General features: G+C 40.8%; 3 protein-coding genes across 5 annotated transcripts in view; 2 read left to right on the top strand and 1 right to left on the bottom strand.

The window, feature by feature from the left end:
- vps18 (VPS18 core subunit of CORVET and HOPS complexes) overlaps positions 1-5,704 on the top strand; it is an 11,730-nt gene extending 6,026 nt beyond the window's left edge. Inside the window, exons 6-9 of the mRNA XM_022203288.2 lie at positions 609-1,871; positions 2,713-2,922; positions 3,731-3,967; positions 4,855-5,704. Of these exons, the coding sequence (XP_022058980.1) occupies positions 609-1,871; positions 2,713-2,922; positions 3,731-3,967; positions 4,855-5,151 (2,007 nt within the window). The 3' untranslated portion in view covers positions 5,152-5,704. The remainder of the gene's footprint in view (positions 1-608; positions 1,872-2,712; positions 2,923-3,730; positions 3,968-4,854) is intronic.
- A 1,477-nt stretch (positions 5,705-7,181) lies between these two features.
- ino80 (INO80 complex ATPase subunit) lies at positions 7,182-60,209 on the top strand. Of its 3 annotated transcripts, none has more exons than XM_022203287.2 (37): positions 7,182-7,793; positions 10,857-10,921; positions 11,767-11,958; positions 12,206-12,357; positions 13,061-13,128; positions 13,301-13,447; positions 13,539-13,659; positions 13,744-13,949; positions 14,063-14,116; positions 15,086-15,289; positions 15,388-15,592; positions 16,066-16,133; positions 16,229-16,450; positions 17,407-17,487; positions 17,893-17,988; positions 18,784-18,843; positions 18,960-19,102; positions 19,745-19,829; positions 19,910-20,027; positions 20,222-20,307; positions 23,194-23,361; positions 23,550-23,683; positions 24,033-24,100; positions 24,275-24,368; positions 25,294-25,483; positions 28,845-28,985; positions 29,498-29,723; positions 42,926-43,053; positions 49,971-50,065; positions 50,528-50,600; positions 51,782-51,940; positions 52,224-52,326; positions 52,428-52,516; positions 54,120-54,275; positions 54,766-54,937; positions 57,018-57,233; positions 58,758-60,209. In XM_022203287.2, exons 3-37 carry the CDS (start codon positions 11,807-11,809, stop codon positions 58,964-58,966), a joined length of 4,689 nt encoding a protein of 1,562 aa, XP_022058979.2. In that variant the 5' UTR covers positions 7,182-7,793; positions 10,857-10,921; positions 11,767-11,806; the 3' UTR covers positions 58,967-60,209. The 3 variants fall into 3 exon arrangements, with proteins under 3 accessions (XP_022058979.2, XP_022058978.2, XP_051816958.1); XM_022203286.2 differs by having other exon boundaries at positions 7,183-7,793; positions 12,206-12,363; XM_051960998.1 differs by having other exon boundaries at positions 7,183-7,925; positions 12,206-12,363.
- A 3,222-nt stretch (positions 60,210-63,431) lies between these two features.
- chac1 (ChaC, cation transport regulator homolog 1 (E. coli)) lies at positions 63,432-66,030 on the bottom strand. Its single transcript, XM_022203285.2, has 3 exons — positions 65,406-66,030; positions 65,237-65,272; positions 63,432-64,168 (listed from the first exon to the last, which is right to left on the bottom strand). Exons 1-3 carry the CDS (start codon positions 65,574-65,576, stop codon positions 63,782-63,784), a joined length of 594 nt encoding a protein of 197 aa, XP_022058977.1. The 5' UTR covers positions 65,577-66,030; the 3' UTR covers positions 63,432-63,781.
- Between the last annotated feature and the right edge of the window lie 1,420 nt (positions 66,031-67,450).

The raw sequence follows: 67,450 nt of genomic DNA, 5'->3' as shown, positions 1-67,450 counted from the left end.
ATGTTATTAATCTCTTTGCAGTGGTTTGAAATCACAGTAAACCTCATAGCTGATCTACATGATGGACTGACTTGTTCCCCAGTTAATCCAGCTGCTGCAAACAGCTGCTCAGGTCAACAGATGTCCAGAAATACTGCTGCAGCAATTTTATCAGTCAGTATAAAACGGATTTAAACTCAGAGCAGGGTATTACAGATTCATTTCACTTTAGTTTGACTGATGTAGAAGCATGTAATCAAGAGTTTCCAGCCTGTGTTAGCATTTAAAAATCCTATTTATCATTAGCCTGAACCTCAGTTATCTAGCTGCACAGACTTGTTTTTAGCTTTCAGCAGCTTGATTCTGTTTCATCAGTACAACTTCCACAGTTAGCAGACAGACAGAATGGTGGTACACATGTTTTATTGAGCATTATGGACAATCAGGAAACACATCAGTAAGAGCCTCCACCTGGTGGCATAACTAGACAGTACAGCAAACCTACAATACATTTTCTGGCGGTTAAACTGTCATCCATTATCTTTTGCCTAAATAATTTTAAATGTATTTATAGCTGCAAGTAATCATTAACATCCCTGCTTTGGACCTCCTTTTCCACCATCACACAGGTGTGGGAGTACAGTCCGGATATTGACCTCAGCCTCAACAAGCCCATCTCCATTGTGCTGACCCAGTTCCACTTCCTGCTCCTGCTTCATGACCGAGTAAAGGCCATCTGCACTCTGAACGGACAGGTGGTTTATGAGGACGTATTCCCAGATAAATTTGGCACCCTCAAGAGGATGATCAAAGATCCAGCCGGTGGGTTGGTGTGGATCTACACCGAGCGGGCAGTTTTCAGATACCACATCCAGCGAGAGGCCAGGGACGTCTGGCAGATGTACATGAGCATGAATAAATTTGATCTGGCCAAAGAGTACTGCCGCGACCGGCCCGAGTGCATGGACATGGTGCTGGCCAAGGAGGCCGAGCACTGCTTCCAGAACAAGAGATACCTGGAGAGCGCCAAGTGCTACGCTCTGACACAGAACTATTTCGAAGAGATAGCGCTCAAGTTCATCGAAGCCAAACAAGAGGAGGCCCTGAAGGAGTTCTTACTGAAGAAACTGAATAACCTGAAGCAGAATGAAAGAACACAGATCACCCTGCTGGTCACCTGGCTAACAGAACTCTACCTGAACCGCCTTGGCCAGCTGGAGAGCGACGGCAACAGCATCATCTTCCAGGAAACCCGCGAAGAGTTCCGGCAGTTCATGAGCAGCTCCAAAAACAAGGAGTGTCTGTACAACAACCGCACCACCATCTACGACCTGCTGGCCAGCCACGGCAACGTGGACGACATGGTTTACTTCTCGGTTGTCATGGAGGACTACGAGAGAGTGATTTCCCACTACTGCCAGCACGATGACTACAGCGCCGCTCTGGACGTGCTCGCCAAGCACTGTAACCCGAAGCTTTTTTACAAGTTCTCGCCCGTCCTCATGCAGCACATCCCCAAAAACGTGGTGGACGCATGGATTCAGATGGGCAAGATCCTGGACCCGAAGAAGCTCATCCCAGCTCTGATGAACTACAGCCAGATGGGCAGCACACAGCAGATCAGCGAAACCATCCGCTACATGGAGTTCTGCGTCTATGAGCTAAACGTGACAGAGGAGGCGATACACAACTACCTGCTGTCGCTTTATGCAAAGTACAGGTCGGACTCGCTGCTGTTGTATCTGGAACAGGCGGGAACACACGCCTCAGAGATCCACTATGACCTGAAGTACGCCCTCAGGCTGTGTGCAGAGCATGGCTACCTGAGGGCCTGTGTGCTGGTTTATAGGATTATGGAGCTGTATGAAGAAGCAGTGGATCTGGCCTTACAAGTAAGTGCAAGTAAATAAACTGAATATGACCCTCTGAACTACAAAACGTACAAGCCTATTAGAAAGGCATGTTGTCTTTGAGAAAATCACTAAAATGACACTATTGATTGGAGCCAGAAGCTGTAAAAACAGAAAGAAATGTTACATTTTGAACTTGCCATGTGTGTGATGTGTGTTTCTGTAAAGAAAATTGTCATGCAGTAAGATTAAAATTGTGATATTTCGTCAACATGTCTAATTTTGAAAATTGCCCAAAATAAAGCCAGATTCTATAAAAAAGAAAAATTATGTTCTCCACATTGCAAATAAGAACCCGTTAGTGACTCAGCTGCAACTAACCAGAAGGTAACACAAATTCATTCAGGTGAAAATCAGTCTCGGTGTCCAAATAAAACGCACTGAAACAATCAAATAAATGCAGCATGGCTGAAAAACAGTATACATAGGAGCAAGTTGTTGGAAGATACATTGAGCATGGTGAAACATCTCACCAGAGGTGATGCACCAAGTGGTATAAAATGTTTGTAGAAAACATAAATAAATGGTTAAACATATATAGCATATAGAGTCACCATTTTGTGGACACTTAAAATACAATATTTGCACATGTTGATAATAGTTTGAGTTATCTCTGTATCTACCCATGGATTTTGTGTTTCCGTAGAGATGCCGTATTTTATATTGCGGTAAAAAAATGAACCCACAGTGAGTAAAAATGTGACAAGTGTAAAAAGGGTTCATCACAGAATATATTCAAAATCATGTAACTGTGGTATCAGTATTCACAGTATTACAGTTCTTCACATTATCATCAATATATTTTCGTTGTTCTTGTTTACAGGTAGATGTAGACTTGGCAAAGACGTGCGCTGACCTTCCTGAGGATGACGAGGAGATGAGGAAAAAGCTTTGGCTGAAGATCGCTAGGCACGTGGTGCAGGAGGAGAAAGACGTGAAGAAAGCCATGAACTGTCTGTCCAGCTGCGACCTGCTCAAGATCGAAGACATCCTGCCTTTTTTCCCAGACTTTGTCACCATCGACCACTTCAAGGTCTGTAGGAAGAAGGATTGCTTTTCGAGTTTTTGTTGTGGTCAGGTAGAAGTCTGCAGTTCTTTACTGATAACATTTGTTAAATCACCTTCAACATTTCTGGGTTACTGAAATGGAAAGTTAGCTCAGGGTGTTAGTGTAGTAATTTCATTCAGAGAAAAGCCTACAAGGACTAAAGTCATTATTTTTGCTGGTTGGACGAACAGACTACCTGTGAACACCCCCATGTTTTCACAACTTTGAACTGGTCCAACCTAATGGAGACAGTTGGGTGTAACATTTAACGCTTACAGAACATTTACTAACTCCAAACTGCTGTAGCTGCATTTTGTTAAAACTGATCGGCCAAAAGTGGAATGTAAACTTTGCAAACAGCAATTTGCATATTTCAGCAATCAAGATAGCAGCAGCTAACGTTTCTGTCATATTTCTCAATAGCTCTTGTGCTGGAATCACCAGTTGATAATGTTCTATTTTCAAAAATCATATGAATAACGGCAGGTGTACTCTAGACTGTAAACTGACCAAATTTAAATGATTTACTAACCTGCAGATATTAGCTTTTTATTTTGATTTAGAATTCATTTAGGGTAACAAGGATGCAGGTAGAGAGCACTCTGTGGAACATCTCATTGGTCTACAAATAACATGCAGATTTTTTTTCTCATGGACCAATCTTTTGGTTAAAGAGTAGGTACCACTGTCGACGAGCAGGATGTTCCTCGGTTTCCTTCAACCCTAAACGTAAAGTATACATAGTATTTTGATTCAAATGAATGCAATTTCTCCTTTGTTGACCGTTTCTCAGGAAGCCATCTGCAGCTCACTGGAAGAATACAACCAACACATTGAAGAGCTGAAACAGGAAATGGAGGAGGCAACAGAAAGTGCCAAACGTATCAGAGAAGACATCCAGGAAATGAGGAACAAGTACGGTGTGGTGGATTCCCAAGAAAAGTGTGCCGCTTGTGACTTTCCGTTGCTCAACAGGCCGTTTTATCTGTTCCTGTGTGGACACATGTTCCACTACGACTGCCTGTTCCAGGTAACTCACCAGGACAGCTTGCATGCTGCTTTTTCACTGACAATACACATGAAGAGTAGCAGTTCCTTAATGTCACTATGTTCCGAAACACACAAGATGTTTTACTTCTCTTTAACCCTCTGAAATCCACGCAGTTTCCGGGTGTTTGTTGATTTGCTTCATTTTTCACTGCTATATAAAGTCCTGCACCTCTAAGGAAACAGAACAACAGTAAAGGAGAGAGAACCCAGAAATATATTCTGTGTACTATAATGCCATCAAAATGCCATCAATCATAAAAGAAGACAAAAGAAAATTGAATTTCTTCCATTATTTTTGCAACAATGGTAAAAAAAAAAAGTACAAAATAGTCTTCAAAGATGCCATCAATATGGGAACAAAATGGTCACTGCATACTAAAGACATTTTACTACTTTCATTTTTAATTAGTTCCCACGCTCGTGTCCTCTCTGCTCGGTGTCACCACATCCTGCAGTCAGCTGAAAACTGTTAGAATTTTTGTCATGTGGCCGTTGGTCACAGCTGAGTTATTAATGGCTTCTCGGTTGCAAAAAAGCCCGCCATTGTTTTTGGTTTTCAACACAATCTCGTTTTTGCAAACATTTTCTTTCTGGTGACATTTTAAAAAAGATATGTACAAAGTGAGTTTGGTAAAATAGCATAATTTGAAACTCAGATTTGTAGTTTAAAGACCATTGTTAAGTTGAAAATCCAGCCATTCATTCTGTTTTTACAGTTTCTGGATGATAAATGGTGTTATTGTGGGATTTGTTTTTGAGAAAACATACTTGGGGTCTGGAGTTCAGAGTTAATTCATGACCAAAAATAAGCGCCAGCTGTTGTGTGATAATAATTCCCTCGTGCGCCTTCTTTCTTCCACCTTGTAGGAGGTGACCCCTCATCTGTCAGCCTACAGGCAGAACCGTCTGGAGGAGCTGCAGAAAAAACTGGCTGCAACCACGCAATCGTCCAAATCACGCCACCGTCCGACCCCGAAGGACGAAGGAGACACTTCCAGCCTGGGAAAAGGCAATGCCGGCACGAGCCGCGAGCAGATAAAATCAGACATTGACGACATCATTGCGTCCGAGTGCGTTTACTGCGGCGAACTCATGATCAAATCCATTGACAAGCCTTTCATTGATCCGCAGAAGTTTGAGGAGGAGAAATCCAGCTGGCTGTGAACGAAGACATTCCTTCTCTTAATGTGAAAAAGAGACGACAGCGTCCCATCCATGTCAGTAAATGTACGTCCATAGGACAGGTGGATGCTCACCCGGTCACCTGTTGGTAGTGCCTACTGCTGAAAACTTGTATCAGCTTCAGTTCCTCACAGAATACCCTTATTTGTTGTCAGTATTTGAAACTGATTTAAAGATCTTTGCACTTTGAATGAGAAACGGGAGTGTGAGGATAATCTACGGTGATGTCTGATATTACCAGAGCTGTATGCTGCATACATGTGCCTGAACCTCTGAGAATGACATTAGAAAGGATAGAACTGCACTATACCTACTTTATTAACTGCATTTATTTGGTTCATTAATAACATAACGTGAACTGTCCTTCTGTGTTCAGTCTCCACAGGTCTGTGTTTGTCTGGCAGTTAAACTGGAGAAGATCAACTGTTCATATGTGAACTGTTTAGCAGTTTAACTGTGGCACATTAAAGCTTTGTCAGTTTTAATGGACTGATTGTTCTGTTTGTTTAACGCATAATAAATATTTAACAAATCATTTTATGCCTAAGCTGCACTGAGAGAAATCAATACACTTTATCAACCAGCTTACTTACTACATAATCATTACAACTGTCAGTGACTATAAATAGTCACGAATGTGTACATAAAAATAAATATGGAATTCTGAGATGCTTCTGGAGCTCACGGTCAACACCTGAAGTGAATAATTTCTAGCATGTCTGTTTTTGTATACAGGAAACTTCTATCCTCTTTTTTAAAAGAAAGGCTTTATTAAACTTTACCCAAAAAAGTAGAAAAATAAATATTGTGTCAGAAACAATTACCCACACAATACAGGAGAGAGAGGAAAAAATGACAATGAAGAACAAATACAATAAAATGAGATAATTCTACTACTAAAAAGGATCATCGACTTTAGAAAAGAAGCAATTAATTTAAGATGTTTCTGTAATAAGTGGCGATGTGTCTGAGAATACAGCTTAAAGTGTTCTATTTGTTGCCCCAGATCTCAGTTGCTTAGTTTGTTTATTTTCTGTTTTTGTATTAGAAAACGGTCAAAACTCATAACTGCTCAGATCAGATTTTTACATACATAAACACAAATGAATACCAATAAAAGCTATGGTAATAACCATGATGTACTAATTAACACTAGAGAGTAGAAGACAAGCACAATATCAATTCAAATCAACATTAAAAAATAAAATTAGTAAGCAAACCAAACTTAAAATTAAAACTAAACTCAACTTTCCACAAAGTACATAAAGTGAAGTGTTAAGAAGAGACTTTTAACATGACATTGACATCTACAACCTACTGAGAAAAACCACAACATTAATAATAGCCACTTGTCAGGAAGGAAATCAACTCATGCTTTTCCCCACTCTGCAAGTTTTGTTTCTCACCTTGAGGCAGCAAACGTGATCTGATCATAGTTATTTATTTATTTGGGGTATTGTGTTGTGAGACTTTACAGGTAAATGTTTCCTCTTCACCAGCACCTGCATCTCCTCTCCAGAAATATTTAAAGGGCGAGTCACTCTATTAGTATAAAATAATATTATTAAAAAATGCATTAATACTCTATCACATATACTCCAGTTGGTAGCTAAAAATTGGCAACCCTGGTCTTTTTCAGTAGTTCTCAAAACCATTTTTTCCTGCAAGACACACATTTACATATAATTCTAACTGTAAATAAACATAAATTAAACTAATTCCAGTAAGAGTTATGTATAGAAAGGAAGTAGAACCACCTTATTTTGCTTTGAGCACAGTGAATAATACTTTATATACATTTCTAACTTGAAATATAACGTCACAATAACTTGAAAATAGTGTGATTAAGAGAGTACATTTTAAAGATTTGTGGGCTCAACATAGCCCGCAATGTTTCAAGATTCTAACATTATAGTAATAAAATATATAAAAATCATGACATTACGAAATGAATTCATTTGACTTTCTACAAAATAAATAAAAATCTGTAAATAACAGTCCAAGTTGGTGTTTTTTTAATTGTTTGGAAAAAGAAGAAAATTGATTCTTTAAAAAAAAGAAGATAAATGTGATCTTACAAACTTCTGTTAATTAATTGATAATTTTTAAAATAAATGTGATTTTAAAAAAAACCTTGCCATAGTAACAAATTAAATCTTAGCTGCCTCATCTTACCTAAAACGGAGTTCCCTTTTGGTGACGTAAGACGTAGCTCGGTAATCTTCGCAGTGAGCAGACTCAATCAGTCGAAATCGGACATTCATCGATGCGTTTGCATTATATACACATATACGAACCAAAACCTTACGTTTTTTGATCGTATAACTTTATTCATTAGCGAAAAGTGCACTGCAGATTTTTTAATCACCTTCTCGTCCTCGGAGACATCGACAGACGGGTGTTCTTCTCTCTGAGATCGATTAAAATGCCTGCTCCTTGCTGTCCCCTCGCCATGGCGTCGTGTCTCTGCTCTCTCAGTAACAGAAAGTGGCCGCCTCTCTGCTGCTGCTGCCGACTCAAAGCTCACAGACTCGCTCGGCGCCTCAAACCGCCATTTTGGAGTCAGAGAACCGAGAGTCGGCAGCAGCGACGAGAGAGACCGAAAAGGGGGACACGGGGCCGAGGTGAGAGACTCCGCGGCGGTTGTTATGGCGAAGGAGCAGTGGGGAAGATGGCCGGGAGGGAGAAAGAATTAAAAGATGGGGATCATGCGTTCACCAGGCAACCGAGTCTCTCCGCTCAAGTCCGCGGCGGGGGTACGACAGGCGCGGGCGTAGGGCCTTGCTGTCGCTGCGTTGCGGCGACAAGCGGGCAAAAGAAGTTCCATTAAACCGATATCATATCTTAATAGACAGTTTGGGCAGGGAGGTGGTGGCCTTAAAGAGACAGGGCCGATTTGAATACTTCATATTAATGGTGTGAGAGGACGTCGGTGTCAAAACGCTTCTGTGTTTCCGAAGCTAACCAGCTAGCGGTTATGATAAAAAGCTACATTAGTCAGGAGTTAGCAGTGAGGCAGTTACGTTGTAATTAGAGCTACATATTTAGGAAAAACTACTCGTGCTTATATTTGGGGTGCTAAAGCAGAAAGCTGCCAGTGTGTATACCTGCACCTTGACCCTTTACTATCACTGGAGAGGCAGCTAACGGTCGTTAGCCTGCAAGCTAATAAGCAGTGAAGGTTAGTTAGCAGCTGCCGTCTAACGCTAGCTTGGACTTGCAGGCTAGCAAATCATAACATGAGGACGAGAAAGCAAACGAAAAGAAGTAAAATATTCAATTACTCAAGTCTTACTGTTTATTAATTTTAGATATAAGGCTAAATTAGTGTTCCCTCTAAAAACACTGAACTCGTAGAACATGTAATGAGTACATAACGAGTATTTAATTTAATTACTGTGTTTCAAGTTTACAGTAAATTAACTGTCAAAACAACCACCTGTACACTTAGGAATTAAATGATGTCTTTGGCAGCACAATCACAGTTTGTACAATTGGTAAAAATCAATTATATTCATAATGACCCATTTCTGATGAACTTCTATGCTTGACATAAATATAGTATGTGCTATGATGGCTAAACATGCAAACAAGAATGTGGAGTAAGGGCAACTAATTAAAATGTTTCTTACAGAAGTATTTACGCTGAAAAAGTTAAAGTAAATGCATTCACTAAAAATTATGATTGCAACTAACTGTTATTTTCATCTGCAATTATTTTTGGGCCTATAAAATACCAGGAAAAGGTGAAAATGATCAATTTCCCAAAGCCTTTTCTATCCACAACCTAAAGATATTTCATCAGTTTGCAGTCATAGTGGAGAAAAAAAACAGTAAATATTTACATTTAAGAAAAAATCAGAAATTTTCAATATTTATTTCTTTAGAAATTATTCAAATTGATTAATTTTGAAAATGTAGTTCACAACTAATTGAATAATTGTTGCAGGCCTATTAGACTACATAACACTTGGCAAACAGCACTGCAGTTACTGCAATGGGTGAAATCCCACTAATATATAAAAATGATTTCTAGCAAATTAAAACGACTGATATGATAACAGTTTGTGCTAGCATGGCTTAACAAACTAGTTGTGCCAGATGCAAACAAGAATTCGAACCTAGTAAAACTCGCATACTTGAGCCAGTCAGAACATATTCCTTACAGTATTTTCACTAAAAAACAAACCATACAGTTGAAACACGCACTTGTAGGGCTGAAAGATGCAACAACAAAATGATATTGCGAATATTTTAACAGATGTTAAATAGTAAATGGTCTGAATTTACACAGCACCATTTTTCCTTAGTGTTACTCAAAGCACTTGATGTGAGTTGAGCCAGAATTTTAGTAAAAAATTGGTCAATTTTGCAGTTCTTTCCTACTACAACAAGTGTAAAAATGATGGTGTAATGATTCTGCTGTACTCTGTAACAAACAGACATGCTCCCTTACGCCTGGATGTCATTTGGTATGTTGTGGCGCATTTTACCCTCATCAAAAAATAGCAGCTCCTGTGATGTGGGTACTACAGTTGGACATGTTGCAATTTTATTAGTATTTTTGATTAATTGTTCATACCTGCTTAATACTGTTCAAAAGGTTCCCTTTTCATTTACTTATTTACATTTTGTGACATGGGCGAACAGCTGCATAGGGGAGTTGTGGTTAGCACTTTCGCCTTGCAGCAAGAAGATCCCCGGTTCAAATCCCGGGGTGGGCCTGGGATCTTTCTGCATGGAGTTTGCATGTTCTCCCTGTGCATGCGTGGGTTTTCTCCGGGTACTCCGGCTTCCTCCCATAGTCCAAAAATATGCTGAGGTTAATTGACTATTCTAAATTGCCCGTAGGTGTGAATGTGAGTGTGATTGTCTGTCTGTATATGTAGCCCTGTGACAGACTGGCGACCTGTCCAGGGTGTCCCCTGCCTTCACCCGAGTCAGCTGAGATAGGCTCCAGCACCCCCGCGACCCTAGTGAGGATAAAGCGGTGTGTATAGAGAATGGATGGATGGATGGACATGGGTGAACAACCTGTGTGTGTTTTATGTAATGCAGCACTTTTTAAAAAATCATATTGTTAGTATAACACAGTAAGTAGTACTCATCCATACTAGTCCCTTAGGCTGAACAATTAATCAATTTGAAAGCACATTTTGAAACAGAGCAATTACTAAATTCAAGATATACGTTATGCAGGACATCTATACCAGTTTGTCTGTGATTATTCGTTCATTTAACTGCTTACAGAATATAGAACATTTAGATGTTGCTCCTGAGCCATGAATGACCCATTTTCAGGTCAAAAATTGTTTGCAGAAAAGAACTAACATGTTTTCTCTGGAATTATTATTTTATTATTATTACTTTATTTTTTGTCACTCAACAAAGTCACAGCTTTTATAATAATTCTTCTAATTTCTGTGCCATGCCGCAGTTTATCTGAGCAGTCTCTAAGTTAGAATGTAGAGGAATTATTATTCTTATGGCGCCTCATGATGATTCATCACGTTATGATTCTACTACAGTGAATATTGAACTGAGGGGTGACTGAAAATATTCTATCACAATATCGGTGATATTGCAATAGGATGTTTTCCTTAAATACGTGTACACCACCGTAAAAACATGCGTTATTGTTGTCATTTGAATATCAGCGTATGACTGAGTTTCTTGTTCTTTTTCAGGGTTTTTTGCCCTTTTCTGACTATTAGTCTTGGAATTAAGAACAATGTCAGCTCTTACCACAGAGGTAAGTTCAGTGCTTAAACTTAAATTTGCTGAACGGAGTGTGTGCTCTATCATATTTCATGCTGCGGCAGTGGAGAAATGTAGCTCTGTATTATGAAATAAATGGCTGTTTTCCCCACGAATAGTGTAGGTGTCTGTTGTAGGTTACCTCTGGCAATGTTGATTATGTTTTCATATGCAATGTAGATTTGTGAGAAATGTACGGTGGAATTCTCCGTACTTTTGTTTGTAACTTCTGGTACAGTTGATTTATAATGCATTTTTTTCAAGTGTGCAACAAATTCATGTTTTATGTGATTCTGGAAAACATTTCTGTAGCAATCAGCTACAACTATCTAACAGAAACCTGGAATCTTATAACGCCAGAAGTGCTATCTACTGCAAACATTCACTGAAATGTTTACCACTAATGGGAAACTTGGCAAATAGCAAATTGCTGCACCAAGCTTTCCAAAACTAAAGTTGGTACATTTGGAATTTTTTTTTGGCAAACTGATTTCGTTTCTGCAAAGTTTGCCACAAACCCGCCAAAGCATTTTGCTTATGTAAGAGTTGTTACTGTGACAAAATTTAAGATGTAGGCACTAACTGAAAGATTTTATACCAGGCCAGAAGGAGAGTATCACCCTTAGCACAGGCTAGCAGGGAAAATGAAGACAAAACTCAACAGTTGTTTATGAAAGTCTCAGTTTACAGTCCTTAAGTCCTCCAGTAGGAACCTTAATATCTTCACTTCTTATATGTTATGTTGTTTAATAACATTAAAAACAGTATCATAGCCTCTCCTAGTTTCTGTACTGCTCTTTCTGATGTGAAGCATCCTATTCTTTCTATTTCTTTCTCCAGTAAAAGGTCCTGCCCTGCTGGGCAGACGTGTCTGGTCTGCATGGCGTCGGGGCCAGGCGGCCGGCTGGAGGTTGGGACATCAGGGACCTCCAGCCTGGCCAAACCTCTTTACCTGCAACGCTTAGAAAGATCTCTGAAGTTGGGCAGTTTTCTGCGCCAGACTGCTGCTGTCTTCAACAGAGACATAACCAGGTAGAGAAAAACAGGAGGTTAAAGGTGGATACACACTTCCTGCTACTAATGCCGCCTTTGGTTTGTGGGCACCAGATGCAGCAATTTTCAATCCTATCTAGTAGATAGAACATTGCTGATTTTCCCTCTTGTCATCTGTATAGTCGCTACAGTAACATCACTCTGACATTTACTGCTACAAAACGCGTCCAAAGAGAAAAGTAGATGTAAATGGTGGGTTTAGAGCTGCATGTTTCTCTTGTTGTAGTGATGACAGCGATGACAGTGATGGTGCATTGGGGACAGGACTATCCCTAGACTCCTCCAGTCAACATACAGCTTTGACAGTGAAGAGTGAGCCGTGTGAACAAGGGGATGGACTAGCAGACGGAAAGCCTCTTAATGGAGTTCTTCTGCAAGGTAAAGGTAAGAAACATTCTCAGTTAAGGGTTTGTAAATAGGTATTAAACCATCTGTTATTTTCTTTGCAAAATCTACACAACAGGTTTTTCACATCACTAATTTTGTTAACATTTTATCATAGTGGTTCAAAAAAAGTCTTGAAAAAAGTCCAGTAATTATTAAATACAAGCAATTTTGTTTAAAAATGAAATAATTTGCACCAGATGACTTGTTTGAGTCACCATTATTTTGTGAATAAGCTGTATATGTAAAGACAACAGATGGGTCATTCCATGAAAAATGAATCAGTGCTTCCCAACTGACCCTCTCAGAATCACCTGATTATTATTATTATTATTTTCATCCAATAACTTGTACGTCAGTTTTGGTTCTCCATTTTACAGCTATAATATTTTGGTTTTTATTCATGTCTGAAGGTACATCTTAACAAAGAGCAATACAGCTAGAGAGAGATGTTGCTAACCGCCCTGGAATCAACCAAATGGCTGTTCATTGCAGCCCTTGCAAGAAAATGCAGTATTTCTCCAAAAAGAACTGCAAAGAAAGAAGCAGAAACTCCTGCTCACAGTGGTTTGATAATGATTTCCAAAGCGGTGTCTTATTCACATGTTGCCACACATGCACACCTTCACTGGTGTCCTTTATCTCTTCATGGAAGATGCAGTTCATGCATATTTATATTTCCTTTTAAACTCTGCAGACCAAAAGGCAGATAAAACGAGTCTCTACAATTTTACCAAGCTGAAGAAGAACAGGAAATGGCTCAAGGTATTTACACTAACAAACTCTCCACTATATTTCCTGTTGATTAGCAGATTAAACAAATGCCAGTAAATTAAACTTGTTTAGAGCATTTTGCTGCGGTTTTACTTTCTGTTTTACACTGTATATCATACATCTTCTGCTTTTTATAAACACCTTCTTCTTCCGTCTCCTGCAGAGCATCCTGCTGAGTGATGACACCACCGACTCGGACACGGACTCGGATGACGCTAACTTCAGTTTATCTCGGGAGGAGCTGCATGACATGCTGAGGCTGCATCGACACACCAGACAGCATCAGAGCAAGTTCTACTCCGACCGGGAGGTACAGAAGCACAGACAGACCAAACGCAGTGCCTACTAATGTTTAGAATGCAAGCGATTTATGTGTTTGATGTGGCATCTTTTTCCTGCAGCTTCACCAGTATCAGTACTACAGCACTGGACTCCTGTCTAGTCATGATCCCTTCTATGAGCAACAGCGTCATCTGCTGGGCCCAAAGAAAAAGAAAATTAAAGATGAAAAGAAATTTAAGGGTAAGAAAAACAGTGAAAGGATGAATAACTCAGCATTTATTGAAATTGTGAAGAAGATTTACATTTAGTTTTTTTTTCTTTTAGCCAAACTGAAAAAAGTGAAGAAGAAAAAGAAGCGGGGAGAGGGAGAATTTCTGGATGAGGAGCGTCCTTATGTCACTAAAATCTTTGCTAAGTTTTCCCATGATGCTCCACTGCCCATGGTCAAGAAGAAACACCTCACTGTTGAGCAGCTCAACGCGCGGCGGCGGAAGGTCTGGCTTACCATCGCCAAAAAGGAGATCCCCAAGGTCAGTGTGTAAAAGACATGGCCACAGACTCATGCCCATATGTTTATGGTTGAGTGTTTTGATTTTCTGCACGTTTTTAAAGTTCTAATTGTCCTGTTTATACTTTTTTGCAGTCTTTCAAGCAGAAGACCTCTGCTAAGAACCTAGTTTTGACCAATGCTAAGAAGGTAAGGGAAGTGTGCGCACTACTGTATGATGAAAAAGAACTTTCATGTCAATGAGCAACCTTTTTGTTAAAGATTCTTAGTTTCTTTTCACCTTTTTCTATTGATGGTTGACTTGTTGGTGCAAATTCCTAATTTATGTGTCAAGCCAGAGTAAAGTGTAGCTTGAAGTCCATGTAAAGCTACACGGAACACTTGTGTTCTGAGTTTGTTACACAACAGAAAAGTGTGTCATTAAACACCCCGCCAAAGTTAAAGTTTATAAATTTGTCTTAAAAATGCTGAAAATTGAAGCGGCTTTCTCAACAGCCCAAATGAACCATCCTAACCGTGCAAATGGAGGTGAGTTTGTTTTGACTGAACCGAACAGGTCAGATGTAGAATCATAAACAAACACTGCAGATACAGAATATCTTCACTACTTTGCAGCTTTGGACTAAAATGACCTCTTACAGTAAAACAAGCAATCATTGGCGGATATTTACTGCAGACAATGGCACCATATGTTAGTGCCTGGAAGGATAAAGAACTGTGGTGATTATCTGTGCTTCCCTGCTGTTGTAGATGAAAGTTTGTAAAACTACGCAGTATAAAATTGTCTCTGCAGAAGTTGTATGTGCCTTATCACAAAATGAGCCCACCTCTTGTTCATCTCATCATTCAGAGAAAAACAAGACTAAGTTCCTCTGCACATTCTAACATCCAAGAACAATACATTTGCACAGCTAGCGAGCAAAATCAATCCTGTAGTAGATGTAATCACTCCCTATTCACTCAGCAATGCTTAGTGTACTGTAGGTATGGCTGCAGTGTTTCATCAAGCCATAATCCCGAAAACAAAACTGATGAAAAGTAGTTAAACGGGCTAACCCCACAATTCAGTACTGCATAGTTCAGTCGCCTCATATCTTTTCAGTAATTTATTTTATGTGTTAAGAAACAAGTCTTCATTGTCTGCTCTGGTCACCGCAGCTTGCTCATCAGTGCATGCGAGAAGTCCGGCGTGCAGCTATCCAGGCTCAGAAGAACTGCAAAGAGACGTTACCTCGTGCCAGACGCCTCACCAAGGAGATGATGCTCTACTGGAAGAAATATGACAAAGTGGAGAAGGAGCACCGGAAGAGGGCCGAGAAGGAAGCTCTGGAGCAGCGAAAACTAGACGAAGAGATGAGAGAGGTAGGTGACGAGCAAGTTGTAACATCTTTATCATATTACACTTTGAAAATCATAAGTGGTGCTTATTTTCTCTGTGTGCTGCTCTTTGTCTCTCACAGGCCAAGCGTCAGCAGCGTAAACTGAACTTCCTCATCACCCAGACAGAGCTGTACGCCCACTTTATGAGCGGTAAAGCCAGCGTTGGAGGTCCAGGAGGAGACGCAGCTCAGGAGGAAATTCTGAGGAAGCTTGAAGACACTGCAGCCCAGAGACAGATCGACATTGGAGGAGGAGTGATGGTCAACATGGGACAGGAGGACTATGGTATGAACCGCTCAGTCAAGTTTAATAAATAGGAACACAGTATTGATGACTGAATTTGGAATATCTTGACTCACTTTGAAGAATTATTGACCAGTTGTCAAATTCAGAGTGAAAAGTAGCACTTATTGTTTTGGTTTTTTCTCTTTAGCGGCATTCTTGTCTAGAGGTTTGTTTTCAAGTTATAATAAAGTCTTCATGTGCTTTTGAGGAGCAGGAATATTTGTGTAATAAACCACAAAACTATGAAGCGAGTCATTTTTAAACAATAATCGCATATCTTCACAAGTTCCAGTCTGTTGTTTGCTAATGCTGGTGTTCTGTAATTCATTTCATTTACCTGATGAAGTGGGAAATACCTGGTTAATACTTCATTTTAAACTTTACTGGCAATGTACTCCTGTATATGGGGAAAGAAATGTCAGATTGAATGTGTTTCTAATTCTTTTGTGCCATGTGTTCGCCTATGATTACAGATAGCGAATACTACAAGTCTCAGGCCTTGAGGAATGCCAAAGAGGCCTACCAGATTCATCAGGAGAGAGTACGTTGACCATGTGCACCTCAGAGATGCACTTATTCCCTCATGTCATACAACCCCACCTGTACTGTGATTAATCTCCAAATCTTTCCTTGTAGACGCGAATGTTTGACGAAGAGGCCAAAGACAGTCGCAGTGCATCCCTACACACTGCTGCTAGTTTGTCCTCGGCCCTTGGCTCTGGTTTTGGAGAAAGCTACAGCCTTTCGAATCCATCCATCCACGCAGGGGAAGAGATTCCTCAACCCACCATCTTCAACGGAAAACTCAAAGGTTACCAACTCAAAGGCATGAACTGGCTGGCCAACCTCTATGAGCAGGTACCCACGTCTGTCTCTACTTTGAAAGAAAGATTTTCGTGTCATTCATTTATGATTACCGTTTTTGTAACACTCAATGATTCTCTCAGTTGTGAGGTTGATTTGTGCAGTCTGATCAAAAAGTTCAGAAGGTTTATAAAAATCAAAAACCGTACCTGATTTAGGTTTGACCTGTATCCGCTTCAAAGCAGCTTCCTCTGCTCCCAGTGCTCCTGCAGTGCTGAGAACACTTCCTCAAAATCCTGTTTTGTAAACATTATAAGCGCCATCTGTCATGCGTTGTAAATCATTTTTAGAGCAAATACAAAGTATTAGTAAACAGGGAGACTATACTGCAGTAATTGGAAGTGATACACCTTTGCAATAAAAATGAAAGTCTTGATGTCTAGAGCTCCAGCACAAAACTTTACGGAAAGACATTTTATTTATGTTTTATCATGTTTAACTTTTTGAACATTTATCCTCCATTGTTGAGCTGTTACTCATAATGTGTAACCGATCAATAGCCTTGTTGACAAGACATTGCTTGAAACCACAGTGTTGACTAGAGAAAGACGGCTGTGAAATCTGAATGAATCTGTGAAAATTCATAATAATACTGATAATTTTAAAGAAAACTGCATGTTACTGCTTGCCTTTGGACTTTTTGATAGCCCCTAATATGTTCAGTTTTAACATGGTTAGAGATGTGAATTGTCAAAGGGGTTTGATGTTAAAATTTTGGTGAAAAGAGTTCAAGAATAATGGCGGAAAGCCATTGGTGTAATACAGTGCTCATCAGCATCGTTTTTGGTCAGCATTTGTGTTTTCAGCATCAGTCAAAACACATAATTTTGAGGATGTTTTTAGTTTAGTCATTGCTCTGTTTCTTGACTTTTCAATGATTCCATGATATTTTATGATCATTCATGCACATCAGATGATTGTTTTCCTTGGTTTTCTTCTCATTTCTGCAGGGAATCAATGGAATCCTGGCAGATGAAATGGGTCTGGGGAAGACAGTTCAAAGTATTGCCCTGTTGGCCCACCTGGCAGAGGTGAGAAACAGAACCAGATCAGCAGGTTTCATTCTTCCAAAACCGTTTGTGGAATATTCGGCCGTCTCTGCTATTGTTTCTGACTTGCAAAAACATCTATTAGGCAGCTTCTGTGTGCACCTGCATCCTCTAAAGAGTCTCTGGCTGAGCTTTTGGCAGGTGCTGGAACATTTCATTGAGCTGGTTTCATTGCCGTAAATAGATGATTTGTCGACACTTTAGATACCTTAACTCCAACAAGGGGAAAAAGTGGAATTCAGGGGAAATGTGTTCTTTTCAGTGAACTGTTGCTGACAGCATGCTGAGCTCCGCCGGGGCTTCCTGTTATTGGGTGCCGCTCACACATGCAGCGACCACCTGTTGCAGAGGCTGATGATGAATTCTCTTTTTACTGTTCCTGCTCAGAGAGACAACATCTGGGGTCCATTCCTGATCATCTCTCCGGCGTCCACACTCAACAACTGGCATCAGGAGTTCACCCGCTTTGTGCCCAAATTCAAGGTGAGAATTTAAAACGGGACCAGCGGAAACACCTGCAAACACATGTCCCCAGAATCCCCACATCTCCACTTCTATTGTTCTTCTGTCGTCGTATTTTTAAACCCGAGCTGTGTTAGTTTTGTGAGAAATGCTGTTTTAGAAGCTGTAATCAGATATGAAGCATTTTTAGAACTGTCCATTAGGCGGCAGTATTGCTGCATTGCTCACGCACGACGACAAAGCTGTTTCTGGTTTTGTTGCTGTTTTCCAAAAATCCTTCTGCACGCCTTAACTGGCCTTTGATGGACTAAAATCATTTGTCAAACACATAAATATGTCAGCTACACTCGACTGCACACACACTATAATATGCATAACGCTTCGTTGTGCTCAACATTCAGCTGTGCCCACTTTCTCAGCGAGTTTTGAAATAAATCAGTTTCCAGTTTGTTTTGCTAATGAGGTGTGAAAAGACCCTATTACACAATTTGAAGATAAGCTTCCTGAGCACTCAAAGCAAGACTGACTGAAAACAATGGAGTACCAGCTCGTGTTGAGTGATGCAATGATGTGTAAATCTTTTCACATCACATTCCACATCAGCAAATGCTGCAGTGATTCATATGTGATGCTATGTTGCCTCTGAGAACATCACGGCGGCTGTTTTTCTTGCATTACTCAGTGTAACTGTAGAAGTTCTGAAAGAGTAGGTTAGATGCAGAAGTTTCACACAGTGATTCTATTGGTTTATGCAAATTAACTGACAGAACTGACACTTCTTTTCCTTTGTTGTAATATTGATTATTTGTCCATCAGGTGTTACCATACTGGGGAAACCCTCATGATCGCAAAGTGATTCGCAAATTTTGGAGCCAGGTAAAGCTAAAGGGATTTTGAAAAGACAATTCATGAAGCTACATCACTGTTTCTTGTCTGGTCATTAAAGGCTGCGTTGTTATTTTTCTTTCTGATCCATTTATTTTTTTGGATAGAAAACCCTTTACACGCAAAACGCACCATTCCACGTGGTGATCACGAGCTACCAGCTGGTGGTCCAAGATGTCAAATACTTTCAGAGGGTCAAGTGGCAGTACATGGTCCTGGATGAGGCCCAGGCACTGAAAAGCAGCACCAGGTAAAGCATTAATGTTTTGTTTTTACCCGTTAGCATGTCCGTATTGTGTGTTTCATATGCTAGTGTATATCCCCAAACACATGCCATAGTTTACATTTTCATTGTTTTGTAGAATAAATGAACCATTTAGGATACTTTGCATATGCTCTCACTTTCAGCTGCTTTAGTAACGGCACTATTCCAACTAAATTTGGTCCCAGAAAGAAAAATCTAACTAAAAGCCGTTATTCTAGTCGCTGCACGCTGATATGGACAGAATCCTGTAGTTTCCTCTGAGTTTGGTAAAACATTCTTTTCTAAGGCACAGTATGCATGGGAAAGTGTTTTCAGAAATGATAAGTGAATACAGTTTGTAATAAATCAGTACAAATATGCAGAACAAGGACACAGTTCTTTAAATCATTATGGAAATCAATAATGAAGTCTGGGAAAAAAATCATCAGCCTCCACAGCTGCATGACTTTGCATCATTTCTCGGCTTTTACTGGTCAAAAAGTACAAATTCACTTAGGAAATGTTTTTGAAAAAGCTTTAGTCACACTCAGGTCAGTAACTGGTATGATTACTTTATACTAGATAATAGATACGGATAATAAATGCTTGTTATATTAGATCCGAAACTCAATTTCTGTTCATTTTCAGTGTTCGGTGGAAAATCCTGCTGCAGTTCCAGTGTCGAAACAGACTCCTGCTCACTGGGACTCCCATCCAGAACACAATGGCCGAGGTGAGCAGCGTTTGTGAGTGTTGGCAAGTGTGTGCGCGACTCAGAAGTGTTAACAACCTCGTGTTATTACTGTCTCTCAGCTGTGGGCCCTGCTGCACTTCATCATGCCCACATTGTTTGATTCCCATGAAGAGTTTAACGAGTGGTTCTCCAAGGACATAGAGAGTCACGCCGAAAACAAGTCTGCCATCGATGAGAGTGAGTGCAGCAAAAATGTTTCTCTCTCAGCTGCATTTTTCCCCTATTTTCCACTTGACGACACATAATATTTTTCACCTTGTTTGTTCAGAAATTATGTAATTTGTGTGTCAATGCGCAGCTTTTATCGCTGCTTACTGTTGCATGTAGATTGTTTTGTAGTTAAACGTGATTGTTTGATGTTTGTGTTTCAGACCAGCTCTCCAGATTGCACATGATCCTGAAGCCCTTCATGCTGCGCAGGATCAAGAAGGATGTGGAAAACGAGCTCTCAGACAAGGTATTTGCTAAACCGCGCCTCCTGTCCAGAAGTGTATATTTAAACAGAACAAATTTTAAACATGAAGTTGTAGCTGTTCTCAGTTTTCAGTTTTTAAAGGTCCAAAAATGGTAATTATTCCAAATGATGTCCTTGGTTCTGGGCTCTGGCTACAGGAGATTTAAAATCGAAACAGATTTTGAAATCAAGTTCTACCCACGGAGATACTTTACAGACATTCTTCTTTCCAATGTTGGAAATGGACACACTACAAGATTACAAAAGTAGTGATGCATGACACACTATTATCAACATTATCGTGACAAATACAGAATTCATGGGGAAATTTCATATGGAAACATGGGGGCGTTTTAGTCTAGAAATGTTTCTCAACTTGGTTCTATGTGTACAATTTTTTGAACCATTTTAAATTTATTTTTTTGTTAAAATATCATTTTTTATTTTACTCTAAACTGCTCTGATTTGTATCCATATGTGTCTCCTGTCTAATCTGTGTAAACACAGACTGTAGTTCAGCCAAAAAATTCTGCCATGTAACCATTGATCACGGTTAAATCAGTCATGGTTTCGTAGTTGCATCGTGGAGAACTTAATTTTTCTGCTGCAAAGAGCTTATTTTTGGAAAAAAAATTATAAATGAGACATGCTGAATACAATGATTGTGGTGAAATGTTGAGATTTCAGGCTTAGATTTGGTAAACTAAAAGGAATTGCACATCACACAGGATGGAAAGTTTGACTATTTCTTCTGTTTTTACAGTTTCTGACTGATTGTGTCACTATGGCAATTTTTCTTTTATAGACAGCATGCCTTTGAAACCTTGTGGCGGGTTTTGGAGTTCAGAGGGTTTAACATTTTCAAATATTGGAATATATCACGGTCTAGTAGTTTCCGATAATACTACTCTGATAAGTTGTGCAGCTTTGGGTTGTAGTTTTAAATTAAAATACTTTCCAACCCCGCTGGCGGGTTTTGAAGTTCAGAGATTCTTTTTTATGGCACTGATCCAGGTTGTTTTCTCCTGACTAGATCCTTGCTTGTGTTGTATCTGCTCTCAGATGTATGCTGCTTTGGATAAAGCATCTGCTAAATGAAATTGTAGAGTTATCCAGGGTTAAGACTGGATCTCTAAAACCCCTCACATTAATGAATGACAAAATAGTCGAGGCCAAACTCTGATTCAGACCAAAATCCCAGACCAGAGTTCTCCTGTGACTGTCTGTAGAGGTGAAATGGGGATAAAACGCCCCAGAACTCCTGCAGTCTGAGCTCGACATGAGAAAAAATTTGCATCAGGCACATAAAATCTCACTACTTAATTTAAGAAGAAGAATTACAGTATGAGTGTGCGCTGAAAAAGTTTGGCTGAATTTAATTTTAAGTGACAGTTCTCACTTAATAATGCAGCGTCACATGTTGTCAACAAGTAGATAAACTTCCTTTGTCTGCTGGTTAAATCTGCAGCGTCCCTCCATCTGAGCAGCTCATTCACACAGAGAGTGTTGTAATAAGAACGTGAATGATGCTCGCGCTGGCAGATCCTCCTGACAGATGTTGGACTCGGGGTCTCCTGCTGTCACAGGCAGCGAACACATACTCACTCATCTACTGTGGGAGTCTCGATGCACAGAGTCGGAGGAATGGCAGAGTTCACCACTCCCCCACATCTGTCTTTTTCACTTTCCCCTGCACCCACATGATGCAGCCCTGCCAGCCCACTTCCTTTACTGCTGCGCTCTCGCTGGTTTTCTCTTGTTTTGTCAGCGGGCTGACGCCAGTGTCGGCCGTCGAGGTTCACTCGCGGTCCATGGTTGGTTTTTATGGTTCGCTCGCTGCTTTCATTAAAGTGTGGCATTAGATAAAACCCAAAAGGTCGATGTGTGTTTAAAGAATGTTGACGTTTGCACCCATAAATTAATTTTTGGTTAGGCTCATGTGAAATCGCACACAGTGTTTTCACATGAGCATAACAGAAGAGTATTGTGGACTCAAAAAAAAATGTTGCAGGAGATTTTGACTTGAACTACACCTGCAAATACATGGCTGCATAATATATTGATACAGGATCAACATTACGATGTGCAAATGAGCAGCAGTCAAGTTGCAAATGAAATCAAATATCATGCTGCAACTTTTTTTTGCTGCTTGATACAAAAAGAAAACTCACAGATTTCTCATTTTCCATGATTGATCTACAAAACAAGTCTGTCTGATGCATCATTCACTCTAAATTGAGGCTTCTTGGATACTTTTTTCTTTCTTTTTGAGTTTTGGACCACAGGGGCTCCACATGTGCACAACAACATGAGCAAGAAACAGGAGTAAAACGCTGACAATGAAGATTTGGTTGGAACAAAAGATCCTTTATATATATGTTACAGAAAGAATGATGTTGACCAAAAACAGTCTGCTGTGTCTTGCAGTTTTTGCCATGACATGCGGCAAAACGATTAATAGTTTCGTTTAAATCTGCAGCACAAAACTTGGTATGATGAGAGCAGAAATCAGATCTGATTTTCATCCAAACCAAAAAAAAAACTATTCAACTTTTGCACTGCATCAGAAATGTTCCAAAATGCTTTCTTCACCTTTTTCAAAATGACTTTCCGATACATTCTCCTGCAAAATCACCGCAATCATTTGAGAATGATGGATTCTTTCTAAACAGAATTATTCAAGTCATCTGATTTTTACAATAGATACTACAGAAAAACAAAATATTATGATGTCTTTTTTCCAACAATGTGCAATCGTACACAGAAATTTCCCTGTGGGTCTGTCCTTTTCTTGGCTTTACTCAACCGAGGAAAACAAGATAATGGTATTGACATTGCTTTAGTTGTACAGTTTTATTGACTCCATCCTGCTCTGCTTTATGCCTTCAGATTGAGATCCTGACTTACTGCAAGCTGACGTCCAGACAGAGGCTGCTCTACCAGGCTCTGAGGAACAAGATCTCCATCGAGGACCTGCTGCAGTCCTCCATGGGCACTGCTCAGCAGGCCCACAGCACCACGTCCTCCCTCATGAACCTGGTCATGCAATTTAGGAAGGTACGAGCTGCGGACCATTTGGCTTGCAGTGCAAAAATAGTAATAATTACAGCTGCAAAGAGTTAAAATTCAGGTTATTTAGCTGCAACAGATCTTCAAGAAGACTTTGAATATTTATTCTTTAGTAATAGAACAAACAGGCATGCTGCTTTGTAATTTATTTGCAACTTTTTGTTGTTTTTGTGCAGGTGTGCAACCACCCTGACCTGTTTGAGCGTCAGGAGACACGCTCTCCTTTCCACATGTTCCTCAAACCTTACACCATGTCCAAGTTCCTCTACCGTCACGGCCTCGTCCACGCACACAACCAGGCCAAGAACAAGTAGGTTCTCTCAGAAATTTTCACAGACACACTTGATCCTCACAAATATACCCCTGAATCCAATAAAAGCAGGCCTATTGCCATTTCCACGTACATTGTTTTGAGGAGATATTTGAAATTGCTGTGCAAACACCGTTAAATGTTAGAATTTTTCGGCAAATCTTTGTCCTTGCAGACAGTTGCTGAGTTGGGACTCACACAGGGCTATTATACCAATTATAGCTGTAAACGTAGGAATGCTGTGGGTTTAACTGGAATCAAAACCCAAATTCCCAGATTCAGTCTCTTTAGCTGTCTCTCATATTTAGTGGTGTAACCTGGTCTTTTTTTCTCTCTGTATCCTTCTCAGATTACTTCAGGTGCTGTTGTCTCCTTTCTCTCCAAATCACATTCAGCAGTCTCTTTTTCACAGGAAAGGTGAGCACATGCCCGATTTTATTTCCACAATACACAAAACTCCTGCTAGAACCAAGACGTTTTCCTCTTATCTGACATTTAGCCCTCAGTTTCATGTCATTTCTTCCAATTTGTTTCAACGTTTTTTTCTTTTTCCTTCAGTCTTCATTCTGCTTTCTGTTCTTTCTGTTCCAGGTGACGACAAAGGAAGCTGTTTCTCCTTCTTGCGCTTTATTGACGTGTCACCAGCTGAGATGTCCAATCTAATGCTGCAAGGCACCTTAGTGAGGTGAGCATCAGGTTTTCATCTTCACTGTTTTCCACTCTGTTTGGTAGAAATAAAACGGTGTGGGTCAACACACTCCTTCTCAACAAGAAGACCGGACTCCACACTGTCTGTTATGTCTTTTCGCAAAACAATAAACATCCAGCAGCTCTGGAGGTGTACTCTCTGTACAGAAACTGAGGTTTAACCCTCCAAACCCTGTTCATTTTTTTTGCTAATTTTAGCTAGTTTTCACTGCAATATTAAGTCCTGCACCTCTATGGAAACAACCATTAGTAGAAGGAGAAACAGCTCAGAAATGTCTTTTTTTTGCAGTATGACACAGTTAGAATGCCATAAATCACTGAAAAAGAGAGAGAAATGTTTTTTATGTAATGTCACAAAGTAACAACCATACATCAGAAAAGTGGCCACAGATGTTACCGACACCGGAAAAAGCAGCGCCTCCATGAGCTATAGATATTTTTACAACCTCTACAGATTCTGTTTTTCACTCTATTCTCCAACTGTAGAATAATGTTTCGCCATGCTGAATGTATCCTCCAACAACTTGCACCTCTGTTTATTGTTTCTGAGCCATACTGAATTTATTTTAATGATCCATTTGGTTTTATTTTCATCTCAGTGTCTTGTAGTTTCTACTGCGTGTGACTGAAAATTTTATGTCACAGTTTTAAGCTTCGATACATTTACAGGTTACTGCCTACATACGCAGGATTAGGTCTTTCAGAAAGTTGAAAATCTGACAATTCTTTCTGTTTATACAGTTTCAGGCTATGATTATTGGTATAGTTTGGGCGTTTTTTGAGGATAATATGCCTTTCCAACCTAGTTGCCAGCTTTGTACAGCAGTTATGATGATGACAAAATTCTTTTATCAAATATTTCTATGAAAATCCTTTGAGTTTTTGTTTCTTGTCTTCCACAGATGGTTAGCACTTTTTCTGTCCCTGAAATCTGCATACCGGCTACACAATCAGCGTTTGTTCAGCCTTGAAGAAGAAGCCAGAGACGGGGCGTCACAGACCGAAATTAAATGTCTGTCTCGTAAGGACCTGATTCTGTGGCTGAACAGACCCAGCGCCTTCCCCAACACCCACACCAGCCCTGTCCTGCAGGTAAAAAACATTCACAGACTGCAATCTGTAAACGAGGAAATCTTGAGTGGCCATCTGCGGTTTGTGTGACAGAAACAGCAGCAGGGAGACATGTGCTGCTGACAGTGCTGAAACTTCCCCCTGAGCATCAGGCAGTGTTTGGCCACACATCTTGCTCTCTGCCCTGAGCTTCCTCTCGCTCCTCTGGGATACAGTGTTGGAACCTAATCCTTCTGTATCTCTGTGACCCAATAACGCTGACTTCCCTAGTTTATATCTCCGGGGCCTGTCTATCTGCAGTCTATTGTCAGCCCTTAGAGGAAAGCTCCAGGAGTCATTGAAGCATTTTTTCAAGAAAAAAAATGAAGAGAAAGTAGAGAAAAGGCCAAATTTTCAAGCCACAATTTTAGTTTTTTCATGCTATCTTAGTCCTTCTTTTATTGTGCAGATGTTGAATCATCATAAGCAGCTCCTGTTTGTTACTTGGGTGTTATGAAAACAGTTTGACTGGACGCTGCTCTTTCTAGAGACACTGGCTTTGAGAATACTGGTAGCAGAAGTTGGTGTGGATTTGTATATGGCACCAGTGTGTTGCTGGTGGTTTGTGGCAGACTGTAAGATTTGGACAGAAATGGCACATTGTTTTCCATGAAAGTATTCTGGTAGCTGAGCAGTCTGTAGTGTTTGTCAGCTAGGTGTCTCAGGGGATGAATGTGGTGCACCACAGCTCTTTTCAGCTGCACTTGAATGGTTTCATGTGTGTTGGACTCTTAGAGCAGTGGGGTTACGCTGAGACAGCACATATTTCCTGTGGGGTTTTTGTGTGTATTATTTGGCAATATGCAAATTTAATTGCTAGTAGGAAAGAGTCTGTACAATGTGTAGGAGCCAGTTCAAATATACAGAACTGTACAGCTTCAGCCTGTACTCAACTCTGTTACTGCAAGTGTTCCAGGCATCCTACTTGGCTAACAAGCATTTGAAACACAGCAAACAGTTAACCAGATATGTCTTGCGCTAAAACCAACTTAACTTAGATGGAAAATACTCAGGAGTAGTAAACTAGATACTGTCGGGGTAATTCCATCCCCTTCTTCCTGTCCTGGCCTCATCACACTGAATCAGGCAGCTGCCTGGTGTCTTAGGTTCCCCCCTGGAGCGGCTTAAGAAACAAGCAGAAAAATATAAGAAGCAAGAAACTGAAACTCGCCGACACCTGGAGAGCTAATGCTCTGTGTGCTGTATGACCACACTGACCCCAGACTCCCACTTGAGCTTGAAGAAATTACTCACTCCCACAGTTTTTGCCAACTTCTTTCGACTCCTCATTTTTCTTTTGAAGCTGTGTGTAGCTGGCACACAGTGCCACTTCTCTCTGCTTGGCTCATCTCTCTCTGGCTGTGGACTTGACACTGTGGTCAGTATTGCTTTCAGCTTTCCTGCTGCTCCTGTTGAGAAACTGAGAGAAAACCAGGCAAGTCTGAATACCGAATGCCCTGAGTTTTACCCATGTAACTGTGGGGTGCTCCATCAGCTGGGTTCTCTGTTTCTCAGTATGAGTCTCCATGTGTCCCAGTATAAAACAGCCGCAGGTTATAATCTACCAGAGTTTCTCCTGCATAGAGAAATGTTGCTGCCCCTCCAAGAAGGGTTTTATCAGCGCTGAGGGGAAGCTCAGCTGCACTAAAATGATAAGAATTGAAAATAACAATAGAAATTAAATTACCAACACTGTGAGCCCAGAGCAAGTGGAGTTTCTTCACTGAGAGTTAATTTTTCACTACGATATAAAGTCCTGCTCCTCTATGGAAACTATACAAGCATGTCTAGAAGTTGAGATAACTTAGGAAAAAACTTTTGTTCATTATGATGAAGTCATAATTTCATAAATCATAAAAAAAGAACAAGTGAAAATTGATGAAATCAATGTGCAAAAGTACCTACAGGTTTTTACCAATACTGGAAAAATAAATAATGGCTCTGTATGCAAAGCACATTCTGCAGTTCAGCTGAAAAAAGTTCCTGAATTTTTGTCATATCACTGTTTGCCCCTGAGTCAGGTGTGTTAAAGAATTTTTTTTGTTTGTTCGCTTTCACAAAATCTTTGTTTTTGGCAAATTCTTTGACGGAAACATGTAGTATAAAGTGATTTTGATGAAATATTAAAGCTTTAGGCTTCTCTGTGGTCTTTTTTTCATTGTGGTTTCACTTACTCGAGATAACAGAGAATTGTCTTTATCAAATTCCATTGATTTCTGAAAGGTCATGTAAAGTCATTGAATTTTTTTTAGACGGATCCTACATTGTCCCTCCCAAAGGCCCATCCTAATACAGAAAAACCCTGTATCCAACCAGTTCATGTAGTATATCTGTTTAAATATGGTATGTATGTTATACAACGTGTACTATAAGTACATTTACCTCTCCTCTGTCTGTTTTTCCGTGTTTCTGCTTTGTATCCATCATGCATTCTAAAACTACTTGGCCATTTTGAATGTGATTCCAGCTCCCACATAGTACACCAGTCAAATACTAAGATGCAGATACCACTTTTGCATTTGTCAACACATTTGTCTGACACAGAATAACAGTTTGCTAATGACACATTGATTGAAAACTTGAATTTATTATCCACTCACAGAGAGTGCTAAAACCCTCCAGTTTGTCTGGAGTGGTGGAAACTTTTATTGCTTAACTTTATAAAATGCTAATAACTTATCCTGGTTTTTTGCCAAGAATACAAATTTTGGCCTTTCAGTGAGGAAGAGAAATTTAGATTTTTTTCACCAGTGGCGGCCTGACAATCTGCCATTAGATGGCACTGTGTACCCACAATGGGACACACTCATGCCACACACAGTAAGATACACATCACTGTATTCCTTTCAAACCTGCAATTGCATTATACTTAAAATATTCATCATTATCTCCTCAGCAATGAGCTTTGCTATACATGTATGTGTTTGATTCACACCACAGTTTGCCCAAATGTAAGATTACACTATCAGGCAGCCAGTTCATCCTGTGACATGTGCAATTCAAAGAGTATAAGCTGCCATAATCACACATTTAACGTAATATTTTAAGCATTGAGCTGAAATGTTATGTCATTTTTCAGGAATAGAGCCAGTGAAAGTTAACCAACAGCAATGCACCCAATAACCTCTGTGTGCTCCAGTGTGTTTACTTCTGCTCTTTTTGCTGTGTTTTCCTATAATTTGTGGGTTATGTTTTCATTTATCTCCTCGATTTAGAAGAGTCATGAGTTCAGGAGCGGCTCTGATGATGTTTTTGATAATTACTGCCTTTTCAAAACATTTCACCATTCCCCATTTCTGCAGTTTGGGCCTTAGTTACAGTTGATTTTGTGTCTGTTTTCCAGGATTTGGTGTTCACAGCGTCCAGGCCCGGCATGGTGGGACACACAGACGTGAGGATCCACAGCAGGAACTCTTTCACCTCCACGCTCAGGCCCTGCCAGCCCACACTGCCACCCAAGTTCCTGCTCGCCGCCACACCCAAGGTACGAGAGCAGAAAGTGGCGTGAGGAGGACGCTGCTGTGGGCCCTGAACATGTTTGTGTGGACAGTGAAGACAGGCAGGCGTTTGGGTGGTCGTGGAAGTGGAAGAGGGAAGCTGCCTTTTGTGGGAAACAATGAGAAGCTGTGATGTGTGAAATGTGTGAGTGTGACTGTGTGTGGTTAGGGTGTGGGGGTGACCACGGTGCCTTCCAGCTGCACCTAAAACAAACAGAGCCTCCAGAAAAGGCTCCTTGCTCAGGTTGTCCACCAGTTGTTAAGCTTCCTCTCGCCCCCCCGTCTACACACACACACACACACACACACACACACACACATACAGAAGCTGCTGATTCAGTGAAACCAGCCTTCATGCAGCGACTTCCCTCCATCTACTGCATCTCTGTAGTAAGCCTATCAACGGCCCTATTTTTAACGGCTTCATGCAAAGCGCGGCTCTTGTTTTGGGTAAAATATTCTGCCTCTCCATCTTACAATGTTATCTTTGGTTTCCTAGGTGACAGCAGTTCCCATGGAGCATTATTGTGCCGACCGCAGCGCCGAATACGAGTGGCGGGTGACGCGCGGCGGAGGGGGCGCCATCTTCAAACAGTGTTTTCTCTACGGCTCCCCTGAACTTGCCTCGGATTGGAGTGCGAGGGCTAATTCCTTCTACCCACAATCCCCCGGGGGAGTCATGGCCCTTTACCCTCGCCATGGATGGTCCTTCATTCGCATACCTGGTAAGGACTGTGTGTGTTATTCAGATATTTTCCCGCTGTAGAGTATTGTTGCTGTGATGTGTTTATCGGTCAGCTCACACTAGTGAATAAGTAAGCAAAGTGTTTGTATAACGGCTGCTGCATCACTATGTTTACTTCATAATCAATGACACTGGATACATCATGTGTAGGAGCAGCACAGAGATCCGCCCTGCAATCGTAAAAAAGACCAATCTTCTATTTAGGTTTTTACTCAAAGTGCATGCACTTGTTTTGCACAGAAACATGTAATTAATTATCTACATTTATACTTCTGTTATACATGAATTGCTTTGTGTCAAACAGGGCTTCCACTTAGAGGTCTTGATCCCTGTTTCTGCTTTTATTTTGCCACTGTCAGGCATAGATAGATTTGAGGTATAAGTCTACCACTGGCCGTACGTTTCATTCAGCTTTTACCTCCTCTTGCGCTATCTGTGTGGTATGATTTTCAAAATCCTCTTCACTACGGGAAACGGCAACTTCCTCCGAGCGCCAACCTACACACTGAAAATGTCAGATTTTGCCAACCTTTTTGGATCGTTTCAGTAAGACTGTCCTGCTAGTTTTTCTTTGTGAATTAGTCATTTTGATATTTATTTATATAGCATGTGTGAAACAACCTGAGTTGACCAAAGTGCTGGAAATATTCCCAGACAGGCAGCAACAAAATTGTGTGCAAAACTCTCAACACAGTACAACTCTAAATTTAAGTCCAATTTCAAAACAAAACAAAAAACTAAAACAGGGTGGAAACTATTAAGACCAACCTCTAAAAAGTATATATAACGATAATAACTATTAAGAGCAGCCAACCTCATTGAAAACACAGACATCTGAAGGTTTTTCTTAAAAATGCTAATGGAGGAACGTTTTATTGAAAGAGTTTTCCTTTAGAGCTTACCTCCCTGCAGGCAGAATTTCCACCCAAAAAAATTCCGACTGTCACCTGTTTGACTGAACTTTATCACTGCATCACCCAAGATGGATGTGACTGGCTTAATGTAATCCAAATACGCTTGAGCTTTTCCCCCCTGTGGCAGACTGATCAAGACGTGCAGCCACACCATGATGCTGTGTCAGTTGTGCAGCTTTGTTTACCTGTCTGCCTTATTAAACCTTTGCTGTCTAATCGATTTACTGAGATGAAGCGTTTCTGCAGAGGTTTACACTCAAAAGCATGTACCAGTGCCTTCCATTAAGGTGTGTTTGTGGTTTTAGCAGCACTTTATCAGTCGAGGGTTCGCTGGGACAGAGCGGAAGGTGATTGGCTGGCAGGGTTCAGATGGCTGATGGATGTCCAGGGTGAAAGAGTTCGCCAGGTTTTTACAGACAACACGTCCGTTCTCACTGACCTGCCGGACCCTTCTACCTCTGATAAACTGTCTGTGTCGCGGGTTATGATGACTGCTCGCTTTTTGTTTTGTGAGGTACGCTGCTTAGAAAGTTGACGCGTGAGTTCTTTTGTACGTGTTTGCTAAGCTTGCAGTGAGTTTGAATATTTTAGTTTCACCTTCTGAACCCCAGAACATGCCGGAGGGTTTAAAAGGCATGTTATCTTTTCAAAAACTGCCCAAATTACCACATTTATCATTCAAATTTCCAAGTGTTCTTGAACAAATCATGTGAGACAAGAAAAACAAACAAATCTGTGCTTGATATTTCATCAAAATAACATTATTCATGTCTTGCACAACAATTTGTCAAAAATACATAGTTTGCTCAAGGTTCTGTACAAAAACAAAAAAATCTGCGTTCATCAAATCAACTGAGAATCCCTTATTGACTCAGCTGTGACCAACAGTCTCTCAGTTTTCTGCTGAACTGTAGGCAGTGTTTCTACAGAGCAGAGAGGAGACGACATGAGAGGCTGACGGGAAGATAAAACATACTGGATCAACAAGATAAATGCATTATAGTTGAAAAATGATATGCAGAGGAGCAATCTGTAGGAAGAAACATTCAGCATGCTGAAACGTTTTTCTACAGCGGATGTGCAGAGTAGTGTGAAAAATGTGTAGAGGTTGTAAAGAATTTAAGGAGTAGATGATCTTTTGGCATTTGGACAAATGCTAGACATGCTGATTCAAGTATTATTCCGTTTTTGTGAAGTGAATAATCAAGGAAATTCAACTAATGTTATGTATGGGTTCATAACTGTCATTCCACAGAAGATATTTCTGAGTTCTCTCTACTAGTAGCCGTGGTTGTGCTGTTTCTATAGAGGTGCAAGACTTTATACTGCAGAGAAAAACGAGCCCACAGTGAGGCAAAATGTGACAGGAGCACCCAGAAACTGCTCCGAGTTCAGAGGGTTAACAAGTGTTTTCATGGCATTGGAATGCATTTACTGCCACATTTTTACTAAAACAAAAATTATATTGGATATTGCAATGCTTTTTGCTTTTACTCATCTGTGTGTACATGTGCTTGTGAGAGCGTTAGTGTGCAAAAGTGAGAAACAAAACAAGTATTTGTGTGTCTGTGTGAGAACAGTCTGAGAGCTCTTGTGAAGTTATACGGAGGCAGACAAAGCGAGGAAGTTTAGCTACTGGTCATTGTTCAAGTGCTCAGTTAGGTAACACTAATAGATGGTCAGTCTGTGTGCGAGCCAGTGTGTACTTGTGTGTTGTTTGTGTACCATCGAGCCCATTCAGGGAACTGTGTGGCGCTCACACGGGGCCCGAGGTATCCCTCACCTCGCCGCACACACTCTCCCACGCTCGGCAGTGTTGCCTTTCCTCAAACACAGGCCGAGGACAAGCTTCACCTCGGTCCGTCTCGCTAACGGACAGGACCGAGCGCTGATCTGGAATCAGTATCTGGCCGTTGCCTCTCAGCCCGTCTGGTCTCCCACTTCGTTCTCAGCCTCGGTAGGAAGGAAGTGACCCAACACTGCGGCACCCGTCCTCCACTGAACGCATTGTTGCCACATCAAGGCTCAGATATGTACAGTAGCCCAGCTGAAGTTTCCCAGCCTCCCTCTCCTCTGCATTCCCAGCCCCACACCTTTAGAACAAATGGCAGAGCTGAATAACTGTTTGTTTTGAGCGCCATGGCGTGAGTACGGCTGCCCGCTGATATCGACAGAGGAATCTAATCAGAGGACTTATTAGGAATCAGGCCATGGAGGAGGAAAAAACAATTGAGGCTTTTGGGTTATTGTGATGGCAGAATTCCCCCTGAAGGAAAGATGTTGAATGAATTCTCTGCAGTAGATTATTATTGGGAATACTGATGCTGCTGCACCTCCAGAAAACAAGTAGGGCATCACGAGTCCAAAACTGAACCCACGCAGCCACCAGGACGCGACAGAAGACGCCATAATTCCGCAGTCATTCTGGTCTCGCAGCCCTGTGGTCACCTCTGTTTTGCTTGCTCCAAACTTAACACATAGCAACAGCAGAGTCGCTTTATATTTAAAGTGGAGACAAATTTAAAGTTGAAGCTGATAGTTTTGAAGTCGCACGCCGTAGGATTGCTCGCCGAACATTCCAGTGTGACACAGAAATCACTTTCCTCGCCGCCTGTGTGGCCTCTATCTCACTTACAGTAATTAGAAGGAAGCAGGCCACAAAATGACGGGCTTCTCACTGTGCCACCGACTCTAAAGTCTTTTTCTAGCTTTACTGTGAGCTGGGAATCGACTGTCACTGCTGTGGAGGAGAGGATGTGTGGGAAGGGCAATTTAAAGAACTCATTTAGGTGTGTCTGTGTTGGGTAGCTCTTTTTTTTTTAAAAAGAGCCCATACTATGCACTTTTACAGGTTCTTAATGTTATTTTTGGACTATGCTAGAATATGTTTACATGTTTCAGTGTTCAAAAAGCATATTTCACATACTGTACATTGCTGTGGCATATGTTCTTCCCCATGTTTGGAATGGTCAAATATAGCTTCTGTCTCTTGAACCATGTGAACCCCAAGCAGTTTCTGGGTGTGTTTTTTTTTTTTTTTTTTTTTAACCTTGTCACATTTTTACTTCCTCAGTTTTGCAGGAATATGAAGTCCTAGGCCTCTATAGAAAGAGTACAGTCATGACTAGAAGTAGGGAGAACTCAAAAATATATTTTGTGCAGTATGCATATACAAATTCAACATTGATTTTTGTATTTATTTTACAAAAATGTAAAAAAAAAAAAAAAACGAAATCAGTATGTTTAGCATTTTTCCAGATGCCCACAGGTGTCAGTTGCACTGTGGAGAGCAGAATTTTTTTTTTTTTTTTCGCAGGATCTGCTACAAATTACTTATTTTGACAATTTACCGAAATTATAAATAGCTGAACCAGAAGCTGTTTATTCTTTGAAGGGCAAACTAACTGTTTAACAAGTGTTATGCAAATGAATTACACGGTGACATAGATGAGTAACAGGATAAATGCCTGGACTTCAAAGGAGGAGTTTCAGGCAGGTACGGAGCAGAGCTTTCTGTACCTTTGTGGTGGACTTTGAGCTTTGCAGAATGTAGGATCTTTCATTATGCGTTTGAATTCATGTGCATGTCACTGTATCACCGAGATATACAAGAAGGAGGTGAGTCGGTTGTAGCCCTACGGCTCACATTAGGCTGTGGGAAATGCAGCTCTGCCTTCCTGTCCCTTCAAAGAAACTCTGCTCTCCAGCAAAATGGCAGGAAGCTTCCCCGGCCCTCTGATAGACAGGCACAAAACAACACAGACGGCCAGCCTCACCACATCACCGTCTGACTCTGCCCCGCTCGATCTGCCTTAAACTGGCACCGCTGACCGTCTGCGGAATTCAGCTTCTCTCTCTTTTTTTCGCCAGCAAAGAAAAACAAAACAAAACAGCCAGCCAAGTGTGTAAAGGGATCAAGATTTCCTCGTCCAATTTATGGCCATTAATGTGTCCGCAAGCAGGAAAGAAGGAATTCACTTAAGAAACTACAAGTAGACTGAAGGGGGAGACATTAGCCACATTATTCTGCTCTGATGACATCTTTCAGCATGGAGGCCAAGTAATATCTAGCTTGCTCTGTCCTTATCCAGCTAGCTTTCATCTGTGGTGTGTCTTGAGTCAGTGCTGGCCAAGGGTAACTAGCAGTAATCTATCTTAATGACAGAGTTCACAGTGGGCTGCTGTGGTGTGGTGAGGTTCCCCAGCGAAACTCGGAGTCCTCATCAGACTGTCTGTCTCTTCCTCTGCTCACCGACTCCTAGAGAACCAAGAGAACTGTTCTTGTTGCATGTTTGAGGGCTGACACTGAAGTATGTGCAAACATGTTCTATATATACACATACATACACATCACTGCAGTCCACTCAATTTCTGTCACTTTTTTTGGCTTATGGGAATGCATGTTCTTTGAGTTGGCTCTCTTCCAGAGCTCCAGAGTGGAGATAGAAATTTCTACACTCAGACTGATCGGGGGAAGCATCTGTAAAACTTCAGAGTTCAAACAAGAAGCTAAATTCTCCCGTTATCTGTCCATCGCTTCACTCCCGGCCTCCAAATCCTCCCACTGGCATCTGGCTCTTAGCTGTCCCGATGCTGTCACTTGTGAGAAAATTAAGTTTAAGTCTGATTTTGTCGATACGTGCAGAAGCAGCAAAGTAGTGTCGGGCTAATATTTCCATCATCAGCAGTGCGGAACAAGTGTTGCCCATTGACTTATTGATTGCACAGTGTAATGTATCATTGTACAGTGAGGGGCTGGTGCTCGGTTCGATCGCTCATTCGACCTGTTCTGTGGCCCCCCATCTGTCTCTGTTTCTCACATAACCATCCATCCATCCTCCTTTACTGACTTTTGTTGATCTCCTCCTTTTTTAGTCGCATCTGGCTCGCCTGCCTCCCTGTTGAGGGCAGCTCAGAGCTTGTTTTTGGCAGCGGTAGTAGCAGCACAAGGGAAGGGGACAGGACAGAAGATTGTAGCGGCGTATTAATGAAATTAGCAGCGTAGTTGGTTTGGGAGTATCAGGCGCCAGGCACCAGGGTTGGGCCGGGGTTAATTAGCTGGCAGCAGGCCTCTAATTGGGTCAGGACCATGTCAGGCCCCTGGCTCTGGCCCTACAGGGATTGGATTACAACGTCGGGGGACAGACAGTAGGGGGAGGAAGGGAGGAGTGGGAGGGAGAGTTTGTAGCGGTGGAGGAGGGAGGAGAGGCTGCGGCGGTAGAAAGGGGGAGTGTAGCTTAATCTGCCAGCAGGCGGTGAGGACAGGAGGAGGGCCGGCTGGGAGAGCACCACTGTTAGACTGGATGGGATTGAGGAGGGTGGAGGGGATGCTGTGAAAAGGGGGGCAGGGCAGGTGGTGAAGCTTGATATGTGTATCCATGGCAACGGCAGAGTGGTGTGACACCACATGGGATTTGCTTGTGTTGTGGGGTGTGGTCTGAGCGCAGGCCTCATCCTCACCATTTCAGTGTCCGTTTCAGTGCATTTCAGTCATTTTAAGTTTGGTGTTTGTGATTTTGTTTTTGGATAACGTGAGCCTAGGAGTCCTTTTGTTTTGCTTCATAATGAACGTGTGATTGAATTTATTGAAAGGAGTCTTGACATCTAGCGACTCATTTTCAAGAAGATTCCCAAAAACACAAATGGAGAACACATGCAAACATTATGTAACATAGACTAGAAATCCACAAATACAGACAGCTCACTAACACTCTCCCACCCACCACCTCCAGATCTCAGCTATTGTAAAAGAAAAATCATCTAGAAAGACCAGAAAATACATTAATTACATCAACATTAAGAGCAACTGAAGCAGTTTAATTTCCAGTTATTTGTAGCAAGAGCTGCTACTATTAATCTATCTACTGTTTTACAGATTAACAAACAAAATGACCATTTAATTTATGTATTTTTTTCTGTGAGAGCCTGTATATCATTCCATATACAGTATGTAATAGAAACAAAAGTTTACATATTTAAGTGCAAACTTGTAGAAGTCAACTGGAAACTCAAAGAAGAAAATAAATAAAAGGGAGGGCTTATTATTTATTTCATATCATGTAGTGCAATGCCTCTATTAAACCAATAAAATAGTGAAAAAATGCAACATGGTGGATTTCTTTTACAGACCGGAGAAGCTAAAGCAACTGCTTTTATTCTTATTATGTGATTGTTCTCTGACTGTGGTACTAGTTATGAAATCTATGAAAATACAGTTGAAGTCACAACACGACCGTCTTTTTTAACTTGTCAGATGATGCTGCAGTCACTGTTTCATACTCGTTCAACTGACTGACAGCAGGAACAGAAAAATTTGTTAAATGAAGGCATTTTTATTGGGATTTGGCCGTATTAAAATAAAGTATATGTAAGTACAGAGAGCAGGAAGAATAAAACAGATGTAAAGTTCCTCTTTTGCTATCGGAACTTTACGTAGTTCCCAAATGAACGTTTTGATCTGATAATTTGAAGTACTTCCATGTTATTGAAAATTTGAAAACTTGTGAAAAGTAAAAGCATAAATAGGTTGCTTTAAAATGAAAAAGTATAGATGATAAAATGATTTAAAAATATATAAAGACAGTTAAAATATACACAGCAGGAATCAACTGGACCCAATTTAATTGCTTCTAGACTTAGGCTGCAGCCAATTAATATGTGAGGCACCTCAGTACAAATCTACATCAAGAATTAAATATAGCATTAAGTGTCAGAAGTTTATTGATGGATATTAGTTGGATAATCAGTAATAACTAATGGCAAATTATTCTTTTCCTGGCTTTGAAAGTGTTCTTTTTTGTAATAAAATCAATATGAACAAATTTTTACTGAATCTTGAAGGCCAGTGTACTGAATTTGTTTGATGTATTTTCATTTTTTATCGCTCTAAGCCCACCATAATTCATGTTACATGCCAGTTTGCTCACACTTTTGACCAGTCATTACACATTTCACTGCAGCCGCATGTAGCTTATAATACAAGCCCTGAGTGTTATATTGGAATGAGACAGACCACCAAAGCCCTCCAAAATTGCAATTACTCAATTTCTTGGCTTCCCTTTTGTAGCGTATGGCAGCAATATTTAGAAAGTGGGATTTTATGTATGCAGGACTAAATGTTTTGAACCCGGCCACCTCTCTAAGCCACATTGCTGGGCTTTAGGAGGGTTGCAGGGCTGGGAATTTTTTTCCGTTTCAGTCCCTGTTCTTTGATTATTCTGAATATTATTTTGTACTGATCATTTTCCTGAGTGTGTTAGTTATACACAGAGAGATCAGAATGTCAGAGATATCAGCAGTTTATTGAAACCCCAGAAGCCTGCTTTCTTAAGGAGCAGAGCCGCTTGCCCATTAAAGGTCCCCTGTATAATCCTGGCATAAACAAAAGGATTACCCTGACTGACACGTCTGTACGCGCTAAAATAATAGCATCCAACAGCTTAATGTGGGATTTTCAGATTGACAGTTTATGCCCTTCAAGAATTAGTTTAAATACATGCAATGTTTAGGCCTGTTTGGCCACAAAAATCCTCAGATCAGGGCTTTAACCCCATCTTTAAGCATGACATTGGAGTCTGGAGGCTTAAGTATAATCTGCTAAACAGAAACAGATCAATGGCAGGGGCTGAGAAGCGTTGTTATTATATGAGCGTTTGCGTGTTTGCCAAGTGGCGGTTGGCAGTGCGGCCGGCGGAGCTCCTCGGTGCCCTTGACTGAGCAGCGGCCCTGGTTAGACTGGCACCTGTGGTGAAGAGGCCCCGTCTGATCTGAACCACAACATCACCGCCACCACCAAGCTAATATCGGCTCCGTGTAGCTGGAGCCACCACAGACCCCCTTCGCTCTCCCTCTCCGTCTGCCGCTTTTTCTTTCCTACATGTTTAATCTCAGCCTGTCCTCCTTTTGCTTTTCGAGCCGTTCACTCTCAAGACGCCAAGGCCAATTACAGGCCTTTGATGGCTGGATGCAGCGTCTTTCTCGGCTGTCGATGCTCTGGCTGAACTAAATGAAATGTGTAACTGCTTATATTATAATAAATCTAGCTTGAAGTTGGCTCTGCTTTAGGTTTAGGTTATTGTCTTTTTGCTATTGTGTTTAGGGTGTAGTCAAGGGGGGGGGGGGGGGGGGGGGGATCACATTTGGTACCAACTCTTCAGCCAATCGATTGATCCCAAGGAAAAAAGAAAGAGTTCATTACCCTCTAGCCTTATTAGCTTTAATAGATTTTATATCAACATAAAAGCCAGTATATGTGGAATATTTAATCTTTGAACCTGGTAGTTAGTTTTATACTAAAATAATAAGAACGGCCTGGGAGCAGACCAGCTGCACATATTTATATGATTTCTAAATGTGTACATTAGCAGGTATCTTCAGCACAGGAATTACTTTATCTTACATGATGCAGACAAGTTAGCTGCTGTTTTCATTTTTTGAATGATCTGCATTGTTGGTTGCTGAGACACTTTCAAACTTTTTGGATAAAATGCAGCAAACTGACGACTTCTTTGACATGGTTTTAGTTTGTTTGGAGCCGAGTGATCATTAAGTAAACGTTAAATGAGTTAGACCTTGCAGTCTTCATTAGACTGACTGAGTTCAATGTTGTGGGGTTCACAGGTGGTCTGTTCCTCCAGCGGCTATAAAAATTATGGATTCATCTTGAAAGGCTGTTGTTGTAGCACTTTTCTCCATAGGAAATTAACACCGGAGATTATCCAGCAAATGATTATTTGGCCCATGAAAGCATAACCAACCAGTCAACCAGCTGATTTTGAGATTGCAACTCTAATTGTTTTATAAGCATCTTTTAATGTTGTCTTATTGCCATTTCACTTCTCTTTCTTTAATTTCCTTGGTTGGAGTCTCAGTATTTTACCTAATTTCATCTCGGCTGTTTTTATAACTTGTAGAACATAACAAGGAATGGCAATTAAAGAGTGCGTATACTTCTGTCTAGCTATGATAAACCGTCGTCACAGCTGATATTTTGGCTCGTCATAGAAGGTAAATCACAGGTTTTACCGATGACAAACTGCAATGGCTTGTTTGGACACTTGATAGAATTTGAATTTATTTAGTTTGGTAGGAACAGTACAGGTTACAATAGTTCCGATGCAAAGCAAGAAACTGATGTGCTGCACAGAAAGCGAGTATCCAATGCTAGTTTTTAACTCTTGGCCACAATTGTAATTTAGCTATCGTTAACAAATTAGTTTTGCTGGTACTTTTCTTGCTGTAGTGAGCCGAAAGGTTCACAAGACATCTGTCTGGAAGAAAAGCAAACAAATGAAATCAGAAATAAATATATTTAAGTAATTTATTTTCTATGGCATGTTTTAAAACCGCCAGAATTGACCGTATCAACAGGAGTATGTGCAAACAAACGCAAGAAAAGAAAAACAAATATAAAACAGCTCTGTATTTTGACAAAGAAGAGCAACGAAAAGCTCTTGACAACACAAATGTGTTGTGATTTCTCTTTTAAAATGTCAATAAATGAGGAGCATTTGATTGAATGAAGAAGTTTTTTTGAGAGCTTTCGAGCTGCCACTGCAAAAACACGAGCTCTGTTACCCATTAGCCTCGACTGTGGTTTATTGAAGAGCAGTTTTTCTGAGAATCTAAATGGCCGAGAGGTGCAGCAGGGGCAGGAAAGTACAGAAACATACCCCAATGCCAACTCATGCATGTCTTTATAAACGAAACCGGGCCATTTCACGTCTAATCCTGTCAACGCTTTCCCATGAGCTTGAGGTCTGTGTGTGATTGGGACTGAATGTGTTTGACAGGGTGACACCACTCCACAGTGACCTGTAAGTGTTCATCTGTTCTATTAGTTCCTCTTTAACACCTCCACAGGGCCTGACCTTCTTTTTGGGGGGCGATTCTAAAGGGTCACAGGTCAGGGTTCAGCCTCAGAACACATTAGCATAAAGCCTGAAAGTCCAGAAAATTCCTTGTGGTTTTGTGGGTCTTTGGTTTTGTCGATTTTAGTGGTTATGTTTATTTCATGTGAGTATTTTACAAATACGCAGCAGGACGTTGATATGTGAATGTATCATCACAGCCTCAGTTTAAGTTCTCGGGCCATGTGTTTTGAATTAATGGACGTGATTTTAACGCGGTTGGTTACATTGCAGTGACAAAGCAAGGAAATAAGACTGGGAAATATTTATAAGTCCAGGTTTTCAGTGCACAAAAGGGCTTGGGAACAAGTGTCCAACTCGAGCGCAGCACTGCCAAAGCCTGATTCTCCCACAGGGACTCTCTTGTAACCCTGGCCCGACCCCATCACCTGACCCTGGACCTGGCCTCAGGTTCTCCCCACTCAGGGCCGTGACCTCTTAGTCAAACACCATAGTGTGCCTGTCACTGGGTCGATGGCAGCCCTGGCCCTTTTCTCATCTGCCATTGTGCCAGATGACGTTAATTCCTCATCAGCTGGACGTGCAGGGAGCCACTTCAACAACAGACCCAGGGTCAGATTGCCCCCAGATTGCTCTCGCTGGTCCGTTGTTTGAAGGCCGGCGGACACCTGATGTGGTGACAGCAGCAACGTGACCGAGACCAACAGCCGGGCCTATTTGTTCATCTTTTGTGCCATTGTACAAAATGGGAGTGTAAATCACTTTTCCTCCCAGTTTCTCTCTCTGTCGTGTTCATTCTCTCTCTGCCCATCAGCCGTTCAGTCAATAAGGGCACGAGCTTTATTTAAACAATCAGCAGATCAGGGACAGATTGAGGAGGATTGATCCCTGAGTTGATCCACTCAGCTGGAGGAGAAAGCAGAGTCTTATGTGTAGCTTGTATTACTTCCGGAAGACTTAATAGTGTCTGATGTGATCGGGCTGCAAATAAGCAGATGTATTGTATTCTGAAAGTATATTAGCACAGTAAATATTTGCAGAAAGAGAAATTGGTATAACAGTCTTTGATTTCTGTACTGTAACTGCAGTAAACCAAAGAAAATCTTGGTGGTATAAAATCATATGCATTCTTCAACCAATAACTTTATCGTTGTGAAAAAAATCTGTTATCTGTAGATAAGAACATACAAATGTGGACTCTAGCTGCTAGCCTCATTAGACGAAAGGAATTGCAAATCAACATATAAAGCTAATTTTTTGCAGCATTTTAAATGATTTGAAAATGACTTTTTTTCTGACATGAAGTGCCCAAGCCAAAACTTTTTCTTTTCCTGTTTTATCTTTTCCCTGTATCAATTCTGCATTACCATAAAATCCAAATGGCTTTTTCCTCCCTTAAAAAGGTTGTTTTCTATTGAATCATCTGACAGTTTACAACATGTGCACATATTCATGTGATTTTGAAAATGGAGTTTAATTGGTGATCTGAGCACAAGAACAGAGGAATTTAACAGACAGGTTGTCCTTCTAGTTTTCGATGATATTAAGTCATAAAATTATGACTGTATTATTAGTCATAACAAAAATAGTCACTAGATAGTACGTAGTGCGTTTATAAAATACTGTAACAAACAAAGCAAAAGCAGGAAATCCAGAAGGCAGCTAATGCAATACATCAATAATATTAATTAGAAATAAAATAATAAAAACAACAAAACGTTAATGGTCAAGTTTAAGTCACTGTCATTTATGAAGTAAATTCAAAGCAATCGTTGTTGAGCTAAAGTGCGTTCCAGTAGAGAAATCGGTTTGCTATTCCAAATTTACCCAACAAGTTTAAAATATGAAGGTTAAGACTGTCTATGTTCATTATGGAGAATCTGCCTTGTGGGTTGTTGAGTGGTGATGGATGTTTGCAAAGTTTGCTATTGACATTTTGGAATTAAATGCGGCCAGACTGACAGCTTCTTTGACGTGGTGTCTCTTATTTTGGAGTGGCACCGTTTAAATGTTCAGTAAATAAATTAGACGTTATACGCTGGACCAGTTCAAATTTGTGACAATTTCTTTGGAGGTTAATAGACATCCTCTCCTTGCTGGCAAAATAATAGATTAATCTTGGCAGGCTGTTGATGTAGCACTTCTCTACCTCTGAAAGTGACACTGGCAATTGTCTGACCAATGAGAATTTGGTCAAATGAGAGCACATCAACCAACCAACTGACGTCAACACTCCAGCCCTATTTTTGTACACAAGAAAATAGACAATATTGTTGAAGCCCACATGTTGGGACTTAATGAAATCCTTTTCACACTGTGCTGCACGTGCAGAATAAATGTGAAAATGTCAGCCTGTTGCTGTTCAGGTGGTTGTAATTCTTTGTCTTTTCCTCTTTCAGATAAGGAAAGCCTGATCACAGAAAGCGGCAAACTCCACACTTTGGACATCCTGTTGAGTCGGCTAAAGGCTCAGGGACACAGAGTTCTCATCTACTCCCAGATGACGCGAATGATAGACCTGCTGGAGGTATAAACACACATCTATACACAAGACAATTTAATCAGTGTGATTTATTCCCATAACTCTTGCTCTTTCCCATATTCCTACAATTAAATGTTAATAGTCTTACTCTCAAATTAATGCTACATGCAGATAATAAGCTCATGAAACCGCTCCATAGCACATGATTTGAATGGGTTTATATATTTGCATATATCCCTGTTATTTCAAGGGAACTGTTTAACTGGTTCGCTTCTACTGGTGAGGTAGTGAGCTCTAATCAGCCTGCCTGTCCCTCGTTAGTGCGCTCATTAGACGACTAATTAACAGGTCAGGACTAATTAGAGGGGTCTCATCTGCAGGGGAGGCAGCCAGATGGGAGAGATGACTGGAAGTAGTGAGGAGGTGGAGGGAAGAAGGGGAGGTGGGAGTGGCAAGGGTCTCAGTGTTGGAGGAGAAAGAAGGCATTAAAATGAAGACAAAGGTCGCTGAGGGGAAACGGATGGAACAAAAAAAGGGAAGAATAAAACAAAAGTAGTTTCTGTCTGCACTCTCTCAATCTTTGTACTTTCATCTGCATGGGAGAAGTGCTGTGAGCTGGTTAAAAGTCAATACAGGTATACTGTCACACAATTTAATTTTTTAAATAAGAACAGTTTAGTTTACATTAAAAATTCATTTTTGACCATCTCAGTTAGCTTTAAACTGATTAAAGATCAGGAGCTATTTGGTTTTTTTTACATGCCTCAAGAAAAACAACTTGGTCGTAAATTCACAAAATGCAGAACAACCAAGTTTAACCAAGGTCAAGTTTAGCAATAAGAAATATGACTCCTAACAGCCATTTATGAAGGCCAAATGTGTATTTATATACATAAGAAAGACCACGGCTGCATGAATTTGAGCCTGCCAGGTGTTGAAGAGACCATGAACATCCAGAAACTGCTGCTGATGGTGAAACTGAAGCAGCTGTGAAGGAACCGAATCTGCTGTCAGTCCTGAAATAGATGTTTAATCCAGAACTTCATCTCTGAAAACATAATCCCCCTAAAAGTCTAAAATGAGCACCACTCATACCTTCGTTTTCTGTTCCAGATGCAACAGTGAAGTTGCTTCACTATAGTTAGGAAACACGATAGTTAGAAAAAGTAAAAAAGAATGGTGAAATGCAATGCAGTTAGCAAAAAAGACAAGCTTTCTATATCATAGCAGCTCATCTTTTAGTGTGGAGTTTGTATGTTCTTCCTGTGCACCTGTGGGCTTTCTCCGAGTTCTCCGGCTTCCTCACACAGTCCAAAAACAGGCTCAGGGTATTTGGTGTTTCTAAACTGTCCATAGGTGTGAGTGTGATTGTGCTTGTTTGTCTCTATGTCCCTAATAAGGACTAAGTGGTGTTAAGGATGATTTATGGCATTCTAGCTGTGTTATACTGCACAGAAGACATGTTTAGCTCTCTCTACTTCTAGCCATGGTTTCCATAGAGGTGCAAATCTTTATGTTCCAGTAAAAATCAAGCCCCATGGTGAAGAATGATGTGACGAGTGAAAAATGAAAAGGCACATTTTGGAGTTCTGAGCTTTAAAATGAAAATCTGCCTCACTCTATTGGAAAACAATACATAGCTGTTGTGACGATGAATCTGGTGTTGACAGCCTCGGTGCAGCTCTGTATTGTTGCCTCCATATTTGTTGCAAACATCACTATGGAGCCAAAAGCCTCTGACATGAGGTCATCAGGAATTCCTTCCCCCTTCACACAGCGCAGTTCTGCGTCCACAGCCAAATCTTTTGATGGCAGATGGACCCGGCCCAGGTGGTTAAGGACTGTCTTCCTGTGTGTCTGGAAAACAGTGGGAATGACTCGTGTTTAAGGCCATAGGAAAACAGCAGTGGTGAGAATGTTCTTCTTAGTCACCTATGATTTCCTGCTCTAATGGGGCGGTATGACTGATTGTTTTCAAGTGACTTCATAACATAATGGTGGGGTTCGGGGTGTGACAGCATCTCCTCTGCTAATGGGCTAAAGACGACCGCAAATGAAATCATGCTTTCTCCCAATCTGGCTTCGGTTTCCTCCACCATATTGTCTTTCTCACTGGTCGGGAAACATAATTTCTGCAGATGGAGTTGATTTCCACGACATGTGACTTAAGAGAAAAGAGCAAATGAGAGGCTGATGCTAATCTCTGTCATTAGCATCATTGTTTTCGTCGCCGGTCGGCTGCCGGTTCTTCTGGTGACATCACGCTGTTGGGTGATGGATCACTGAGATCCGGGTGGCCTGAAGAAAAATAAGTGTTTGCTTTCTCTGGCAGCAGTCGATAGTGCAGCAGGACCGCCAAGTCGCTGCCCTCCTGCTTGAGTTGTGTGTCTGCGGCTGCTTAGATGGCACTTTACTGTACTGAAAGTCTGCGGCTTAGATTACAGTGCTGAGGGGAATACCCACTCTGACTTTCTGGTACCTGGCAGAGAGTCAAGGCATTTTATCAAGGAATTAAGGAATTAAACTTTCCTGTCAGCTACCCCTGTTTGTTATTAACCAGTATTAAGTGAGATACAGTGACCCATTAGTCAATAAAAAGTGTAGATTCAATTTGGATTATTCTGTTATACATTTCTGATTATGTCTCTATGTATTCGTGCGACTCTGTGACTCTAAATGCAGTAGGAAATGTGAGAAAAAGCTGTATAATGGTGCATGTTTTTCCAAGTTTCTGTCATGGTCTATGTTCGTATAATAGCCTGAGCTGGGATTCTGCTTTCACTGATCTGAACTCCAAGCAGTTTCTGTTTTTTTTAATTTTATTTTCTCATGTCTCATTTCTGGTCACTGTAGGCTCATTTTCACTGCAATATAAAGTCCAGCACCTCTATGGAAACAGAACAAGTGAAACTAGAAGTAAAAACAGCTCAGCAATGTCTCCTCTGTCGTGTGACACAGTTGCAGTGCCCTATATCATAAAAACAAGAAAAACATAATGGAGAAAATCTGGAATCAACATGCTAACATTTTTCAAGTACCTGCAAGTGTTAGCAATATTTTAAAAGGGAGCTTAATATACTATGAATATTAAATTTTCATATTTTTGCACCTTCTCCAAATGCTGCGTTTTTCCCACTACTCTGCACATCAGCTGTAGAAAGATGTTTCAACATGCTGAATGTATCTTCCAACAACTTGCTCCTCTGTTTGCTGTTTTTGCGCCGTGCTGCATTTATTTTACTCATCCATGATGATGTGCTTTCCTCTCAGTCTCTCATGTCATCTCCTTTCTGCTCTGTGTAAACACTGCCTGCAGTTCAACTGAAAAATTTCAGAATTCTTGTTAAGTATCACAGAATTTTTTTCCAGCATCCGGTGCACCTGTTTTAGTTTTCAAAATAAATAAGACATGTAGAATAAAATGATGAAATTTCACAATTTTAGATTTGGATAATTTTTGTGGCTAAACCACAGGTAATTTATCGTTTTTTTGTTTGTTTTTTGAAAGTTTTGTTTGAGTAATAGAATTTTAAACTCATGGAAGTACAAGGATTTTCTTTGTGTGCAGATGTTTGCAGTTGACTATAGTTTGGACCTGTTTGTTGGAAAAAATGAAGCATAAAGCTTGCCCCAGTCCAAGTTCAAATTTAATAACAATACCACAGAACTTAAATTTTTTCTCAGGGTGTGTCCTGAAAAGGCCATTTGGAGACTTATTTGAGCATGTAAGAGTGAAAAGAAGGGGTTCAATGGAAAGGGAGTTTATATATAAGTAACACAGTAAATTATGTGCACATATTTTGCGCTTTTACAGGATTTCTGCAACTTTCCAGTGAAAAGTTTGAAACTCAGCATCTGAAAACAGCTCAGATGCATATATATAAAAACCTATGTTTCAATGGTGGCCACGGTAAAGGCGATGAAGAATGTCTTTATAGTGGTTCTGATTCACATTTCTTGACTGTGGTGACTCATTATTGTTGTTCTTTAAGTTGAAAACAGCCTTATTTGTTCTAAGAAGGCGTTTTCATGCTTAAACCTCAAACAACCTGAGGTAAAAAGGCAATTTGAGCAGAAACTATGACTCAGGAAACAGGAAATTTCATCATTCTTTGAGACACATTTTTGTTTTCCCATGTGTTCTTCCTCCCATATATCACTTAATGACTGTCATATCTGACCAGGAAACTTAAGGTTGTTTTTTATTGGCTAAATATAATCCTAATGGGCCGTTGACAGTTTGCTGAAAAAATAAACATTTTGTTCAGTCGGGCTGACCTGAACATATGCCTTGATTTATATGGAGCGTGTTCGAAAATGAGAGAAAATCTGCAGAAATACAGCGATGTCACTTGTAATTAGCACAAACTGAAATGAAATATAAGAGAACATTTGCAGCTGTTGAGGTTTAGATTTCACCGTTGCGGTAGTCCTGGACCACAAGTACTCCATTGATGTCTGCTATTGACGAGCCAGGACTCAAAAGCACTTAAAAGTTTGCGTAGGTATTGACGTCTCAGGTGAACCTTTGTGAAACTTTGATGATCTAGATTAGGAGGGCCGAGTTTCCCGAGAGCAACAGTATCTGCAGCATCACGCTGGCACCATATCAAAAGCAAATCCAACAAGGTTAGCAGCATTTTGGCAAGAACTGTGCTAATGGTCCCTAATGTAGTGTTCACTCGGAGCAGATGGGGTGGTTGGGAACGGAGCCAGACGCTCAGAGGGGACTGAGGCCCCCGGTGTCGTGGCCAGGTTCTGGGAGGGGTCACGGAAAACATTGTGTCAAATCATCGATATCATCTGTAATGAATGTGTGAGGTGATGTGTGCCAGTAATTGTGACTGGCTCATTGGTTCAGGGGTACTGACATGTTTCACCAAGAAGGTCGCGGGTTCAGGGCAGCGCTTAAACAGAGATCATCGTGTCACCTCATCACCGCTGCTTTAAAACTCCTCCCATCCATCCAACCAAACACCCACACACAAGCACACACAGCAGCTTAGCAGACTTTACCCAGATCGAATATCAGTTTCTTGCGTTTCTCAATGCCTCTGTGGACCCCTGACATGGAGGTTTCCACTCCAAGAAATGTGGGATTTTGATATTTTGGACGCAAACTTGCTGTCGGAGACAAATTCTAACATTTCTCGACCCTTGGAACTTAACAAGTAGACCTGCCTGGGTTACTGGCTCCTCGGGGAAAGACTTAAATAGAATTTCATATTTGAGAAGTTATTAAATTCAGTGTATAGTTCCTGGTGAGTATTCCCAGAGCAGTGGCTGAAAAACAGTTTGAGATTCAAGTTTCGCCGACTTTGGATTTGAAACGGTCTGTTGGTTTGCAGTAGTAGAGGTGATCCAGGAAGGTTCAGTGAAAATCCAGGAATTCACACAATTTTTTCGTTAACCCACTGAACCCTGAAACCCCCTGGTGGCTTTGGAAGGAACGCTATTTTGTTAAAAATCGCCGAAATTACATCGTTTTGTTTTCCACCAAATGGCTCCAAACTATAGTCATCTGCAGGTAAACGTTTGCTCTGTGTATTTAAACTTCTATTACTCAAAGCCAGTAGCATTTACAGTAATTCTGACTGTTGGAAAAAATCTTTCAGTTTTTTACATTTTAGAAAAACCAAAAACCATATACTCCCAACTGGTTCAAGAAGAGCTTTCAGTTTACTTTCATTCTGCCTTGGATAGACAATAGGGACATTTTGCAATAGTAAAGGATGAAACTGTCCATCATTAGTCCCACAATATTATTGAAGTGCAGTGCTACATTGGTACAGTTCTTTTAAACCCTCCCCATTCAAAGGGTGTGTCTTCCTTTTAAATATTGCCATGATGACACTGTTTGTCAGAGCCAGAAGCTTTAAAAGCAGAAAAAATCATCAGATTTTCATCTTTCAGGCAATTTTTCAACTGAACCTGTGTGACAAGTGGTTCAATTAGAAAACTAAACTCACTCAAATTTAAAATTGTGATATTTCATCAAACTGACTTTATTTACAAAATATAGAGAATTGTACACCAAAAATTTTGATTAATAATTTGCAAGAACCATCAAGTATAAATTCAGTTAAGCCTCTAAACCCCAAAACCTGCTGATGGCTGTGAAGGGCATATCATCTTTACAATATTATCAAAATGTTGTAATTTATCAGAGCTGGAAACTGTAAAAATGGTGATGTACAGTTCCATCTGAAAATTATATCATAAAATAAACCTTAAGCTGTTATTTTTAACCACAGTCATTTTATTTTACATCTCATTCTCAAAACTGCCAAAATAAGTGTTTTGTACCAAATTCTGTAAAATAAATAAATAAAATCTGAAGTTCTCATCACCACTAAGAATCAGTAACCAACAAAAATTCTGAGAATTCACAGAGAAAAGAGGAAGTGTCAGGAAGTAAATAAAACAAACTGGATCAATAAGCTAAGTGCAGCATGGCTCAGAAACAGAATACAGAGCAGCAAGTTGCTGGAGGATACATTCAGCATGGTGAAACATCTTTGTGAATTAATTACAGAATAGTGTGGGGGGGAAAAAAAACACTGATTTTTCTCCGCTTCTAGCCATGATTTATGCCGTTTCCTTAGAGGTGCAGAGCTTCATATTGTTTTGAAAAATACGCCCACATCGAAGATAAATGCGATAAGAAAGAAAACGCAGAGAAACTGCTTTGGAGTTCAGAGAGTTATTTCATTTTATTGATTTATTTATTTATTAAAAGTGAAACGGAACGCAATTCTTTTGGAAGTCAGTAAATATTTAGTACATGTAGTCTTTGATTGTATATGGCATCTTTGCTATGGGAAACATTTGCAAGCATTTAGAGTTTTGGACACACTCCCTCCTGTCTGGGAACCTTCTGTTCTGACAAACAGCGGAATAAATGGGAAGCGACATACATTGTGTATAATTATTTACCTCATTGTTTTGCCCCATCTTTGCAGGAGTACATGGTTTATCGGAAACACACCTACATGCGCCTCGATGGATCCTCTAAGATCTCTGAACGCAGAGACATGGTGGCCGACTTCCAGAGCCGGTGGGTAAAGATGGAATACGATCTGGAGTGCGAATGCGTGTGAAACCGTGCATCCCTTCATGCTTAACTGTAAATCTACCTTTTTGTATATTGCTGCAATCAGTGGGAAGTTTAATCTTACATGTGTATGTCCAAACGTCTGTGTGCCTGTATGCATTTCTTTCACATGCTCTGGTTTGCATTACTGCATAGCTCCGAGGCGCCAGCGTTGCTCTAGTTCTTCTAGTAGGGCGAGTTTGAAGTTTATTGAAGCAGCTTTATTGTGCAGGAGTCTAGCATTGGTACATATTTAATTTCCCATGCATTCTTCTCTTAAAGCTTGGACAGGCTCTTGTGCCAGGCTCAAGTTTGGTCCTAACTTAATTATCTGCTGTGATATATAGATATTTGTGCTGTAACTGCAGTCGTAGATGATATCCTTTGCTTGTGTGTGTGTCCCCCTCCTTCCCCTCCTCTCCACAGAACGGATATCTTTGTATTTCTGCTGAGTACAAGAGCCGGAGGGCTTGGCATCAACCTGACTGCTGCTGACACTGTGAGTCTCTGACACACATACACAAAAAAAGCACTTGTATTAAAGTTTAAAAAGCACTAACCATTCCTAAATGTATCGGAGGCCAGTGCAGTCTACGTTCTCTGTCAGAAAACAGTCTAGACAATCTGGGATGACGAGTGCTTGAGCTTTGCTAATGTGGCTGCAATGAAGCAAAGAAAATCTTGGTTAACTGAAGTCATACCAACTCTTCAACCCATTGATTTGTTGCAGGAAAAAAAGCATGTTATGTGTAGATGAGCTGCATGTTCCACGGAGCACTAAGTCATTCTATCTGCAGCCTTATTAGCTTCAGTGAATTCTAAATCAACATGAAAACATAGCATTTGCTGCATGTTCAATCATTTCAACCTGAATATTTGATGTCGAAGTGGTAAAAACAGACTCAGACCAGAGCAGCTGCCCATGTTAATATGATTTATAAAAATAAAACCACATCAACTGGTGATTCAGCAAAAAGAACTGCTGAGGAATATAACAGAGACAAGTTAGCTGCTCTTCTTAGTTGATCTGACATGTTGGTTGTTGAGCTGTGATACACAAACTGCTGTTTGGAAAGTTTCAACAGAACTTTTTGGCCATCTGTTTAAAAAATATGCAGCCGCACTGATGATTTCTTTGGCATGGTAGTTTGGATTCGACTTCAAGTAAACATTCAGTAAACTTCGATAAAATAAATCTAGGAGTTGTGAAAACATGGGGGTGTTCACAGGTAGTTGGCTCCTTCTACTGCCAAAAATAATGGATTATTCCCAAATGACTGTTGCTGTAGCATTTTTTTCTTATTAAATGATTGTCCAAGCAAAAGAATTTAGTGAGATGAGAACTAAATGACCAGTTGAAGAGAGATGTTGAGATAATTACAAACATAAATACGACTGTGCTCTTTGTTTTCTAACTTCTGTCAGAGTAATCTACCTTTGTGTCTGTATACTGGGATTAGCTTTCATGGTAATGAGTTTGATGCACTTCTTAACACAGTACATGTGTCATGCTACACGGCAGTTCACTTGGGATAGCACATTATTGTAATTAGAACGAATGGAGCGTTTGCCTTCACATAGAATTGCACAGTGTGGTCAACAAATACTTCATGATCAGAAGTTAGCAGTAGCATTTTAGCTGTAGGAAAACAAATTCACATGTCATACGTTCCCCTGCAGGTCATCTTCTACGACAGTGACTGGAACCCCACGGTGGATCAGCAGGCCATGGACCGAGCCCACCGGCTGGGTCAGACCAAGCAGGTCACCGTCTATCGGCTCATCTGTCAGGGAACCATCGAAGAGAGGATCCTGCAGCGGGCCAAGGAGAAGAGCGAGGTCTGAATCTGAAACATGAGTCATAAAACACACAAAATATGATTAACACGACTGCAAAGGCTCCTAAAGATGCATTGCTAAAGTGCATCAATTCTGTGCATTTGGTTGATACCTGGAGAAATACTTGAATTCATCTTTCTCAACTTAGCACATGTTCCTTTAGCTGTCATCCAGCATACTATACTGTCTCCTTTACACTAAATTTGTGAATTAAAAAGTCCTCTGTTCTCATAAGTCAGTGATGCGTGATTTAGCTAATGTTTTAATGTTCTCTTGTCAAAAGATCCAAAGAGTGGTGATCTCTGGAGGCAACTTTAAACCAGACACGCTCAAACCTAAAGAGGTGGTCAGCCTGCTTTTGGACGACGATGAGCTCGAGAAGAAACGTGAGTGATTGAAGAGACGATTCTTTTTAACAAAGCGCAGACACTACCAACTTTATCGCAAGTGTAGGGAATAACGAGAAGCTTTATTTGTCTTCCTGCAGTGCGTCAAAGACAAGAGGAGAAAAGGCAACAGGAGGAGAGCAGCAAGGTGAAGGAACGCAAGAGGAAGAGGGAGAAGTACGCCGAGAAGGTACGACATGATCAGCTGAAACCTCATGAGCTTTGTCATTTGGCAGTTGCCTGAATTGTAGAGCGATATGCTAAAAATGGTGAAGTTGTGAAGCCCAACAAGTGGCGTGTAGAAGGTGAACTTTAATAGCACTTGGAGCAAAAATGTTGGCTTTTATTCTGCAGAGAGTCCTGGAAGAAACATCAGGGTTTATGATGAAAGTTAATGTGTTCAAGTACTCACGCTACAATACTATATAGTATGCCAGACAAAAGATTGAGTAGTTCTATATATGTAATATGTCAAAAGTATTATGCAAAAATACCTTCATGTCCTGCTGCATTTGTTCATCTTTTGCAGTTTTCCAGCAAGCATGCTTTTCTGGCTGTTCTGGCAGACAAATGACAGTTCATTTTGCAGTACAGACTACAGCCCAGTATGAGCGAGATGGCCAAACCCTAAGACACATTAATATGACCAAATAGTATGTTCAAATTGGATAAATACAGCTTGAAACATGGTGTACTGTATGATGTTGGCTGCGGTGAGTATGAAGCTCAAGTAATGACCAAAATGGGAATGGCTCGTCCTCTGGGGAGCATGAATGTCCAGAAACCTCTGATCTGCCTGTTAGATTAATGTCTCTAATGTGTAATACATTTTTTCCCATATATTTAGACTGATGGTGAAGCTAGGAAAGGTTGAGAGGGACATTAATATGACTTTTGGGAGCAGATACACGCACCGGCAACTTTAGCACAGACACATGTCTAATTTTTTACAACAGCTCTATCTCAAATTCTACTTTTGCAAAGCTTCTACATTCTGTTTTTGTAATCAAGAAGACGATAATTTTACTTTGTTTTTTAATTGATGGTGGTGTACCAGGCTGCATTGTATTTAAAAGTGTTTCTAATATACTATATGTGATAACGGAGTGGACAAAATATTGCAAACACTTGTTTAGAAACGTGAAATGCGGTCAACAGAAACTGAAAATGTAGAAGCTGTTGTACCAGATTGCATCAGATTCCACAGGTTTACCTAATAATGTGGCCGTTGAGTGTATAAACCAGGCAAATTCTATAGAAATCTGATCATTTGTTGGCTCTAGTCTGTCAGAGATTAACGTAGGTTTAAATGAAAGGTCATGGGGTTCATCCAAAATCATCAGATATCATCCTCTGGGGATCGTATCCGTACTGGATTTCATGGCAATCTGGTCAGTAGTTGCTGAGTTTTATCTCGCTGTGGACTCAAGTGTTGAACAAATGGACACACCAACCAACTGACCACCAACTCAAGGATCTGTTGGCCTTATAGAGGAGAATAAATGAGATTTAGCTACAGCTCAGGGCAAGAAAGGAATGTATTAACCCCTCCAGCAACAGCAATTTTATCAATTACCTTAGAAAATGCTCACTGAAGTGGAATTTATTTGAAATAAACTGAATATTTCAGTTAGTAAGGTAGCTTTGCTGGCATCAGATCACATGAATCATGCTGCTTTAAGTCCACTCAACATTTGCTTCCTCTCTCACAGCAGCTCCACAATGTTAAACCAGACCTTTCCCCGTCCTCACTGTCCACTAACCATCTACTTCTCTTTGTGTTTGATCTGCAGAAGAAGAACGAGGAGTCAGAGAACAAGAGGAAGAAGGAAGTGAACCTGGTCATCTCTCACGCCCCTTCAGCCGACAACTCCAACCTTTCTGCAGACGGAGACGACTCGTTCATCAGCGTAGAGATGGACTCAGCCATGCCCAGTCCTTTCAGCGAGGTGAGGCGAGGGAGGGGGAAAACAAAGGATGGAATGTGTGATGTGTGTGATACACAGAGAAGCATGTTTTTTGAGGGAAAACAGATGGGATTTATATTGCAGGAGATGGTCCATTAGGTTTCATTGGCCTGCATCCACAAACTCACTTTATTTTATTTTGCATCTTGTGCTTGTAAATTCCCCTGCCGCTTTTTTCATTTTTTATCATTTGTCTTCTTTTCAAATGTTTTTCATTATTGACTTCTCTCCTTGCTTGTGCCTCTTCCTTCTTTCACACTCCTCTTTTATCATGGCTTTCCTTTTTTTCCTCTAAATTTACCTTCTTCCAACCCTCTGTCAATTGTTTCCTTCTTCCTTTCCTTGCTGTACTTTTTTCTTCCTCACATGTTCCTCTTCTCTTACCCGTTACTGTACCGGCCCGGTTCCTCCTCCCCGTGGTGCTGATCTCCAGCCTGTGTCTATGTCTGTATGTCCTTCTGTACATGGACAGATCTCCCTGAGCAGCGAGCTCCAGCCCGGTTCTCTGCCTCCGGACGCCGACGCCGACGAGAGCAGCAGCGACATGTTGGTCATCGTAGACGATCCGGTTTCATCTGCGCCTCAGTCTCGTGCCACCAACTCCCCAGCTTCTGTGTCCGGATCTGTCTCTGACAACATGAATGGTAACTGAATAAATAAACTCAGTCTACATTTAAGGAGTGATTGACCAATATACTGCGTGTTTTCCAGTGCTTTGCCCTAAAACTGCACTAAAATGCATGAAAGTGAGATATTTGTGTGATTGGAAACTTGATGGAAGTGATTTTAATTAACCACTGCAGCCTGTTATGTCTGTTAGATCTTTTTAATCTACCTTAAGAAGTTCCCAAATGACACTAAAATGTGGCTGTTTACATAATTGTTTGATTAGTCTTACTTTGAGACTGTTTTTAGTATAATTTTGAAGTATTTTCATGTGAGTATTTCCATTTTTACCCGACTTAGTTGCAAAAATATCCCACACCAGGGATATTTTTTGGTACATTAATAACTTTTGCCAAATAATTTTCTTTTGATACAGAATATGTACAAGGGTCAATGGAAAGGTTCAGACTGTTTGTCTTTAAAATCAGAAACTCTACCTGATCTACTGCTTAATCCTTGTGCAGGAATACTCTGCTCCCAGCGCTTCTGCAACATTTGCATAGCTCCCTGGAAGTCCCTGTCTGTAACTGTGTCAAACAACATCTGCAATGAGATGAATCTCTTCAACTATATCGAAATTTCAACCTTTGAACTTCCATTTCATTTTGGATAAGATGAAAAAGTTGATTCTTGATGTTTATTATTGATTTATGTTGGAGAGAAGTGCCACCTGCATTTCAAATAGCTGCAACAGTAAAATGGTGCTAACATGTTAATGATTTATTCATATGAATGTAATACAAGCTAGCAGAGCACTCCATAGGGACATTAACGAAGGAAAAATGCATTGTAGTGTTGATGCTTTCGCTTAAGTGAAGACTCAGAGTTTTCCACCCCCACTGCATTTAAAGAACAGTGTTACCAGCTGGTGAAATTAGCTGGAACATCAAAAACAGAAGTAAAAAAAAACAAGGATAATGAAAATGTAAGTTGTACTTAAAGCCTGATTCCTGGCTATAGGAACCGTTTGTTGAGTCACTGCACTCTGTTAAACCTCCCTCCACCCATCTCACACACTATCAAAATACCCGTGTTTAAAGGTTAATATTCTGTGCTGGAAAGCTCCAAACGTTTGCCAGATATGTCCTAACCTGTGTTATCTATGAGACAGTATTATCGTGTTGGAGCGCTGCTGGAAAAACAAATTGGCGTGACTTACACGAAGGGTCATTGCTGGACATACAAGTCTGTCTTGTTATCACGACTTGTGTTTTAATAGGCTTGAGTCCATTTAGAGAAGTAGCCTGTAGGCTCATAGGTCTTTTTGAGCAGATTTTTTTAGATTTATGGGGGTTTTATTTGCCTCAGCTTCAGCGTTTCAGTATGTTCTGTACTCTGGGATGCAGATAGATGGTGAATATATGTTTTTGCTTCTATATCCGTACTTTGGATTTGTTGCAATAAGGTAATCCCTCCTAAATACGTGGCGCTCCATCGAAACCCAGTTTGGGATTTTTGCTGCCATGTTAAGGCTCCAGCCAATAAGATTATTAATGGCCTCTGATAAGCTGAGAAAAAGTTGCTGCTTTCAGAGAACCGGTGGATGTTCTGATGAAAGGCTTGAAGGAGAAATCGGTGGATGAATGAATAAAAAGGCAGGAAAAGTGAGATTAAGGCCTGGAGGGAGAGAAAGACTGAGGGATTTTTATAAAAGGGGTTTCATGTGTGCCTTGGTGTTGGTGATAGGATGGGCTGAAGTTTTAAACTACTGCCAAATACCAAAGAAAATGCAGATGTGGGGAGTCGGAGAGAGGAGAAGGTACCAGAGGATAAGGCACATTACCACCGAGGCAAACGCTGGATCTGATTCTGCCAGCAGGACGGAAAATGAGGGCAATGAGGCCGTACTTATGGCAATGATGAGTTATGATTAATGTGTAATAATTTTTTATTGCCGTGAAATTACTACAGTATCTCTGAAAGACCGAGTCAAGGCAAACAGAACTTCTGTCCAAGTTTACTTCTGTCTGGTCTGACTGTACCATCAGTTCATTAGGGTCATTACTGTAAAATAAGAGATGCTTTGATGCTTTTTCTTTCATTGCCTGTCGTTTTTAGGTGTTTCAGGCTCAGATACAATCAGCCCTGGCAGAGGAAGATCTGGGCGAAGTCGCGGACGTCCTAAAGGATCTGGAGGCGGGGCTAAGTCTGGAGGAAAAGGACGAGGCCGGAAGTCAACAGCTGGCAGCGCGGCGGCGATGGCAGGAGCGATGGCGGGCGCAGCGGCTGCTTCAGCGGCAGCTTATGCTGCTTACGGTTACAGCGTTTCTAAAGGTCAGTAAATGTCGCATGGACAAAAATGCATTGCAAGAGTATAAACACAGTAGAGGAACTAATGTTGCACATGAATTAATATATATGAAAAAGTACACATGACGCTCCTTAACCTGGCTGCATTTGTCCTCTTTTTTTCACCTTTTGGGTTAAACTCTGTCTTCATATAAACACTTTCTTTCTCTAACTGAACAGGCCAGACCAGTCTTACATTTGTAATCTTGGAGCAAAGACTCTCTGTTAGGACCTGTGTGTGTGTGTGTGTGTGTGTGTGTGTGTGTGTGTGTGTGTGTGTGTGTGTGTGTGTGTGTGTGTGTGTGTGTGTGTGTGTGTGTGTGTGTGTGTGTGTGTGTGTGTGTGTGTGTGTGTGTGTGTGTGTGTGTGTGTGTGTGTGTCGTCTCTTCTGCTGACCTGGTCTATTATTATTCTCAATACTCATCAGTTTTGTTTTCTGCTTAATAGCTACATCACCTGGGTGGTCGGAGTAGTGGACCAAAGATGTTGGTCAACTGGAATTGTAGCTACTCTGAAATCAAATTTGACACGGTGTCAATTTCAATAAATGCCATTAAAGTAAGACCTATCAGCCTCCATTAGGTTGAGCCAGTTTAAAGTTGTGAAAATGTGGCGGTGTTCACAGTTAGTCTGTTCCTCCTTTCACCACAAAGTAATGTATTAATCCTGGAAGGCTGTTGATGAAAGTAACACCAGAGATTATCTGACCAATGAGAATTCATTTGGACCAATTGAAAAGGAGACTGCAGCCCTACAAGACAGATGCTTTACGGACAGATATGGCCTCATCTGACCCCATTTTCGTACCTACTACTAATCTGAAGCAGAGTGCATGCTGTGTTGGCGTTGGAAAAAGCCAAATTATGAGCACAAAAGCCAGTATTCATACTGAAAACCCCGGAGTTTTCATTGTGCTGCCAGTTGACATAATTTACCCACCATGCGTTGCACAAATACCAGGCATTTGGGTTCTGTAAAGCGTCTTGAGACGAGTTGACTGTAATTGACGCTATATAAATAAAATTGAATTGAATTGAATTGAATTGAAATGACTTGGATGAGTTGCTTACAGCTGGAAATAATTGTTTTTTTTTTAAACGATGGAAGGGCATCACTGTGAATGCCACATAAAATATTAGAGAAAACGTTTCGCTGTCTGTCGGTGAGGCTTATTGAATGTGATAGTTGCATGTATTGCTTCATTCCTTGTTAAGTCAGTGTTAGTTCTACATCAGATTCAAAGCAACAGATGTTGACCTAAATTGCTTTTCAGTAAGAAATGTTATATAATTTTAGGGATGAAATCTTGCAATATTATTTATTACAGCCATTTACCTCATTTATTGAAACATTAAGTTGCTCTTAAAGACCTATTTTTTCTCACTGACATTTAATTCAAGTAGAACTTGACAGCCTGAAATAAGCTTGATAGCCTAAAACTATCAAGTTTGGAAGCAGGACTCACTTTTATTTCAACACGAGCAGCAATATTCTCCTTTTGTGTTTCAGCCAGCCTCTCTGCATCCAGCCCCCTGCAGCCCTCCCTGGGTCGCTCCGGTACCGGTCCGGCCTTCAACCCCAGCAAGACCTCCTCTCCCCAGGCCAAAGGAGGCGCTTCCGCCCCGAGCCCCCACAAGCAGCTGGCCCACAGCCACCACCACAGCAGCCACGGTGCAGTCAGGAAGGGGAAGGGCCCAGGCGGTCCCGGGGCTCGGTGATGCACTCAAACGCACTGCACGCATATGAATGTGGCCCAGAACACAACAGAAAACTGACCTTTGCTTCACTGTGACCCCCACAGACGCCCCTATGCCTAAACTAATAAATGGGGAGTACAGTATTTGTAGTAACTGAGGCTCACTACCTGAACCTCTGGAAACTCTCACAATCATCTGAAGGCTCAGTCTCTACCAGCCTCTACTTTAGTTGTATTTTAATGTGTCCCGGTCAGAGGACAAAACCTGCCTTGAGTATTTGTGTTTGGAGTATTTCCAAGTGCTTTTTTCCAGAACTGTGTGTTTCCACCGGGGACTGGAATCTCTTTTGATTTGCCGCCTGGCCATGACATGAAGCGACACGTGTAGTTTTAAAGGGCTTTTCCACATCCTTGTGTTCGCCAGAAGCAGTGAGACGAAGGAGTTTCCGTCAGATGCACTGAGCCACGTCTTCCTGGTGATTCTCATAGGTGTACATTAGGTTATTTAAATGTTGTAGATATGCTCAGTGCAAACTGGTGGACGAGTCTGCATTTCACAGAGCTTAATGTGAACCACAACTTTCCCTAAACCAACACTTTACCAAACAACACAGCTTTTCTACTAAAGCTCCTATTTTTCTATTAAACAGCGGAGTGCCCAAAACAACATGTTCAAATTTTGAAAAGATTTTGTCCATAAAGTGTATTCCAGTAATTATATTTTTTGTCCAAATCGGATAACAATGTAAAAACTATATTCCAAAATGAGGGGTTGATACAGCCGTGCTGCTAACAGTAAATTTATGGATTGACTATTTGCTTGTCTGCCTTTTAAGTTATTTGAATTATGTTAAAATGGACAATTTGCGAAAAATAATAGCGCTAATATTCAGATGTAAAACTGTAAATTGTGAATTCCGAAGCCATTTTTTTTTTTAATTTTTCAGAAGATGTTTTCTGTGTTGAGACTGAGTCTGTGGTTCTCTTCGATGTCGTTGATGTTTTAGGAAGAAAAAAACAAAACACGGAAAGTTTGCATCCTGAGTTGAGCACTACATCTGTTCTAGATTTGTTTTTTTGTGTTTATAGTGTGATTATAATATGATGTTCTATATTGATGTACATAATGATGAGAGCGACATTTCCTCTGGCTTTTCCCTCGTTTGCCTGTCTATTTTTATAGGTCATGTGTACATATGGAGAAATGCATCTGCCATTTTACTAACAGGAGGAGTCGAGATAAAATAAAAGAGTGCTAAACCAGAGATATTTGGTTATTTTTTCCGTTTTCATTGTGCTTAAATTCTGTACATAATGCACACAATTGATGGAAACGAGGACAAGATGTGAAATGTTCTACTTGTAGAAGAAGTCGAGTTGAAAAGGGGTCAGTGGAGATGTGAGAGGCCACGAGTTTCGCAAAATTCCTGCTGCAGCAAAGCTTCATATTCCTTCGCTGCACCAACCAGAGCAGTCATTGGGTTTCCTGCAAGTGGACGATCGTATATCACTGGACCGCTGCCAGCTGCAAGCATCGGTTTACTGGCCGAGGAGCATCCTGTGGGTTTCCCTTGAAATAAATCCATCTGCCTGCAGCACAGGGGTGAGAAAAACACTTCATCAGACCAAAGTACCTTCCTCAGTTTCCCAGGGATTTTGCAGTTGTGACTATATGGACAAATGATAACCGTTTCTGCTGAATCACCTTTTCTCACCTTTGACTTTGTTTTGCAGCCTTCTTCGTTAATCTTTGCTTGCCCTTATCCACGTCCTGTTCCTACTGCTCCTTCAGCTACAATAAGTCATTTTGCAGCAACTCCTGACACTAACAGACCAACCACAACATTAAAGCTACTGACTAGTGAAGTGAAGAACACTGATAGTTGAAACCTTTTGGTCCAACACTGATGTGGATGTTACTTTGACGCATAGCACCTACTTGAAGATGGCAGCAGTCTTTTATTTCACTGCATAAACTGCTCAGAAAAGCCTAGAGGAACATGATCAAGAGCCCAAGACGGCCTCCAAATTGCCCAGATCCCATTCTGATTTAGCATCCCTGACATGCACCAGAATCTACGGGACCCAAAATCTACTATGTCCTGACAATATTAGGCATGTTGTTCACCGTTGTAGATTTTAGAACCATTAACAGACCCAACAATTTAAGTTTTGTCCCAATATTGGCAATTTAAAATGTAAAATTCAAGACTCCTCTTTCTTCCCTTTGTCAGTTCTCCCTGAAGCTGTCCAGGTCTGGTCCTCAATTATTTTTTGTGTCGATGGGTCACTTTGTTTCTCTCAGTTCCATCACTTAATCTTTTGCCTTTGTTTTGACTACCTCTTTTTAATTTCGCCAAGATGCTCTACCTTCTCTATCCTGTTCTTGAAGTTTTCTTAATGTATTAATAGTCTTGTGTTGCATGTATTTACAGTGCCTGTTTCCCATTTCATTCACTGAAGCTTGTAACTCCTTCAGAGGACTCATCGGTGTCTTGGTGACCTCCCTCACTGATCTCTTTCTTGCATGGACACTCACTTTTCTCGGATCTACCGTATGACTTGTGCTTTTCAATAACCTTTTCACAGAGTTGCTTGGAATGTTCTTTCATATTCACGTATTCATATTCATGTAGTTACATGCAGGAGTACTGATCCACCAGTGGCTGGGCCTACCAGATACAGGTGTCTTTATACTACAATCAATGATCATTTCACCGTTTGTGTGAATTCTAGCTGCACCTGTAGTGAATTATGTCAGTCACAGTAAATGAAGTTGAGCACTTATGCACTAGTTTATTTTAGATTTTTAATTACCTAACATTACTTTATATAAATACACTTTCACTTTGACATGGAAGAGTCATTTTTTGGTAAAATTCTGTCAAAAAAAGTAACGTTAAGTTGACAGTAGTTCAACGTAGAATAGCAGTAAAATGAGAGAACGTCCAAGGGAGGTACTAAATACTTTCTATAGGCATTATAACTGCCACCATTATGTTCATAACTTTGTGTTGTCACCCCTCCATAATTTGTGTTTTGCCCTCGCTGCAGGAATTTTCTAATCTGCAACTAGCTGCCTGTCCAGTGTTAATTGTTCTCTGGTTTGTTGGGTTTTTTCTGCTCATCTTTTGTCTTCCCTCTCCCCCCCCCACCCAAAGCAGTCGAGGTAGGTGTCTGTGCTCCCCAACCTGCTTCTGCTGGAGGTTTCTCCCTGTTGAAAGGATGTTGTTTCTCCACTGTCAGGGAACATTTGAGTTTATTTCTATAACTTTTTAATTAATAAATTTTTGATGTTAATCTTAAATGTCAGACTTTCTCTGGAAGCGTTTTTGATCTGCGTCTGTAGTTTCAAATGTGGGAGGACAGTTTTTAGTTTTAAATCACACATTTTTTTACATATATTGTCATCAAATCAGAATATAATATTTGAACAACAAATTTAAATGGGCAAAACTGTTACCCATAAACCCTTGCCGTCCTACCATCGACAATTAAGAAGCAGAGAATTTAGACTTTTTCTTGTTAAAAAATTCTTAAAACTGATTATAAGAGTAGTTTCAGATTAATTTGAGTTAACAAGTACATGTGTTTTCATGTACATTTTCTATATAATGTTGTCTTGACCTGATAAAAGTATAGAAACAACCCAATCAAGACACTGAAACTGACTTTTTGTGAGTTTTAAAGGTTAGAAGTTCACCTGTAATCTTGTTGGTTTGTATATTTTCAGATGGTTTAGTCTTGACTCGTTCAGATTTCACCTCAGCAGCCTGTTCCTCTCTGACATGACCACACAGCTGACTTGTAAACACAGGACTTCCAGGTCTGGGCTTGTTCCCGGCTAGCGGTTATATAAGGCTCTGCACCTAGATAGCCTCTTGACTCAAATCCAAGGAACAAGCTGCTCTGGTCAGTGTTTAGAGTCTGTGTTTGTGTCCTGCAGGTTCTCACTCCAAAAATCCAGCTCTACTGCATTAATAGGACGACGCTGCTGAGAACAATCTGCACCCCTGATGTGACGAGACCTGTTGGAGGCAGGAACAAGCCTCAGGCCTTGTATGGCTGACGTGTGGTATGTGTCCTTCAACATACAAATCTCCCTCATCAGCGGTCACAACCTCAGTGTGGAAATATGTTGTCAGTACAGACATGTTTTACTGTCAGATCACTTAATTCTAAGATTTTAAAAGCCTGGGGAGACGAATTGCTTTGTTTCTCTTTCTGTAGTGCTCACATTTTAAACAACACCCGATTAGAAAGGAAACTAAAAAATATTGATGTTTTTAATTACCAACTGATTAGTCTTTCCACCTCTACTTCCCAATTTTTTTTACATATTACCAGCCTTTTCCTTCCCACACATGTGATGTAAATAAAGTCTAAATTAGGTGAATGTAATTTAAGATTTTTCTGTAACATTAGCTCATTTTAAAGATGATTAATCCCACTAGCTCCCAGCACAATAAATACAAGGCACTAATGTGTACTTCCGATTTTTTTTTTTTATTGGCATTTGACTGTAGATGACAGGTAGGTCTGAAAACACATCACAGCAGCCATCACAAGTTACAATCACATTTAACCACCACAGGTAACTGCTGGACGGATTCTGACCTGTGCAAATTAAAAAACGTTAATGCCAAGAGAAAAAAACAGATGGTTACAGTGAACATTTTGTAGCTGCTGTTCAAACAGGTTTATTACAGTGGGATCATGCTTCCCTTTTAGCACTGTCGTGCATTAAATGGATGGTAGTGTGAAGGTGAGAACATAAAACACATGTTGACTGACAGAAAAGCCTCAGTGTTTCAGGGAGTGAAACGAAGGGTACGAGCTACTGCTGGGCTGCTAGCAGATAAGACACCACGGTCAGCGCGGCGGCCTCGATGGAGAACAGGTGGTGGTCTTCCACATGTGGGCAGCTGCTCCTCATGAACTCGGCCAGCCGCAGCAGGTACTCCAGGTTGTGGCCCGTCTTCCCTCTGCTCACGGCGATCTGGGCGCCGATCTCGTCTGGACTGGCGGGCCCCAGGTACAGGGCGTTGTCAGAGGTGGCGATGTACACCAGCGCCTGAACTGGAGACTGGTCCTCCCCCTCGGGGAAGAAATCCACCATCTTGGTGATGTAGCCGCCACAGACCGTCTCGCGCACATTCAGGTACTTCAGAGACTCCTCCATCTGTGAGCCCGACACCTCGAATGCCACGCCCCAGGTGCTCTCCTGTGGGAAGAACGAAGCGGCATTTAGTTGAGAACTTTTCTCATTGTTGGAACAAAAAATAAATTTAAAAAAATAAAAAAAATCAGTAACTACACAGTCATTCAGGTCAAGATCATTTTGAGAGCGTCAGTCGAAGGCAATTTGACTAAAGGCTGCACGATATCAGAAAAACTGATAGTGATATGCTGTCTGTGTACACTTAAAGAAAAGGTCAAATTTGTTGTTTTTCCTAGTGTCATGACAACAATTTAGATTTTCCAAAATATCTCCAACCAACCAAACCTTTGTATAACCACACATCCCACTGTGGATGTCGAAATGGTATATTCTGCAGCCCCAACTAGACTTATTTTGGTTCTTGGGGAAATTTCGCCTCCTCCTCAGTGAACAGAAGAGACCCCAGTATTTATCCTCACAGGCCTCTAGGTGTGTGTGTACAGTCACATTCAGAGGTGTTACAAAGATTTACACCTCAAGGCATGGCAGTCATAATTGACAAAGCTGTAACCAGTATGATTTGGGGTTGAGAATAAATATCTGGGATTCCTCAGTTCAGAGAGAAAGGAGAATTGTCTCCAAAAAAACAAAAACAGGTCCAGCTGCTTTCTACTGAAGCTCTTAGAATACTAGTATGGAAAGCCATTTTAACATTTAACAGCTGAGTTTGAATATTGGGAAGTAAAACTACAGAGAGATTGTGGAGAATTGTTATTCAGTGATGGTTTTGGGCAGAACTAAAGCTTTACTCAGAGACTTGTGGGGGAAGTTAACTGGAATTGCCACCTCAGGCCACCCTAGTATAAAAAGGCAAACCACCTCTGACTTCCTGTAGTTTGACGTCAGTAAGTATTCCGCTTACAGATTTCTCCAGTTCTAATTAAATGTTTTACTTTAATAATCTTCAAATGACACTGTAGAATTCTTAAAATTAAATCAACTGGACTTACAACTAGTCATAATTAGTTATTCTGGCTGTTAAATGTTTACATCAGCTTCCCATCAACACTCATCACCCGGAAACTCCGCTACCATCTGTGAACCAATAGGAAGCAGAGATTTTCCACTTACGTCATCGTCTTCAATCAACGTCACCACTCTTCCGGGCTGCGGGGAGGAAGAGAAACGGGTCAGTGATGACGCCTGATACGGTTTCAACTAAACACCAACAGTCACCAAAACAAACAATAAACATAAAAATAATGTTTCTGAGAAAACAAGAAAACATTCACCATCTTACCAACTCGTCGTTCCCGCGGTGGAAGTTGTCTCCGTGCCAGAAACGCCTCTTGTAGCCTTGAATGTAACCGACCCGGCTCCTCTTGTACCTGAAGTCCGGCTTCCACACCAGCGACCCGTACCCGAAGATCCACAGGCTGCTCTTTCCGGCGATAATGTCTTGAGGCTTCATGTTGACTTTCAGATGAATCGATGGATCTACTCAGCTAGCTTAGCGGACTAACTGGCGAGTAGTGTTAGCTTCCTCCGGTCCAGCAGAAGCGGTACCGGCTGGCTCGTAGGAATACCGCGGACGGTATTTGAGCCCAACTGCTTGGCAGTTGCGAAGATGGAATCACGCGGTTGGTTTTGCCGATGCATTGCCATGGCATTAGAGGTGCCGCATTATGCCTTAAAAATCCATGGCCGCCGCTCAGGCCTTGAGGTCAATGGAAGAAAAAAATCTAAAACTGTTTCGGCCAGCTGCTCTGCCGGCCGATGTTGATGATGAACTTAAAATTTAAATTGATTAAATAGTCAATAGATCGAGGCTTTGAGAGATGTTACCGTTAAAACGCGTCGCGGTTGATGTTCTTACTGCCGAAAAGCTGAGCCGTTCTGACGCGTTTCCTCGATAACATGGCGAACAGCCGCTTCTGCTTTTATACCGTCTCCAAGAGGTGGACGGGTCCCTACAGTGGGTTCCACCAATCACGTTTAAATAATTCTCCATTTGCCCAGTCAGATTTCTGTGCGCCAAATAGGGCGAGGCATGAAGCAAAACTCGTTAAACTATTGGCCCGATTTTGACATTCTTCGTCCACCCATTTTTCGACGTGATTGGTGGAGGAGCCGTCACTCTAACTGAATCTATGTCTGATTTGTCGTCTGCCTTGTCAATCTCTGTATTATGTTCAGGATTGATCTGGCTGATGCAACTTCCAACAGCATTTCAGGGCAATAACAGCAGCCAAGCAACACACCAAGACATTGCATCAGATTCTATACATCAAATAGAGTCCTATAGGAGCCTTATTATATACCTCAGGACAATATTAAGTTGTTTGTGTTTTTAATCTTAGATTTTTTATTTTTTTTAAGTGCTAGAAGCTTGAAAAGTGCTTTCCAAATAAGATTATTATTATTATCATCATCATTATTGTTGTTGGCGTTGGAAATATCAAGTCAATGTCATATGTGTAGGACATTTAAAACAATAATGAGTCAAAGTACGGTCTAATAGAGACATATGTCTGTTGTTAAGGATTTATTAAACAATATTATAATAATATTAAGATGCTATAATATATCTATATACAGTTTAAGTTCTGACTAAATGTTAATGTTAAGAGCCTACAATATCATGCATGGAATTATTGTAGCGTACGTCACCAACAACAAATAAATAAATCAACTAAGTCAACAAAAAGTATTTCTGGCCGGGTGTATATGACCTGACACAGGACTAATGGAAATCAGCCTTGACATTTGAGCCAGTCATCACCCTACATGGATGTTTAGATCAGTGGAAGCTTGTGGGAACTGTAACTGTAGTCCCACAGCTCAAGCAGCAAAGGAAAGATCACCGACTAGTGAGAACCCTGACCTCACTTCATACCAAATAAACTCCCTGGAAACTGGAAAAACACTTAAAAAAAAACATATGCAGGTAGTTTTACTTTCAAATTCACGCTCTCTGTTAAAATTGAATTTGGGTCACTGTGACAGGTCATATTATATCAGCATGTTGTAATAAGGAAATTAATTCCTGTGTGATTAATCCTTAAACAAGTTTCTTTATGTACACTGGAAAAAGCAAACATTCAACTTCTGCAGCCAAATTCAGCAACATAAAAGACACTGCTTCAGGACAGGTTTCTAAGAAGTTAAACACTCGTGAGAAGAAAGGTGAACTCAGTCAAAACTACCAAAACTTTGACCACAATGTAGACACAATAATGCAAAGAGCTGGTCAGAAAGACGTGATCAAATGTGTAAAAACGCCCACCACACTTGGTAAATGTGAGCAGAGGCTCATCTGTGCTCAATAAATAGATTATCTATAAA

This window comes from Acanthochromis polyacanthus, chromosome 16 (genome assembly GCF_021347895.1).
Source record: "Acanthochromis polyacanthus isolate Apoly-LR-REF ecotype Palm Island chromosome 16, KAUST_Apoly_ChrSc, whole genome shotgun sequence".
Lineage (NCBI taxonomy): Eukaryota > Metazoa > Chordata > Actinopteri > Pomacentridae > Acanthochromis > Acanthochromis polyacanthus.
Note: the sequence above shows the minus strand (reverse complement) of the source record. Positions and strands in the feature narration are given on the sequence as shown.

Excerpts from the sequence above, each read along its gene's own strand:
- ino80 (XM_022203286.2), top strand. The coding sequence starts at position 11,807 with ATGGCGTCGGGGCCAGGCGGCCGGCTGGAGGTTGGGACATCAGGGACC. Across the intron at positions 17,989-18,783 it reads GCTTTGTGCCCAAATTCAAG|GTGTTACCATACTGGGGAAA; the intron begins GTGAGAATTTAA and ends TTTGTCCATCAG. Across the intron at positions 50,066-50,527 it reads GTGGCCGACTTCCAGAGCCG|AACGGATATCTTTGTATTTC; the intron begins GTGGGTAAAGAT and ends TCCTCTCCACAG.
- chac1 (XM_022203285.2), bottom strand. The coding sequence starts at position 65,576 with ATGAAGCCTCAAGACATTATCGCCGGAAAGAGCAGCCTGTGGATCTTC. Across the intron at positions 65,273-65,405 it reads ACCGCGGGAACGACGAGTTG|CCCGGAAGAGTGGTGACGTT; the intron begins GTAAGATGGTGA and ends TCCTCCCCGCAG. Across the intron at positions 64,169-65,236 it reads CGTTGATTGAAGACGATGAC|GAGAGCACCTGGGGCGTGGC; the intron begins GTAAGTGGAAAA and ends TTCTTCCCACAG.